General features: G+C 45.5%; 2 long non-coding RNA genes across 2 annotated transcripts; both read right to left on the bottom strand.

Moving 5' to 3' along the window:
* Positions 1-15,021: 15,021 nt before the first annotated feature.
* LOC125940010 (uncharacterized) lies at positions 15,022-44,231 on the bottom strand. The gene is made up of 7 exons (XR_007463236.1): positions 44,106-44,231; positions 43,923-44,053; positions 42,113-42,162; positions 33,187-33,294; positions 24,520-24,657; positions 19,117-19,249; positions 15,022-15,123 (listed from the first exon to the last, which is right to left on the bottom strand). It is a non-coding gene; the product is annotated as an uncharacterized LOC125940010 (long non-coding RNA).
* A 1,708-nt stretch (positions 44,232-45,939) lies between these two features.
* LOC125940011 (uncharacterized) lies at positions 45,940-61,522 on the bottom strand. The gene is made up of 3 exons (XR_007463237.1): positions 61,392-61,522; positions 52,923-52,958; positions 45,940-46,091 (listed from the first exon to the last, which is right to left on the bottom strand). It is a non-coding gene; the product is annotated as an uncharacterized LOC125940011 (long non-coding RNA).
* Between the last annotated feature and the right edge of the window lie 10,567 nt (positions 61,523-72,089).

Raw genomic sequence — 72,089 nt, 5'->3', positions numbered from 1 at the left:
GAGGCTTCGACAGGAAGGCATAGGATGACGGCTGCTATCTTGCTGCATTTCTATATACATGCATCATGCCTGACACCTTTCAGCGGTAGCAAAATAATTAATTCTAGGCATAACAAGAGAATGTTTTCGAAAGCTTTTTTTTAAAATGTAAATATTTTTCAAGCATCCGCAGGAAATTATTCCGATTGGAACTATGCTTCTTACTGCCTTCTTCGATTACGCTTTTTGAAACATTTCATCAAATTCCTGGTCTAGAAGGGAGAAACAAGAGATGATTTGTATGCAAAAAACTGGCCCTGTATGATATATGAAATGCAACCTAATAATCTGTGTATCAGTACTTTCTTCTGTTGTCTTTATGATACAGTTTTGGCACCTTCTGTAAGTGTGGTACTGTGAGGTGTACGGTGCCTGCTCGCAATCGAGCACATGAAAATTCCGGAAACATTGGAAATATACAAAAGGCAACCTGTACAGTGTTCTACAGAAATTGCAAAGCCCTATTTCCCAGTATTGCCATCCACGTGGTTATCCTTTATTCATTACCTGGAGGTTTAGGTGATTTGCATATAGTTAAGTGCCAATGGCAAGGTTAAGCTGTAATATGCGAGTTCATTGTGGCCGTGCGAGACGAGTGGCTACTCCAAAGCTCAAGCTAAGCAATAAAAAATGGTATTGATTATTAACATCTTCCAGTAAACGGTCACGTTAGCCTGCGGTTTGAAAAATGTTTCCCAAAATGTAAGTAGTAATAGCAGTGCGACAATATGGACCGGTTCTGACATACTTATGCACAAGAGCAGTACTGTATGACAGCAGGAAAGAATGCATTTTCTCTTGTCCGGTTCAGAAACACTTTCTTAACCAAAATCACCAGTAAGGATTCAATGATATGAAACAATATTTCAACTGCCTGCGAAACGAATAAATCAACCAGCTGGTTTGGCACACGCATATTTACGCTCGCCGCATTGCACTGAACTTTTGTCGATTGTATTCGCATGAATCGATCACTGACTGTCATTGCAACGTACGCCAATGCAGGTGCAACTACATTTGCGCATATTCATACTCCCGCGTTGGCACGCAAAGCAGCAACAGATCGCCTATTGCACTATCTCAAAAGCCTTTGCTTCAAGTGAACACAAGCGCATTACTAATAATTAATTTGCATATATAAAATGAAACCTTGAAGTTACATCTCAAAGCAAATCACGGGCTAGAGAGGTGCATTAGTGGAGGGTTCTGAATTATTTTCAATAACCTGTGTTTTTTTTTTCTAATCGGCTCTCAGAGCATAGTACATGAACACATTTGTATTTTCCCCATCACAATGCAGCCATTGTGCCAGAAACCATACCCACATCCTCGCGTTCAACAGCAGAAGACCACAGCTATCGTGGCGAGTAAGTTACAGAAATTCTTTAGCATGTTCGTATGTTTTAATAGGGCGCTTATAGAATTAAACTGGTTACCATGTGCTGTAAAAACTAATAAGCAGATTCAACGTTGCGCAATATATAGAAATGTGAAAATCCAAATAATAGAGCACGAACAGTCCTTCCATCAGTCATTCATTGTCGGCTATTTTCAAAATGCTATATTTTGTGCAAATTGCATTATTTCCTCGATAACAATATCCTTCAAATAAGAAAAGCATTATGCGCCATTCTATATTGGCAAATGCACTTGTTTCTTCCTCAGTTGACCGATTTTCACTGGCTAACAAATGTTAAACATTTTCGCTCAGCGCAGGGCGCGCCTACTTGTATCAGAAGTTTGTCGAATGGTGTCGAATGGTGTCTATGGTTCTATCCATTGCTACTGAGCTTTGTGTACTCTGATTATATGTGCGACGTGAATTGTGTAGTACTTTGTGGAAGACACGCAAGCACCAGCAATTACTCTGAAACGTTCGATGACTCATGTTTAAAAGCCGACATGCTTCACTAGCAGGAGGTCATATTTTCAACGATGGCTGACTGTGTTTGCGGCTATTCTTGTGATTTGAGTGTAGCCTGTTTTTCTGGGCACAGTTTCCCCAGTAGTTAGTTTCATCATTAACAGTTTTGCTACTGTGTTCTTGACCGTCACTACCATGTGATGTCTGGCGGAGGTGCGAAGAAATGAATGTATTCAGCTTACCGTAGGGATTCTGATTCCTACCTCACGCAGACGAATGGTCTTGCGGAGCGGCTGAACTAAACCTTCACCGACATGCTGGCAACGTACGTCGACGTTGAGCACACAAGACGTTGGGTGCCTTCCTTCTGTACGTAAACTGCGCATACAACACGACAGTCCAAGAAACAACGCAGCCCCTGCCGTTAAAGCTAGTTTACGGAAAGAACTCAACCGACGAATCTCGAAGCCTTGCTACCAAACGTCACCGACGAAGACAATCTCGATGTCGCGGCCAATCTCCAGTGCACCGAAGAAGCCTGACATCGCGCGCGTGCATATCAAGAACCACCAAAGCACCGACAGCCGGCACTACAATCTTCGACGAAGCTAAGTGGAATACCAGCCTGGCGACCGTTATTGGGTTTGGACCCCGATATGCCGTCGAGGACTAGTGAGAAGCTTTTATTCCGCTATTTCGGACCCTACAAGATCATTCTACGGAGTGGCACACTGGACAATAAAATAGCGCTAGACAGTATTTTGCAATCACAGTGGCGCCGTGCCGCTCACGATCTGAAATAGCTCATGCTTTGCGCCTTAAGCTGTCCTACCAGCACTTATGAACTTTTGGACTTTGTTGTTATGTTACTTCTTTACTCGGTGTGATTTTTTTGTTTTTTTTTTGTTTTTTGCTCTGCTGTTATGTTTGTAGAATCTGGACGATCCCATTTAAAAAGGTCCGCATTGACGTATAGACGGTTTTCAACAGCGTCGCACAAGCGCGGCCTTGTTTGATCACGTGATTGCGCCGGCATGACTGGCCCTGCGTTGAAGGCCAGCGCGAAGCAGCCGTACAGCTGTATGAGCACGGTAGACGGTGCGGCAAGTTGTCCAGCTGATGTCCACGGATGGACAGCAGCTGGAACGCTCTGACCCATGGTTCAATGAGCATTTAGGTGAATTTTTGTTTGTAATTTTTAAGGCGTATGTGATCGCGCTCATGTAAGATCATCGAGTGCCAGAGCACTGCAGCGCGATGATCATCATCATCAGGTTGCTGCTGCTGATGATGATGATCGCGCTGCAGTGCTCTGGCACTCGATGATCTTACATGAGCGAACCTCCGTCGCGCCGAGCGATTCAAGCTCATGAAGGCTTCTCCTGTGCCGTTCATTCCAGTTCGCTCGTCGATTAGTTTTACAGCGAAGCTGTCCGTGGCTAGGAGTTGGGGATTTGTGGCTTCCATGCTGTATCGTTCGGTGCCGTTGCACAGACAATGCGTCTTCTGCCTTCCACTGCCACTCCTGCCATGGCACGCGACCTCCCAAACCCATCGCTCATTCTTCTAATGTTTTATTGCGATAACAATTATATGGAGACTCCAAGCGCATTTCTGCCGTTGGCGTCGCCGTGCCAGTGAGGTTCCACATAAAGTCCAACGACGATGAAATCGTTGCCGCGCCCCGTGTGCTGTATGTGCGAGTAAAAAATTCGCGAGGGACGCACGCTTTCGCGGGGAGCGAATGCACGGCGGAGAAAAAACACGACATCTGCCGTCGCGCGAAAGGCCGTGAGGGGGACGAGATGGAGGCGACGTTTAGCTGCGGCACCAAACGCGTATTTTTATAAAAACGTTGCGAGGAGAGAATGTGGTAAAGTTTTCCGACGCTGTCTGACGAGTGTCCCGTTCTAAACTCGTCGAAAACCTCCGAGTCGCTGCCAGCGGCACCGGCAACAGCCACCAACGCCGCGCGCGTTCGGTGCGAACGCGGGCAACACGGCGACGGCGTCTACAACAGTACTGCGCGTTGCTGGTGCTGCTACATGTCCAAGTTTATACAGCTGTTAAAACTTTTGTTTTTGGTCGCAATAACCGCTGATCGCTTATTCCGACGACGTTATGGGACTTCGTTCGTACTGTGAAGGCATTTCGCCGTGTCACTGAACGCTGTCACTGATGTTCACTTCACGCAATGCAAGTGAAGTTGCAGGATATATATATATAGAGAGAGAAGAGAGAGAGAGAGAGAGAGAGAGGTCAGTGCAACTTCAACAAATCATGCGTGTGCGACGGCAACAAACTATGGCAACAGCGCCGCCTGGGCGCCATATCACCGCATCAGATGAGCCTAGGAGTACGTGTTGCACAGCTGTAAAGCACTGTTAATTCGGTAAGTCAATCTGTGCGTCTCGTATACTAAGCTTAGTATGTTCTTAATTACTGCTGTTGCTTTATTATGAATATTTAACTGATGAATCAAAGCGATTTAAACATACGCGCGTCTACTAATGTTGGTTGTACACACACGCATGAAACTGGTTTTAACTACAGGGGTAGTTGCGTTTCTGTTTCCTCCAAATACATTTATGCTCCAACATCTTTGCTGGAGTGTCCCAATCTTCATACGATTATGAGCGAATGTTTCATTGGTGCTTGCATTTTGTAGCACCGCTGGTACGCCAGTGTAGTGTTCAAACGATGAAAACTACTGTTTATTTGTAACCTTCTTGCAAATTGAGAAGCGAATTCATTCGATCAGAAGTATCACTTTCTCGAAGGGCTGTGATGTTTTGATTCATTTTCTCGTTTACATCGCTGTGCGTAGCTTTCTTGGTTTCTTGCGCAGTGTGGAAAGTTCGGTATAAATCAAGATCTACTTTGGTTCAGCGCTTGCTTTGATGCGGAAATATGTTTTTTAATGCGTACATCGGCACTTCTTTCGAAAGAAAGATCCCGAAGCGACTATGGGGCCTTATTCATGCCATGTGAGGCTCACATTTGGAGCGCATATAGGCTGAGCTAGTGCAATTGTAATTGGTTGTATACACCAGAACTTGTATCAGACGTCACAGTTGGATCATTTGGCTGTGGTCGCATTCAAAATCTCTAATTACAAAATACATAGAACGAAGTTGAGTAAGACAGCCTCGGAAATTCAGACGCTCAACAAATTATGGCCAGATAGCTAAAAAATACAATATTCGTGGCATTTCAGTCAGGTCCTAGGGCAGCTGTTCGCCGCTAATTGGCGGCATCAAGTTGACATTTCAGTCACCGATACGAAACTGCCGTCAACCGGAGATTTCACTCCATGAAAGGGCAGGTATGACGACGAATAATTTTTTTTTCTGGGGGGAGAGGGGGGGGGGGGGGAGTTGAGCTGCGCTAGGGACGAGACAACGAAGTAAAAGAAGAGAGGACGAACGCAGGATAACCTCTGGTTTATTGAACTAGCCTCCCAACACAATCTCATTGAAGATATTTTTATGCATCTACAGATACCCTCTAGGGAATGTCAAGCAATACACTATAAATATTTTATGGGCCCTGAAACATTATTTAAACATAGTAAGAAAATGTTCCCGAACTCTGTTGGAGACTGCGGTGAACTTGTGAGCAAAATACTACGACACTGCATTCTGCAACCAATTTACAATCTCGTGCCAAGCACAGCGAAAAATTGCTTGACCCCACTTCAGCTGTGCCATTACATATAAAGCCGCGCGGCGACCAACGCTATTCGGTGGTTTCGTTATCGCGAGACGATTCTTAGTAATACATATTTGCTAATGTTGAGTTAAATAGATCAAACATCTATTATGTCCGCGAACTAAATAAGATATAAAAGTCAATTCATATTCACACTGCGCGTAGCTTTGTCTGCTGTACGTGACATCAGACATGGCAGCAGCGTGCTACGTACGCAGTCTGCCGCGGCCGCCACGAGGTGCCGCGACGAGTACTTTCACCGCCGTGACACTCAACTTTTGCCGGTGCTCTGTCCTCTTGGTTTCACTACTGTGCAGCTCCGAGCCTGCTAGCGGAGATGCAAAGAATAAAAAAGACGGATACTGTGCGATAACTACACTTACAGTGGCAAAACTTCTTGCGGCATTGGATCCGTTAGAAGATGCCATTCAATTGTGAGGCATTTCCATGATTAGTTAGAAAAGTGTTTCATGAAAGTGTTTCAGCCCGCACTGATGAGCAAACAATTCAATTAACTAGGCATATTACAAGAATTACAAAAATCTACAGTTATAGCACACAACATGTGAAAAAACAGGATCTAAAAATAACAAGACCAATATACTGCATAAGCATCAGAATTATTTATTTAGAAGACGTGGTATCTGCATGCACAATCTTTGATCACCATAAAGGGCTCTGCAACGAGGAATACTACTACATGTAAAACTGAGAGAGAGAGAGAGAGAGAGACAACTTTATTTAAATAAAGATTGTGCTTGGTTACTGCGGGTGCAGCCCCTCTTCCAGGGCCCCACTGGCTACTGCGGCGCGCCGGGCCTGGTCGAGGGTCGCCAATTGGCTCCCCAATTCCATTTCAGAGAATCGCGCCTCCCACAACCAATTGCGAAGTATGGCGTTAAGTAGCGGCGAGATGGCGTCTGCCGGACGCTGCGTGCATTGTTAAGTGATTTGTTCTAGTGTCGGGGTGGAGTCGCACCACGGACATCTGTCGCTGCGTTTGTCCGGAAATATGTTGCGGAGTCTAAGTGTGGGTAGGTGTTTGTATTCGGCTCTAGTCCCTCGTCTGTCACCTGTTGAGCTTGAGGTGAAGTGGAGCTTTGGTTCGTATTCCTAGTCGTTGTGCCTCAAGCATGTCTCTCGGTGTGCTGCCGGGTGTCGGAAAGGCGTCTGTTCGAGCGACATGTATCGCGGCTTGGCCTGTTATACCTCGAGCCAGACGATCCTCCCGATCGTTGCCTTCCACTCCAGTGTGCGTGGGACACCAGGTTATCCCGTGGTCCATTTGGAGGCTTGGTCCTAGCATGCGAAGACCCCGGCCGGTAGAACTCCCCGAAGGGAGAGCCGGCAGGCGTCTTGCGAGTCTGTGAGAATATAAGCCGACTTTCTCTTGGCCTCAGCCTATCACAGGACCAGGGCTATGGCCGCGGATTGCGCCATAGCGCTTGAAGTCGTTCGTACGGACGCTGCTACGATCAGTCTCCCCCGGTTCGTCGCATCCGCCGTATAAGTAGGAGTCGCCGTCTCACCTGGGGTGTATAAACCCGCGTCAGTAAAGGGACGTCCACACTAGCGACAAAAACGCGCGCGACACGCCGCGCGCTGCGAGCGATGCTGTCGCGCGCGGCAAGATTCACGAAAAGCGGCAGCAACGCGCGGCAAACGCTCGAATGGGTGCGCGAGACCCATATTTTGCGGCAGCCGCATAACGAGCACCAATCAGAAGCGAGCCGCGCAGTTGTGGCGCCACCCGTCGCAAAGCAACGAATCATAATGTATAGGCTCTGAGATTGAACAGTGACGCGCACGCCGTAAAATCTCAGAGGCCATGTCCAGTCAATGAGGCCGTTTTCGTTAAGCCTTTCTGCTGTCCGCTTTCTGGCACGTCGGCGTCGCGCCATGGTCACACAAGCAAATATCACGCTAAGATTATAATGTTCGCAGTCACGAATACGTCATCCAGATCTGACCTCACTGAGCTTGAGCGACTCCCAGTGAAATGCCGAAACAACAAAGCAAATGCAACGGAGAACGGAGCGCGCGCTTTAACGAGAAGTCTCGGAAGGGAACGAGGCGAAACGGGACGTCAGGTGGTGTCACGTGACTGCCGCGTCTCGCAAAACGTGGGTCAGTGTAACCATCGCAACGCTTTTGTGCCGCGCGCGTTTTTGTCGCTAGTGCGGACGTACTTTAAAGTGGGTACGCAAAAGCCATGGTGCCTTTTGCGCAGGATGGCTGCTCGGGCTTGTCGCCGTTTCGCGTGGAAGTCTCGTCTCTGCAGAACTGAGCATATGGAGCCAGATGGACCAGGTATTGTTCTAAAAAATTATAACTCGATAAATACTCAGCCTGAGTTGAAGGAGGGGGGGGGGGTAATACTTATTTTTGGACTTCGTAGAAAATAAAGATCCGATTGTGTAGGCGGAATTTCGATTCACTAGAAGGCAAGGCAGTACTCAAAAATGACTGCTCATAAGGTTTTTTCGCAGCACTTATTAGCGTACATCTACATAAAACGCGCTACACGCGTGTGTTAAAGCTCCACCAAACCGCAGCAATCCAAAAATTTAATGCAAGATGGTTGGTTAGTCAGTGATCTGCTCTTATGATTTTCTTCTGAGCTTTTTTCTTCCGATCTATTTCCTTCTGATTTGTTTTCCTTTGTGGCAGTAAGCCCATCACGCAGGTCCCATTCCGGCATTTCTGGAAAGGACAAAAAGTTGAATTGTGTAAAGTATTGTATTGCTTGAACATATTGACCGGCTACCTCATTAAAGCGCCCAGACATTTGTCATTTATATATTATTTATTCATGCCATGGCACTCCTGCTGCAATGAGAAATTTCGTTCTGAGCGCAGTGGCGCTTTTCTTCGAGTTTTCCAATGAATGATTGCACCATTTCTCCTGCCACCAGAATAGTTCATTTCTGGATAAATTGTGAGCATTATTAACAGATGGCAGTTCACTTGACTATATCATGTAGCGCTGATCGAGGCCAAATTTTCGATAAATTATTATCAAAGTGAACCATGTGCACCTGAGTGAGCATTCTGGGTATTAAAGCAGGTAAGAAAATGACTAAGAATCTAAAGTGCAGTTATATTTTCCTAAATTTCAGTGGTTTTGTTTTCTCACTTCTAAGCGCTCAAAGTACTTTTTTTCTGCAAAGGCCGGAAATTCGCTTGTCTAACTTTCCAATTACTTTCCAATTTCTATTTTGGCATGGTTGTTGCAGCTTCAACTAAGGCTTCCGCTAGGCGCGAAATAGATATTTGTTTTTTTGTGGAAAGAGGATTGCAATTTGTATGCAGATTTTTCTTCCTTATGTGTGCGCCATGTGGTACACTTCGCTAAGAGCACTGCACTGGCTGGGCTAGTTAGGAACATTTTGATGCAGGTCTGGGACACTGACTCGGGCTTTCATTGGCCTCGTAATCAGCTTGGCTGTGACATTTGTAAGACGAGTCTGTTCACAAACATTTGCCGCCCTTGAAGAATTTTGGGCCTGCGCCACCTGTAAGTCCCCAGCAGAGCAGAAGCAGGGAAGCTACTAAAGAGGGGTGGTAGTCTTCACCGATTAGTGCATGTTAGTGGCTCCTCTCGGTCTATGGAAACACTTTAACAAGTCGCCCCACATATGCGCCAGATTTTCTGTCTTCGCGACACTGTGAAAGTCTGGTGAACATAGTTGCCAGTGTATAAGGACCCGTTTATTAAGACCCCTGCCCGCGGGACAGGTAATTGCATAATCATTTGGTGGGGAGAGTTGGCGAAGTAATTTCAAGACTAGTCAGTCATCGCAATGCCAAAGAAAAAGGATAACGGGGATAGAAAAATTTTTACTAGACATTGACCACGACGTTGAAGTGATGTTGATAAGCTGTTGCATCACGACGACGTTGAAGTGATGCAACAGCTAATCGAACCACGACGTTGAAGTGATGTTGATAAGCTGTTGCATCACGACGACGTTGAAGTGATGCAACAGCTAATCGAAGCAGGCTAAAAATGAGTGAAGAGTGTTCTCGTACTTCCAAACATTTCTTGTAGTAGCAATCACAAGTGCATGATGTGAGGTAAATTCCAGGGCGGATGGTTGCACACATGAGTCGCAGTCATGCTTATTACAAAATAGTTCCATTACATCTTGTGCTAGCACAGAAACTGTATAGACTCTGGCTACACTTAATGAAGTGCTGGCCTGAATTGCCTTAACAGTGTACACTTGTGGCAAGAACATATAACCGACAAATTTGAAAGGCTGCCGTAATTTATTGTCGCAACACCAAATGAGGACCAGAATACATGTTTGCAAAATCAAGGAGTAGGCTAAAGTGAAACTCGCCATTGGTTCTACTTATTTCCTTCATGCATTTTAAAAGCGGTTTGAAAAACGTGCCAGAGCTTCTCAAATTATTAGTTCCGCGTATTAACTTCAGACCTTAAACTTATTTTTATTTATACTACATACGAACGCGGACGCTCCCGAACGTTGCAGCGATGATGATTTTATTTCGGAATATAAAAAGTTGCAGTTTTGCCTGAAAGGCGAACCATCAATTGCGATAGCAAATTAGTAGAAAGTTATACAGAGTAAGGAGAGTAATTTTATCGGCTGCATAAACTTGGATACACTCGCTTACTAAGAGAATTAAGAACTATGGTGTCAGCACGCACCAGCAAACATGAATACATCACACTCGATGACCGCAGGCAACCACTGTGAAAACGCTGGCGTGAGCAAGCTCGGCGGCAGCAGCTCGCGAAGGTTCTCGCGGTACTATCGCTTCAACGAAAACTGAGCGGCGAAAGCACAGCGCATACAAATGTAAGAGCCGTCTGGAGATCGCTTTCAAGATAAGGTGCGTTCGACAGCCCACACCCGCACACAATACCAGTAAGCGCTTGCTGGCAGAGTAGAAGCCTCACCACCTCCCTCCCGCGGTGCCTTCCCGCTTTCCTCCTTTCGCGTGGGATATACACGTTTGGTGCCGCAGGTAAACGTCGCCTCTCCTCCTTCCCTCCCTTCGTCCCTCCAAACCCCCCACTGCTTTTCCCACGACGGAAGACGTCGCGTTTGCTCTCCCCAGTGCGTTCGCTCTCCGTGAACGCACGCGTCCCTCGCGCGCTTTCATTCGCACATACAGCATAGGACGTGCGGCGATAATTTTATCTCTTGGACTTTATACGGAACCTCACGGCGACGAAGACGACGACGGCAGAGATCCGCTAGGAGTGTCCATATAATTGCTATCGCAATAAAGTAAACGCGGAAACAAATATTTTCTCAATACATTTTCGTTTCGCCATACAACAATATTCAGGTGCGTTAAATGGCACTACCCTTGTGGACATTCCAATGTATTTATTTTTTAACCCTACGCGGGCTTGATGAGAATTCGTGTGAATGAAGAACTACGACCTATTATACTTAAGGGATTAAACATATTAATAGCAGTAGCTACGCTTCCTACGCAGTACTAGCACTGTTCTTAAACCCACATGTTCAAACCAGCTATACAGCCTAGAAGTTCGCCCGAATTACGAAAGAAAAAGAATATTGACTACCATAATGTTTCCTTGAATGATGCTAAACAATTTCCTTTTTCCATGTGACAACAAGATCACGCATGTAGTGGCGCTCGACTATTACCTGTTGGTATACAATACAGCTAGAAAAGTTTATAGTAGTATTGTAGTACGCCATTCTGATAACAGATAGACCAGAGCGTGTATATTGGCATGCCCGCTACATTTATTAGCATGAATTTGGGCACTGCACAATGCAATGTTTCCAAGAATCAACATTCAGAAGAACTGACTAGGGGGGTGTGCAACATGTAGCCCTGAATGCCTTTGCCCTATTTACCTCCACAGCAATTTTTCTCAGTATTGTAGCGGCGCTTGTATCCCACATTTAGGCGTCATCATATAGAATAGATGATCTTTTCGGTTATTCTCGATCGCTTCATATGTCGCCAACAATTCAAGTGGTTTACATGACATTCAAATCTTTCTCTAGTAAGCCATCTGTGTGCGGCTGGTATCTTCACAGTAGCGAAGAGCTTCACCAAGCTTCATTTGACATGAAGCGCTAAAAGGCCAAATCAGGCCAGGCTTGGTAGAGACCCGAAATTTGGGGATCCATGCCAGGTACGGCACAGTTTTAAGAACACTGTGCCAGGCTCCTAAAACCAAGGACATAGCACTACTAAGCTTTGGCACTTACCGAGCCTGAAAAAATGGCATTTGCCGTACTCTAACGTACCTGTATTCATTAAAAAATTGGTAAATGTGTTTAGCACACTAAGACTTACCCTGACTGAATCAACAACCTATTTAGGATTAGTCTATGGGAAAGAGTACCGTGATACCCACTACGTGAAGCCAAGTGATGTTTACTGTGCACAAAGTATTGCTGTTAGAGCAATGCGCTATGTTATTCTCTGTCCAAATATTCGGGTGCGGAACGTTTCATTTAGGCAGGGTCTTCTTAAAAATATTGCGGGGTTTATAAATGTTTTATTTGGTTTGAATCTGTCTTAGCCACTACAAAATTCGATAATTGCCTGAGAAAAAAATGCTTGGTGCTCCTTGTCTTGACATTGAAACTGTTTGGACTAATAGGATTGATTCAGTACTCTGGCTTGGCAGTCGTTCAAGACGAACAGCGCACTCCAATGCACGTTTTACATCAGAATACGATGTATAAAAGTGGGTTCACGTGAGTGTACAGCTTCTGCGAAATCTACGGCAATGACGTGTAAGGGCGATGTTTCTGCAGATAGTCAGCACGCTCAGCTGCTGTTTTTATGTAAGTTGTGTGTGCTTTGTAAATGTCACAAATCGCTTCGTTCAAGCTTTTGGCTTCACCCAACAGACGTGTTCATGAAATCTAGCAGTGTTCTCTGAGGTCAAGAAAACATCGCTTGCTCTTGCATGTAAGGGCTGTCCATGCGTTGCCCGCATAATCTTTTCAACCAAGCGACTGAGGGGAGGCAGCAATGGTGCATGCTTTCCCTCATACGAAAGTGCGATAACTGTAACACGACTCCAAAACATAATGATTTCGACTTTATTGAAGAAATGCAGTGTGTCATTTTTCTGAAGGTTGTATTCTTCCTAATTCATTAGACTGTAGCAGCCTATTGTTTCTGTCCTTGTGCATGCAAAATGTTTTTCCTTTTGGCGCCTCATTAGCTGATTATAGGTGTCCTCAGTATTCGTGTCGCTTACAACTGAACTGTAATATCTTGGTGCAACCCAAAACGGCTTAAAAATATCCAAAGTTGGCGAGATCTTTCGAGTCACCGTGGTCTGCATAACGAGGGTCGCTCAGCACTATTGACATTAGCGACTCTTATTTGATAAGGTATTCATCATCAGACCTTATATACGTTTAATTTACCAACCATTTGAGCCGCCTGAGACAGATATTATCTTGGGCCAGTTCGTTATGGCAACTCCTCGAGTAAACAGGTAAGCTGGACGAGTCAAACTCAGAGCCGTCCACCACTGGCACCGAATAAAAAAAGACGTACAGTAACAATACGACACATACGCACTCACACACACACGAGCGCTTTATGTGTGTCGTATTCTTCGTCTACGTCCCATTAAGTTCACAACCGTTCAATCAAGAATGCCCAACCAACTAGCCCGCCATTTCATCCTGAGCTAGAAAAAATATCTCTGGTTCTAAAAAATGGTTACAAATCCTTCACACAACCAATCCGTGGAAGCAGATTTCATGTGTACGTAGAAAAAACATACATTCCAAGACTGGCGATCCCTTTTAAGTTGTGAGTGTATGCTGTACTTGTTTTCATATAAAATAAAACTGCACCCTACGAGTCAGTACACATATCTGAAACAGTTGGCAGCTCGAACGTTTTACTTATACCTGATATAATGATAAACATCGTTTTATCTTTTTCTGTGTACCTTGACTTCAGATACGCTGCCTTGAATGCCGGGTTATTCTCCTTCTCCACCCCACTGATAGGAGGCGAGAGGTATCTACACGTACATAGATAAAATTACTAAGGAAAGCAGTTTCTGACCTGAAGAACACACGTTTTCTTGTGCGACTGTGGCTCCAGGGACGTTCTTCTACCACTTTTCATTACAACCATGAGGAAGCTTTTTCTTTGCCCGCTCTTAATCCACTCTAACGTTTCCAGAACAAAACAAATTGATTGAGGAATTCTCAATGACCTCTAGACACACATTTTAGAGAAGAATATCCTTCCATTAAAACTTCTCTCAACAACTTCCAATACACGCATTTTTAAGTGGATTTGGCTCTTTGAACTTCGTTATGATCGTTGAGAATATTGTACCTAAAAATCGCACCTTCACTTTCTTGTATTATTTTACGAAAACGCCCGAACTATGTCAGTACTTCGACTTTATTATTCTCCACGAGATCCGCCTTCTCAGTGTCTTGCTGTAACGCAATTTGGTACCATCCGTGTCATCTTAGGAAGCTCGATTCTAAATGTACTCAGCATGGGAATGTTAATTTTGCTTTTGTTTGCTGCTATAAAGGCCGCGCTGTGCCCTTCCTAGAACAGCGAAGATTGGGCGCTTTCAAATTTTTCTCTATAAATATTAGCTGCTTTGCATGCAGGAGCCACATCATGCAGGTAGAGTTACAGGCATGTTCCACTGCCCAATCCACTAAAGACAAAACTCGATATGCCAGAGCGATCCATACAGCTATCCAGTTTAGTTGATTGCGCTGCCATATGATGTTACGGGAAGGAAGAACGCTTCTTATTGGATGGTCTCTGAGGTGTCCATTCAAGATGATTTCAATCGCAGGAATTATTAGATCAGTGCCTCCTGTAAGGGCTTGAGTTCGCGGTCAGCGCTTTATATTTGCCTTGCTGTGTTTTCCGGCTAATTGGCCTGTAGGCAAGCGAGCGCCGGAAGAAGAAGGCGCCTGCATTCGGACAAGACCAACACCGCGTTCGCGCCTCTTCACGGCATCCATTCGCTTGCCCGTGACCCGCGTTCACGCACTGGAACATGCCTGTAAATTTTAATTTCGGCGAAGGTCTAGGCAATTCGCGCTTCATCTTTGTATATAGATCTACCATTTTTTAACACATATCAAGTTGCCCATTGCGTGGCAGAACATCATTACCCAAAAAAGTTGTAACAAGAAATAAACGTGATTACAAAGTGACTAGGTAAATACATTTTAGTAAAAAAGCTAGTGGCATCGACCTGGTGCATCTATTGACACAAAAGCTCCAAGAGTGTTATTTTCACATGGCCTATGCTTTGTTCAACATTACGGTGCATGGCAAACGTACCAATTACAGAAATTTCACTTGCTTTGTGCTTAGGCTTAAGAGTTTGGGAAGGAGATGGGACGTCAGATAAAAGAAATGACTACCATTGAGGGATCTCCGCCGTTGCAGGGTGTACCATCCTTTTCCGGCAGGACAAATGAAGACGAGAGGTCAGTGTAGCACGAAAACCAGCAGTATCCGTAGGTCTGCTGGGTAAAACGTTGAAGGCACAAATTAAAAGCTGCAGCGTTTCAAATTACCAACATTTAGCTCCATATACATTATTAATTTCTTTTAAATTAAACGTAAAACAACTACAAACAATATTATAAAGGTGTAGCGTACTGGGTTACTGTCACTGCCTTCGGCATAGCTTTTGTTTTGTTTTTGCAGATTCATTCTTAAAGAAAGTGCATCGTATTCGGGGTAAATCGAACAGTTACACATAAGCTGCTTGGGCTGCTTGGCGAATTGTTCTTTCGTTAAGAAAAAAGCGTCATTTCGCGCACAATCCACTAAAGAGAAAACTCGATATGGCAGAGCGCTCCATGCAACTATCCAGTTTAGTTGATCGCTATGCAATGTGATGTTACGGGAAGGAAGAAGTGTACTAGTATTTACAGATGGGTTTTATTGGCTGCGCTAGAGAAGCGAAAACCAAAATCTTCTTCGTCGTCTCCCAGGCCACCAACCATGTCCTCTTCTTTCCAGGTTACAGACTGCGACAAAGGAACGGTTTCAGGCGGCTAAAGGTACGGTAGCATCCAGTGGAGACAATTCATATGCGACAGGCGTCACTTGGCGGAGGATGGGATAAGGGCCATTGTATCGCGAAAATAGTTTTTCCGAAAGACCGACACGTCGCGATGGAGACCGAACTAGCACAAGAGCACCTTGTTCGTATTCGAGGTCACGGTGACGCTGATAGTAACGGCAATTCTTACGTGACTGTTAAGCAGAGAAACGAAGACGGGCAATCTGGCCTGCTTGGGTCGCTGTGACTATGACACCACGAGCGTACTCTGTCGGCGATTCGAGTGTGGTGATAGCAGGGTCTCGAAATGCAAGGACGGTTCACGGCCGTACAGAAGGTAGAAGGCCGAGTAGCCAGCTGTGTAGTGGCGCGAGGAATTGTACGCAAACATGACAAATGGTAGAGCAGTGTCCCTAGTCACGATGATTAGAGAAAACATACATTGCGAGCATGTCAGTTATTGTCCCGTTCAGTAAGACCGTTCGTTTGAGGATTGTAGGGTGTGGTAAGCTTGTGTTTAGTAGCGCAAAATCGAAGTAAGTCGTCGATGACTTTGGCAAGAAAGTATCGTCTGCGATCAGTGAGAAGTTGACGAGGTGCGCCGTGGTGTAAGATAACGTCGTGAAGCAAGAAGTCAGCGACGTCTGTAGCGCAACTGGTGGCAAGGGCTCTTGTAATTGTATAGCAGGTGGTATCGTCCGTAACGACGGTAATCTACTTGTCTCCGCCATTTAATATAGGGAGGGGGCCGAGAAAAGCAACGCCAACGCAAAAAAAATGTCGGTCAATATATCCAGAGGCAGCAGTAGACCAGCAGGATGTACAGCCCGTGGTTTTCGGCGTTGACACGACTCACACGTAGCGACATAACGACGGGCAGAGCGGTTGAAACGGGGCCAGAAAAGTCGTCGCCGGACTCGGTCATATGTCCGAGACACGCCAACGTGTCCAGCGGTGAGGATGTCATGCAGGTGCTGGAGTACAGTCCGCTGAAGATGTGATGGAATGACGATTAGCAGCTCGAGCCCATCTGGGTGAACGTTGCGGCGAATCAGGGTGTCATTTTGTAGCACGAACATGTGATGGGATGGGTCAGACGGGTCAGAGAGCAGGCGTTCGATAAGCTGCCGTAACGATTCATCGTGTCGTTGTTGAGCCCCAATTTCTTTGAAGGCGGAAAACGAGAGAACGTAGATCAATGCGGCATCCACTAAAATGTTCGGTTCATCGACGTGTTGATGAGACAGGCAGTTGGCGTGTTGATGTAAACGACCCGACTTGTAGACCACAGTGTATGTGTATTGCTGAAGGCGTAGAGCCCAACTACCGAGGCGTCCGGTGGGATCCTTGAGGGAAGAAAGCGAGCAAAGGGCATGGTGATCGGTTCTAACTGTCGGCCATATGTGTAGGGTTGGCCATCGACGTCATCAACGTCAACGCTGTCAATCCCAGAAAACATGCCTGGGTCGTTGGGCTGGGATAAGATGATCGTCAGTGGCATAAACGGAGCCGCGGATGAAGAATCCCCTTCGGATGACATGGCGGCCAGGTTACGTCCGCTCCGGAGCTTCGTCTTGCGCAAGTGACTACGCAGCGCCTAAACCAATGATGTTACGGGAAGGAAGTGTACTAGCATTTACAGTTGGGCTTTAATGCATGCGTAGATAAGCGAAAACCAAAATCTTCTTCGTTGTCTCCCATGTCAGAAATCATGTCCTCTTCTTTCCAGATTACAGACTGTGACATTATAATCACTGCTAAATGTCGAAAAAATCAATTCTCCAAATATGTTGGCCGCACAAAACAACGACAAAGGCAAATGGCAATGTTAGCGTGACACTTGCTTTCTATTACAAGGAATCTGTCTCACCATGTTTTAGTAAAATGGGTGGCGAAATAACCAACGTAGTATCCGTTGCCCGCATATCGAAAGTCTTTCTAATTTTTTGGGAGTGCTCAGTTCTATTTGCGTTGCATGCTCGCATGGTTGCCGATGACCAAACCAATCAACAGCTTAACAGCGCAAGCGGTTGTGGCTCTTGGCAGTAGTAGCGCCCGTCGTGTAGTGTAGCAGGTCCTGAAGCATGGTCGCATATTTTGCACGTATGCAAGACTTGATATGTCGGCGATGCTACGCCTTATTAAGACAACAGCTGCCGATAAAAATCAAGGATATGATTTGCTGCACTCTACCCGGAGTTGAAAGGCTACCCAAGAAACTCAGGCTGTGCAAGACGGCACATCTGCGGCCAGTTGTGACAGAACTCAGAGGGGCGAACGTTAAGCTACCTCAGTCGGACTACAAGGGTGTGTTTTTGTTGTGCCCAAGCAGCTGTACAAAGAGAGGCACGCCAGATGCAGTTGGACGTTTTAAAGATCTGAAGGAAGTCGCACCCACGAGGGCGAAGAACAAAGCATCAACATTTTTAGCCTATTCATTGAGTTCGTTTAAATGTGCCAGTCGAACCTTGTTTTTTTACAGAAATAAGGCACATGGACTTATGCTATTGAAAGGCAATTTTTTCGAAACGCGTCAATCGGCTAAGGCTACTAGGCAAATTTTTGCAGATGCATTTGTTGGTACTGGGGATCGATGTCACAAAACCACGGGTCATGTTGGAATTCTTTCAGAAAGACTACCCACAGGATGTGTATACTTCTCCGTAGACATTAAGGGTCGTCATCACCACCTTTGTTACATTTTTAGATTGCGCTACCATCGGGATCAGCCCGCAAAAGGGGCAAGAAACGCTTCAAATTTGTTCTCATTGATCATAGTTTCCGAACGCGGTATTGTCAATTGCAGAGGAAAATGTACAGTCGGCGTCACCCTTGTGTAGAGCGCGGGAGCGGCGGCCTCCGGGGCGCTCCGCAGGCATCCAGCGAGGTCTAACGCTACCTGCTGGGTCCGACGTCTAGCAGTAGCTGGTGGACACGTTCGGACCCAGAAAGTACCGTTAGACGTCGCTGCCTAGCTCCGGAGCGCTCCGCCAGCTGTCCTTCCCGTGTTCTATGTAAGGGTAACGGCGACTGTACAGTTTTAGATGGAGGTGCTGCAGTGGTTCTGTTTATATAAGTTTGTGCATCGGTCGGTATAAAACTTCAGATAATAATAGACTATGTCCATGGCTTTAAAGCTAATTATTGATGCCCTTGTCATTATTGCGAACAGCGTGTACAAGCACATTATCCTTTTATCATGACCGGGGAAATGTAGACACCCGTGCGGTGATGGAACCGTGAACAAGAGAGAAGCCCTAGTATGTCCAGCTAGCTCGTCATGCTCTTTCTGACAATCAGTAGTACCGCAATCTGATTTAGACAAACGTGCATCGCGCAGTAGCGCATGTGAATATTATCAACTGGGTCTCTATTCGCGTAGTGACAAAACCACTGCGAAGCGTAAAATACTGAGCATCAGGAATCAAGCAACAAGTTATCCCACCTCAGTAGCCATGAGTTTCTGGCCCTCATCCAAAAAATTGCTACACTTATCAGTCCTCTCTTTCTCACGTGTTGGATTGACCTTTATGGCCGGAACGTAGTCGTCTCGGAACAAGCATTGAGCCTTGGGGGTACTGCGCAAATGCAACAAATAAGGTATCTTAAAGTTGTGAAACTAAACTTCCCTGAAAAAAAAAACACGTGTGTGAGTGCAATATGTGGATTCCGCCTTCCTCACTTTCAGATGTTGTTATGACGTGTTGCACTTTATTTTATCTTCCTTATGTAAATCATGAACAGCTTAGTGCGCACATTCATCGTCGCCATAGCCTGATATTGGTATAAAATTGTCGCAGTTTCATGCGAAAAGCGAAGCATCAATTGCGATAGCAAATTAGTAGAGACCTATACGGAGTAAGGATAGTAGTTTTATCAGCTGTATAAACTTGGACATGCAGCAGCATAAGCAACGCGCAGAACTGTTGTCGACGCCGTCGGCGTTTTATCCGCGTTCGCACCGAACGCGCGTGGCGTTGGTGACTGTTGCCGGTGCCTCTCGGGGCGGCTCGGAGGTTTTCAACGAGATCAGAGTGGGACACTCGTCGAGCAGCGTCGGAAATCTTACGTACCTTCTCGCCTCGCAACGTTTTATTGCGATAGCAATTATATGGACACTCAAAAGCAGATTTCTGCCGTCTCCGTCGCCGTCGCCGTGAGGTTCCGTATGACGTCAGTGGAGATGAAATCGTCGCCGCGCGCCAAACGCTGTATGTGCGAGTGAAAGGGCGCGAGGGGCGCGCGCTTTCACGGGGAGTGAACGCACGGCGTAGAACAAACGTGCGTTCTGCGCCGTGCTCCCTGAAGGGCTGCAGAAGTAGGCGTCTCTTTCCTCCTTTACAATCACCATATATGTAGAGCAAACGCGCCTTCTTCCGACACGCGAGAGGCCGTGGGGGAGGGGGGGGGAGAGGGAAGGGAGGCGACCTTTAGCTGCGGCACCAAGTGCCTATTTATATCAGAGGCTCCGGCAACAGTCACCAACGCCGCACGCATTTTGAGCGAACGCGGGCAAAACGCCGACGGCGTCGACATTAGTTCTGCGTGTTGCCGGTGCTGCTGCGTGTACAAGTTTATACAGCTGATACAGTTTATACAACTTTTTTATATAAATACGCATTTGGGGCCGCAGTTAAACGTTGCCTTCCTTTCTCTCGCTCCCATCCCCCCACGGCATTTCGCGCCACAGTTGATGTCGCGTATGCTCTCTATATATGGTGATTGTAACAGAGGAAACCCAACCCTTCAGGGAGCACGGCGCAGAACGCGCGTTTTCTCTCCGACGTACGTTCGCTCCCCATGAATCCAGGCATGAACATCTGCTTTGGGCTTTTTATCAACTTGCTACTTGTTTCAACTCAATATCTGTATGCTTTGTTTTCATTATGGTCACATTAAAGGTTGATCTATCTTTCGTTGCTAGGGGTAATAAAGCTGCAACTACGATGAATGAACTGTTGAAATTGGTAAGTAATGGTAAGCCGCACTTTTGAGAAGCTAACACTTTTTTTGTTTTATGGCAATGCCAAAGTAAAGGGAATGTTTCATCTGCCGGGTCACTTTTATAAAAGACGAATCAATTGTACAAATTTTAATCCTTGTGTCCTATAAATCATATGGAAGGCCCAAACTATGCTACGGTGACATTGACCTAAACTTACAGGGAAAGTCAACACTGCGCCGGCCAGGTGGTCGTAGCAAATTTTTGGCACCGGCAATTCTAGCACTGGCTGGAACGTGTTTTACCACAAATCAGTGACTTATATTTCGTGACATCCTAGGACCACAAACCATCCGGCGATACTAGGCTCATAATCAGCGTCAAGTTTTCGGTGCTGCGCTACCCAAGTCACCCGTAAACGTCCGTATACGGCGTTGATATGAGCCTATTTTGATTACCTACGATGTGCAGTAGGTTAAACGATATAAAAAGTACGTATTTAATGATATTAAGCGGTTGCTTTTGCAATACATTGTGGTACGGCGTCAAAAGTGAAAGCGAGATTGGCCCACGGCGGCATTGCTGGCAAGCTGCTGACAGCCTTGGGCGGCGTGTCACGACAGCGAACGTGGTTTCCCCCAAAACACCCTTGAAAATGAATTTGAATCCAGGTAGGTCATACATCAAATTCAGCGAAACCGCATAAGCGGCATCAAACACAATTCGATAGTACTAGAAGCCTATTTGCCAGACGCCAGTAGTTATGATTCAACACGAACCCCCTCGCAGTGGATGAGAGGTTCATGGTAGTGAGGATTTATACGCGCCAGTTACCATGACGTACAAGCAGCATTCATACACAGCAGCCGCGCTTACTTTTACTGTCTCACAATGTGAAGCCGGAAAAATCGGAAGCAAGGATAAAAAATTACAGAATACTAGTTCACAAAAATACTAGTTGTGCAGCGGCAGCAGTTGTCGCTAAGGCAGCGCTATAATTGTATAAGTTGTGAAACATTATGTCGAAGATATGCGTTTAGTTTCGCGCAAACAGAGCAGAGAAAATAAATATTCTCTGTTATTAGAGGTGTCCACCCGACAGGCGCTCTTGTCGGGGAGTGGCATTTTGGCATTATTATCTTGACTGCAGTAATGACGTTTGCAAGTGCTCTAATACATTGGGTGCGGATGGCTATATTGAGAACCAGGACATGATTGAACATTTCAGGCTCAGAGAATGAAACTTAGTTTTTGTAAAAATTCAGCACTTTTGAATAGAAAAATCTAAAATTTGTTTATGAGACACGTAGTAGCGGGGGACTCCGGAATAGTTCCCAAAACATGGTTCTATTTAACATGCACGTAAATATAAGAGGGAAAAGTTGTCATTGAACCGTAATGTAGCACATAGCTATAAAGGAAATACAATCGTGTTTCTCAGGACGCTTCGCCGTTGTCAAAAATTCGTCCTGGTACGGGAATCAAAAACGGGAGCAACGCGTTTCCGGAGCAGTCGCTCTACCATCTGAGCTAATCAGGAGGCTAGCAGATCGCAGGGCTATAGGGCGAATTAACTGACAACTCCATGCACATGGACACAGAATATGGCACATCAGTTCTGCGGAATCGCGTAAGGTGGAGGGTGTATCGTGAATGCTACGTGCTACATTCGGGTGGATGGCAATTTTATTCTCTTTCAAGATACTCCCTCCACCTTGCAGGATTCAGCAGAACTGATTTGACTGCAAATGTAAGTATAGAAATGTTTTTTGCATTTCGCCCTCACGGAATTGCAGCCACTGCCGCGGCCGGGATCGAAGCCACAACCTCGAGCTTAGCAGCGAAACGACAAAGCCGCAAAGCTACCATGGCTGGAGTAAAACAGAAATATGACTGGCGTTTGAAGAACGTGCTGTTCGCGTAAACACAGTGTGCGTTTCGCAGTAATCAGCGACGCCACACCCAGATCAGTTTCCATGCTGAATTTCCGCGTTTCTAAATAACTTGGCACACCCTTAGCGTAACAGAGGGCCTATATGTAACTTGAACAAATAATGCTACCGGAGTAAGAAAGAAAGAGCTCAAGTTTCCTTTCAGCGACTTGCGGCGCAGTCACTAATGAACACACGAACCTCAACTTTTTCACGACGGTCAGTCAATATGTACGACTCGTCCCCACCCCGTTTTTTTTGGCAAATTTGCACACGACACCTGATTTGATTCTCCCACGAGAGCGGGCCGAATTTTATGGATGCTTGTAAAGCATTTTAATGTTCAGTAAATCACGCTCCGATAATTTTGGTACAACGCCTCTAAATCTTCGCACTTAAAGTTTTCCCGCAGATCGCGCATACTATGCCTCGCGTTTCTTCAAAATATGCGCTGGCTTCCGCCTCAAAGAGCCAGAACACTAGGAAAGTTTTTATCGGCTAAGTATAATAGCTCGAATGGCGGGGAAGACAGTATGCAAGTACTGATATTACGCACCAGTTATAGGGTTTGGTCGGTCTCTTTGCTGCAATGCTATCGCCGTAACGCAAATATAAGCTCGGTGCTCCATTCACTTCTTTTATTATGCTTGGAGACGCTATAGAGAACAGTTGTGTAAAGCTCTCTAACGCTTCTATGTAAGTACAATTTTCTAGAAGTACCGTAGTTAGCATACACTGCTTTACTTTTGTTCGTCCATTACCCACACATAAATTCAATTTCGATGCTTCATTTAGACCTCTCTCACGCTTCATAAAATAATTATACAGGAGAAGCAAGCAAGTACTTTGCAGTTACTTTGCAAGGTGCTAATATTTCTACAAATTACTAAGCCTGTCACTATAATATTGTCGTTATGCTCTGAAATAAGGTCGTTGCCACATTTAGTTCACCAGGACAAAAGCAAATCTGCTTCATGTTTTACATATATCACTTCTTAAGAGACACAAAATGAGTGTTTAGCAATCATAATCGCGTCCTCAAAAGCTGCATGACTTGATTTTTGCCCGCACATAGCTCCTGTGACCTTGCCCAGCCAATGCAATTCCCAAGTCATGACATCATTAACTTCTTCCTGGAAGCCTAGAAAACCTCCAGTATCAATTGTTGCAAGTGGATCTACAAGGTGCTTACATTAAGTTGTGCCACACTTTAAAAATAGGCAAATAATACGTAGTTATACATAACCAAAGAAATGTTCTTTGTTGTCGCTTGGAGATATTCAGGATAATTTCTTCCATTCCGCCTAATTATATTATTAGTCTTAATTAATTAATTATTGAACTTGTCAGTTAAAATTAGATGAAAAGTGCAATGAAAAAATTGTAAAGTAGCATGAGAAACTCCCAAGGCAGCTTTCTGTTACTCAATAAGTGCTACATAAAATTGTTTTTCCGAGCGTGAAAGATCCCTGCGAAAATTCGCAAACAGCCGCGAGTCGCCAATCGCGCAGCAATTTTGCGTGTATTCGCCGGCTTGTTTCACGCTGGGAAAAACACTTTATGTAGCACCCATTGAGCAACCGAAAGCTGTATCGAGAGTTTTTGATGTTCTTTAATTTTCTCATTGAAACTTTTCATCTAATTGATCACTTAAATAAAGCCAATTTTTAATAAGGTGGAACGGAAAAAATAATCTGAGTATCTCCAAGCGACGGCACACAACATTACCTTGGTTGTGTCCAGCTACGTTGCATTTGCATATTTTTTAAATTTGTCCAAACTTAGGTTAAACGCCTTGTGTGGACGCAATAACCGCGCAGCTGTAAAAGGCGTAATGGGAAAGCCGACTGAACCATTGTCTTCCCCATTGTCGCTTGTAGTAGCTCAGATGAGTAACGCCAACGTACTCGCACGAGTTAGCCTGTCTACTTTGTTACATCACAGAAATATGAACAGTGATATTAAGAAAACTTACCTCAAAAATTTGCTAATGGCAGCCTTAGAACACTTTGAGTAGAAAGGCTCTGTGGACATTGTCGCTTCGGTGCCCATTATATAATAATAGTTTGCGCAGTCAGCTGATGTACCATGACCATCGTGAGGTGATCCCAGCCTAAAAACAATTTCTTGCGATGTATTGGCGAGTCTGCTCAAGATCGAACACGCTTAGTGTTGCGAACTACTCCCAACGCGCGATACTTGGACAAATGACGCTAGTCAATCTAGTAACTTTACTGAAGCTGGAGATATTCTATGCTCACAAAAAACAAGAAACATAATGACTGATGCGGCAGCTTCTGTGTCATGTGCTGGTAAAAACTGAGCTTCTTAAACGTTGTTTCACGTATGAAAGGTAAAAACTTTATGCCGCTCAAATTATCCTGTTAGTTTCTATGAACAAACATGATTATTGATCAAACTAACTTTTTTGCACTCTTTCTTTGTAAAATGATTAGGTATCTTCAGCATGGCTGGTTTTAGGGTGGCGCGCTGTTAGGAGATGGATAATGGAACTGTTGTAGCCAGGAGGGAAGAGCGAGACGGCCAGACAAGGAGTCACGCACAAGTTTAATGGTCTCCCAGACATGCCGAGCCAGTTCAGGGTATCTTGAATCTGCTGCTATCATCTGTTGCTATCAACCACCACTGGCTTTTAAAGTGAAACAAGTCCATTGCAATGTGTTACCAGAGTCTTTCTGGAAATTCTGTCGAAGTCTTTCCTTTGACAATTCCGGCAGTGTTCTTCGAACTTCCGAAGGATCTCTTGGTTCGGGAGTTGGAGAGTCAGCTTGGTGGAACTAAGAGGAAGCTTGGTTCTTACCCGACGACCCATCAGTAGTTCAGCAGGGCTATACCCATTCTTCACAGGAGTCGACCTGTAAGCTAGATACGTCAAGTAAGGGTGTTTCGTCTTTGTCATGGAAGTCTTGATGATCTTTACCGCAGCCTCAGCAAGTCCATTGCTCTGAGGATAGTGAGGGCTAGAAGTAATGTGCATGAAGGCGTAGTCCTGAGCGAAGAGTGAAAACTCAGTCAACAAAAACTGCGGGCCGTTGTCGGAAACTACTTCCTCGGGAAGCCCGTGGCGTGCAAAAAATGACTTGCAGTGGTTGACTACAGCTGCGGACGTAAGCTCCTCGAGCCGAGCCAGTTCAGCGCATCTTGAATAATAATCTGTTGCTATCAACCACCACTGGCTCTTACAGTGAAACAAGTCCATTGCAATGTGTTACCAGGGTCTTTCTGGAAATTTGAAACTTTTTATTGGGCATTTTCGTGTTACTTGGTGTTTCAACGCATTGCTGACATTGCTTCACCAGGGACGTGACATGAGCTGTTATAGTGGGCCACCAGACACAATCTCTGGCTCGAGCAAGTAGCTTTGTTGAACAAGTGTCTTTGCTGAGCAGCGTAGAGGAGTAAATCGTTCTCCAGAGCGAGCTGGTGTCGATGCTCGTAGAAGTGTTTTAGATCCACTGGTAAAGCTCGCCTGGAGGGCCACTGTTTTTACTTGCTCCACCGGCGAAGTTGTGCGGAAACAGGGTCTGTTTGTTCGTATGCCTTTAACCATTGAAGGCAGTGTTCCTTTATGGGAAAAGAGGTTTTCAAAGAGCATACGAAAGCTTCCACGTTTTCTTCGAGCTCTGCGTCTTCTATTTTTGGAGAGGCGCTCTGGAAAGATGTCTGCGGCTAGAAGTTCTTTGCCTGTAACGTATGCAATCTCGTACTGGTATCGCATCATTCTCATCTTTAACCTCTCTAATCTGGGTGTGAGGTCGTCAAGGCTCTTCAAAGTGAAGATGGGAACCAACGGCTTATGGTCTGGCTCCAGCTTGAACAGCTTGCCGACAAGATAATCGCTGAACTTGTCACATGCCCAGACTTGAGCAAGAGCCTCTTTCTCTGTTTGCGCGTCACGCTTTTCGGTCTCTGAGAGTAATCGTGAAGCATAAGCGATTATAGAAAACCTGCCATTCGTTTGCTTCTGCCGGATTAATGCACCTAGTCCAAAGGAAGATGCATCTGCAGTGACGATGGTTTCTCTTGTTGGATCGTAAACTCCAAGGACAGGGCGAGACGAGAGCACCGACTTCCGTCTTTTGAACGCCCGCTGTTGTGGAGCATCTCAAGCAAACTCTTGCTTCTTCGACAGCAAAAGAGTAAGTGGTTGCAGGACTTCAGAGAGATTGGCAACAAATGTGGCAAAGTATGTTACCATTCCAAGAATTCTCTGCAGCTCGGCCCTGTTTCTTGGGCTCTCCATTTTCATAATGGCTTTAATTTTCTTTGGGTCGTATTCCGCCTTGGTCTTGCCAGTGTCCAAGGAACGCGAGGCGCGGGACATTAAAGAATCGTTTGGTTTCATTCAATGTCACTCTAGCCTTGACGAGTAGCTGCAGCACATTTCTTAGTGTCTCGTTGTGCTCATGCTTATTTGAACCCCAGATAAAGATATCGTTCATGTGACAGACAACCCTACTGACGCCTTGTAATATACATGACATCTGTTTCTGGAAGTGTTCAGGAGCAGACGCAATTCCAAACGGCAACCGTTGAAATAGAAGCGTCGAAAAGGTGAGATGAACGTGGTGATCTTTTTAGAACCTTACACAAAGTGGAATTTGCCAGATTCCAGAGTTAGCGTCCAGTTTGGAAAACACTTTAGCTCCATGAAGAAGTCCGAGAGTGTGCTCAGTTCTGTGAAGTCCACGCAGATTCTCACGTTCCCGGAGGGTTTTGGGACGACTACCATTAGTGCACACCACTCAGTCGGCTCATTAACAGGTGATATGACGCCAAGTTTCTGCATTCTTTGTTGTTCCAACTTGGTCATTTCGTATAAAAGAATTTGGATGCGCCTAGGAGAGCTGAGCGCAAAACGTTTCGCTCCTGCTTGCAGCTGAATTTGGTGTTCCTTGTACAACTTGCCGAGTCCCGGGAACAACGCTAAAAATTCTTCTTTCCGGTTCACTTTATCAGCAATGGCATTTACAAATGTCAACATCCGGAGTTCTTTGATCGCTGGCTTGCCTCGCAGCGGAGTGCGGACCTCATCTACGACGTAGACATCCTGAGTAGTCGTACGGTCGTGGTAGATGAGCTCGAGTTGTGCCACTCCTGTGGCTGGAAGTAGCTTTCCGTCTGGACCATGTAGCTGGCGAGGCGGAGCGGAGAGAAAACGTCTGTCCTTGAGCGTCTGAAATACTTGCTTCGGGAGGACTGTTTCCTCGGCGCCAGTGTAAATTTTGAAATCTACTGGCTGACCTTGAATCAAGATTGTTGCCTCCCGCGTTCTAGCATCCGACGTCTTGATTACTCTGAGGAATCATGCTTCTAAATATTGACTTGCTGCGTTTTGACACAATCGAGGCTCCGCGACATGCATACGGAGGCGTAATGACCCTTTTTTTTCTGCAATTCCTGCAGACGTCCGAGCGGGCTGAGCACAGAGTACGAGGGTGACGCTCTTGACCACACCAACGGCATGGTTTCTGCATGCCGTTTTTACCGCAGGATGAATAAGGCTTGTTTGTCCCATGTGAATAGCTGCCAGCTTTTTTCCTGTTTTGAAGTACGTCAAGTAGATTGGGGAGCGGTCGCAACTTTGTTCAGACATGGCGTTTCCTTGTGGAGTTCGGCCTGTTGCTGACGGATGCTCTCGATCTGACGGACGGACTCAAGATCCTTCTGAAGATTGAGGTCTGCGTCGAGCTGTAGCCTGGCGGATAGCTGCTTATATTTTATCCTAACTACGACGCCGTCGCGCATGAACTCTTCTCGAAGAATGCGGAACTCGCAGTCTTTCGAAAGTGTTTGAAGCTCAGTAAGGAAATCTTCGGGCGACTCCGCGTCTTGTTTCACTCTGGTGTTGAATCTGGTTCGTTCAAAGATTACATTGCGTCGCGGGATAAAGTATTTGTCGAACTGCTCCATGACTGCGTCGAATTTCTTGGAGTTCTCTTCAGAGAAAGCAAAAGAGGCGTATATTTCCTCGGCTTGCTCGCCCATGATGTAGAAAAGCGCGTCTACTTGATGCTTCTCGGGCTTAACGCACATCCCTGAAGAGGATCGTAAACGTTCAAATCTTTTTTTCCACTTCGGCCACTCGTTCGGCGACGAAAAGTTGAAGGTGTCCGGCGGTTGTATTACGAATGACGCCATGGCCTCGAACATTAAGGGTCGCTTTGCTTGAGTACCGACATGTGCGACCAGGAAGCAGCTCATCGTCGTTTCCTTGCTGGCACCGTCCTTCGCATGGAGGAGGACTAGTAGCCAATGTCCGTTGGTAGAACCTATTCTTCTGACACCATGTTGTAGCCAGGAAGGAAGAGCGAGACGGCCAGACGAGGACTCACATACCAACACGTTTAAAGCTCTCTCAGACGTGTTGTATCTCAAGAAGAAGAGCACGCGCTGCCAGATCACCGAGCACGCACAGTCACGGGGGACTATGTCTCCCCGCTTTCACTAGATGGCAGCATGTATCACAGGAACTATGTCTGAATGAATAATCTTATGGGTGTGGTACAAATAACCGCACTTCATTGTCCGCGATATGCAAATAACTGTGGTGACACCTAAGTATTTTTAGGATGTGCAAATGCCAGAGAATTACTTGTCGCTGAATGTGTAGCTGAGTGTGTCGCTGAGTTATATGGCTGAGCTTAGTGTTGCGGCGAAATGTTACTGAGTTTAGTGGTACTGTTTAGGTTTCCGAGTGCATTGTTGTTGCTTATGAGGTCGCAACAACGCAAGGCGTCAAAGCGGCCATATTGCTATCTCTCAGCTGTGATTTGTTTGCGGAGTTCCCATTAGAGTAGTAATTCAAGAACGCTTCGTGCAGTGTTCTTTCTCGATGACACCACATTTCCGCACGATAACACAACATTGCCGAGTGATGACAGTACTTTTCCGGGAGCAACCATGGTGTTGACTACATTTCTTCATCGGGTTCGCAGGCTAACTCCACCTCATACTCTGTGGGGATGTCGTAGTAGTCGGACTGGTAGCTGAAGCGCGTTGCATCTTATTCGTCGTCGTCGTCCACGGGCTTTGGCGACGGCGTCTACGGATCCCCGACAACGCGAAAGGCAGAGCGAGCGCCTGCAACTCGCCGTGCTCGCTCCGAAGCCGCTCGCTCTACTATCTTGTGAATCGCCCGCCAGGCAGAACCCAACCACGTGCAGAGGCTCGAAGATATTCATCACCATTCAGTGTTGCAACGGTAGCACAGTGGTTAGCGCCCTCGGCTGCAGAGCGGTAACAAAGGCGGTTTGGCAGAGTATCGAGTCCTAACCGTGACCACTCCAACGCGAGAGCATTTAGGGCCTCGTGTCGCGGAAAATGCGGTGTCGGCAGTGGTGAAGTTGGCCGTGAGCGAAACTTTCCGTACATTTTTGGGTATATGTATATACCACGCCTTGATATATGACATCCGGTATATGCGGGCTATATTGCAACACCACTCTATCACTGAAGTTGGTCATACCTTGTCTTACATTTATGCCAAAGTTATTCCTCGAGATTTCGAGAATGACAGCCCACGGACAAATGCCATGAAATGAGACACCGACAGAGAATGCCTTTTATGTCAAATCTTCTCAAACTGAAATATTAAAAGTGCTAAACAATAACAGAAACATGTAAATAACGTAATTTTTCTAGCGCAGCTGTGCACTACCTTCAGAATCGGCCAACGGCAAGAGGCCTCGTTTCAACCAGAAAGATCGCCTTCGTGCATACGTTCACCGCCAGCGTTTCCCAGTAAAAATGACTACAAAACGCTGCAGCTGCCGGAAAGCGTGTAAAGCCGTCAGGTATCTTTGAATGTTACCGCGTTCCACTCTTAGAGGTGAAGCTTAAGCGTCCTCCAATTTTTTTCTTGTTTGAGAGCTCAGCTTTTAGGCGCTCATTCCTGCGTTGATTCGTCGGTATGCCACATCCGTGTAACCGAGTGAACGGGCACAGTGAAAGATGAAAGACGCGAAACATGAAAGACCGAACACGAAGCTCAGTGGGGGATGAAATGCAGCGAGAGCGAAGAGACCACGAGGAGTAAAGCGGAGGAAGCCACCTTGAAGCACCACCAGATGGCACTCACGTGCGCGCATTTAAATTAAAGTAAATGCACAAGTGAACATTGGGTGCATACCATTTGAAAAACCGACAAAGGGGCAGCAAAAATATTCTGGAACCATCTAAGTACACTCGGAGGTCTAACTAAAAATGAGCAAAATTTGAAGACGGCTATAAGGGATGAGTGGTGTTTGCGTGGAGCAGAGGTAGAACACACGGCTTCTAATCTGAAGGCCGTAAGTTCGAATCCCCCGCCAGTCCACTACATTTCCAGGCATGGAGTGGCGCCTGACACTGGCAAATAAAATATATCGCGGAGAGCTAATGGGGCTACAGTAGTCCAGGTGAAACCAAACTAGGAAGGCCCACTAAGCTTCATAAAAGTCACTCCGTCACCAGAACAGAAATTGTCCTCCCTGGTGCAGTATTCGGCCACTACCTTCCTCATGACTTCTACAATTACCCATGGCCCTTAGGCCCCAGCGGCTGCGGAGCAGGTGACCAAGGCGGCGCCCAGACCTCCGAGGCGGCAGAGGATGCTAAGAATCTCTGGGTCCGGACAGGCCGCCACTAGACACTGAACCTGGCAACGTTCAACAGGCACACCCTATTGAGTGAGGCAAGCTTAGCAGGACTACTTGAGGAATTATCAGGCACTGCCTAGGATATCATCGGCCTTAGTGAGGTTGGAAGAACTGGGGAGGTTTATACAGTGCTGACTAACGGCCACGTCCTCGGCTACAGAAGTCTTCCATATAAGAGAGAATTAGGGTAAGGATTTCTAGTCCATAAGGACATACCGGGCAACCTTGATGAATTTTACTGCATTAATGAGAGGGTAGCAGTCGTCGTAATAAAGCTTAGTAGAAGGTATAGAATGATGGTAGTACAGGCCTACTCCCCAACCTCCAGTCACGATGAATAGAACAGTTTTGTGAAGACTTTGAATTAGCAATAAGAAAGGTGCAAGTTCAGTATTGTCGGAGTCATGTGGGAGGTGTTGGCCGAATACAGCACCAGGGAGGCCAATTCCTGTTCCGGTGGGGGAATGACTTTGATGAAGCTTAGTGGGCCTGCCTAGTTTAGTTGCACGTCAACTAGTATAGCCCAACTAGCTCTCGGCAATATATATATATATATATATATATATATATATATATATTATTTTGGCGGCAGAAAACCAGGCGGGATGATGAATTTGGGAAATTCGCAGGCGCAAGTTGGAATACGCTAGCGCAAGACAGGGGTTATTGGAGATTGCAGGGAGAGGCCTTCGTACGGCAGTGGGCATAAATATAGGCTGATGATGATGATGATGATGATGATGAAACTCAGTATACTGTAGCCATGGGCGACTTAAATGCAAAATTGCAAGCTTTTTTTTCCACTTTTGTTATAGAAGGAGCCTCTGTCCCCTGTTCATTCCTACTTCCAATGAAAGTAGCTTGGCTGCTCTGGGCACTGTACAGGTAAGTACAGAATTCTTCCGCGGCTTTTAGTATGTCATCGAAACTGCCGATGATATTACCCTGCTTATCTTTCAGGGTACTATCATCAGATAAGCATGATATACCATAGCAAACATTTACTGCAATAAAGCAGAAGAAAATGTCCATACTAACACCGGCCCAGGAACTGATAAAATCCTTTTATAGCTAATAAAAAACTTGCACCCATAGTGAAGACACTGCAGACTAATACCATAGAACAAGTTATCAAAATTAGAAAAATTCCAGTTGGATGGCATTCACAAAGGCCAGTTATTCTGTACAATGCAGAATGGCAAGGCAAGCCATAAAATTAGAACTGCCAAAATGAGCGGGAACAAATGATGCACCGGCGGAACGAGTTAAGAAAGTTATCGCTCTTTATCCTATGTGTATTCTCTGCTTGTATAAGTCGCAAATTAAGCACAGAATTACTTTTTGTCGGAAACTGCGAATTTACAGAGGAACCCAAATCGCTATACAACACGACACCATGAATTCTGGTATTTCTCACGGCCGCGCACAAATTATGAAATACAAGCACTGAAATATGCTCTTCCGTCAACTCTAAATAACCATAGTTTAAATTATTTGTCTGTAACAAACATATAAGAACCTTCAGAAAATATTTTTGTGATTTCTTTCTGCAGTTCCAATAGTTGTTGCGGTAATGTAGAATTTTAGATGTAAGTTATGTTATATTATTCGCTCAAACTACTGTTTGCAATATTCTTACCGAGTTGATCATCCGTCGGCATGCAACTGCTTAATCTACTTACGGGGATGGGAGCTTTGTGAAGCCGCGATACAGTGGCTTTTTTTTCCCATCTCCTCAGCCATGTGATGCATTACATGTCTGCAATAATAAAAGACAGCTACTACTACTACTACTTATCTGCGAGTTCTCACGGCGATAATGAATCTCACGAAATATGTTCCTGGTGTAGAGGTTCAGTGGATGCTGATGTTTTAAATGTGCTGCTTCGTTATGTGCTCTCATCGTTCTGGAAGGATGTGCGATACAAAGACAAGAGAAAAAAGGAGCATCCAGATCAATGAGCTTTTCTTGTAGCACTTACAGATGACCAATTTCGTGCGCTGTGGTTATATGAGCATAACCTGGTTATGGATATACGAAACAATCATCACTTTCCCATGGCCACAGGCTCCGTTTTCTACAGAGATCCCTATACGAGAGGATAAATGCGGATTAGCTTTTTAGGAACTATAGAAACGGCGCACATATTCACGCTCACGGGATGTTTGTGCGAATACATGCATTTCATACCTCTCACAAATCGGGTATGGACAGGAAAATTTAGAAGTATGTGAGGCAACAAAGTTGAGAAAATTACTCGTAAGAGTTCATCGTAGTGCTAAGAATTATACGGCGAAGGCTATAGAGTCGATGTCACCTTAGCTTTGTTCTTTAAAATATTACTAGTAATAGTAATATTTAAAGTTGATTGAAATAAGATATTATTATTATTATTAACATGCCCGTCCCAATCGTGGGTGATATAAATATTAACACACTTGATTTCGACACTGGTGCTGTATGTGCTTGCACAGTCTGTTTTACTGGCTTTGGGCTTGATCAATTAATCACTTCCACAACTACGATTCCCACTCAAAGAAGCAGCTCCCTCTTAGACCATGCCCTCACTAATTTTTCGCCTTCACCAGATTCTAGTGTAACTGACACAGATATATGAGATCATTACCCTGTATTCGTCACATTGAAATCCCAGGTCAGATCCCTGTTATTATACGTCTTTTTTTGATAAGATAAATTTTGTTGATGCAATTGTCGAAAGTCTACTGGTCAGTGATAACTACCAAACAAAATCCAGAAGAAGTACTTCAGTAACTTTTTTCTCTATTGTTGAAAAAGCTGTTCATGCTAGCAACAACTGTGAAGTGCAAAAAGAAATTTAAATTTCTGCGTAATCAGCGGATCAACCATAGGCTACATGTGAGCACGAGTAAAAAAGAAAACATGTTAGAGAAGACTAAAAAACAGCCTTTCAACTGTGTATTTAGCGTTACGCTATAAAAATATTGCAACATCTTGACTAATTTACTGAGAAAATCTAAAAGGCAATATTACAAAAATGAATTTGCGAAATTAAAGTTTTATTTAAAAAGAACTGGCAAATAATCAACGAGTTTTCGAATGTGCCGTATTTTGGCAATGCCACTGAAAAAAAATAATTTAAAATAGTTCAGCTATCACTGACCCGCTCAGCCTTGCCCATGTGTTCAGTAACCACTTTTATGAAATATATAAGACGACCCATGTTTCTTCTGACTTTCACGCGAGCCAATCATTCTTTTGATTTCCCATAACCTCTGAAGTCCTTACTAAGATTTCGAACTTGAAGCACACAAGTCCTGGCCTTGATGAAATGTCCACATTCCATTCAAAGTTTGTCGCTCCAACTATTTCTGTTGCTTTCAGGTATTTAATTATTTTGATGTTCAAAACTGGTATATTCCCTAGATAAAACAGCTAAGCTAATTCCTGTTCACAAAAACTGGGACAAAGCTCAAAGTCTTTAGCTGTGGTCCTATATGTATTTTATGTTCAATTAGTAAAGTTTTTGAAAAGTTATCAGTTCGCCATTTTAACAGCTACCTTAACAAATTTAGTGCTAAATCCTTGGCATTTGGGTTTTCGCTCAGGAGTCTCGACTAACTTGGCTTTGCTATCATAACGTGATTACATTAGACTTTCACTTGATCTCGCATGCTTTGTTAGCTCGGCCTTTTTAGACTTCGCTAAAGCCTTTGATACAATAAACCATAACGTTTTGTTTACTACAGTATATTAGAATTTCCGATCCAGCACTTAATATCTTAAAACGTTCTCTATTTAATCATTAATTAACGGTGTACACAGGCGGGGCTTACTCTGAAAGCAAAACTATTAACCAAGAAGTTCTCAGGGCTCCATTTTTGTTCACTGTTATTTTGCAATTATATGAATGATTTAGCCAAATGCCTTAGTTAAACACTATCTATATAATACACGCGCACGAAACGACTGTTTCCCCTTTCAGAAAACTAATTGCTTTCGCTAATTTGAAACTAAACAATGACAGGTCTGAAATTAATGGTGTAACGCGAATTTTCTAATTATAAACCTTACGAAAACACAATTCATCATACTTAATTTATCACAGAGACGTTCACCTTGCTCTCCGACTATAACCCTCAACGAGCATGACATTCCTGCCTGCACTTATGCGGCTTTCGTTGGCATTAAATAGATCCCCACCTAAAGTTTACTAACCATATTATGCACATCAAACAAAAAAAACTGCATTTGACATTAGAGCACTACTAAAATCACGTGCATTTTATTTAAAAGAAGCATTATTATCATTACACTTCGCTTTTATTCATGGTGAAATCATTTATGGTATTGCTTCATGGGTAATACTTATTGTATACTTTCCTCTATTCGGTACGCTCAAAATCAGATTATTCGCATTATAACCCGAAGCCATTTTTTATCTAACGTCTCCTCACGACCTTGTACAAACTGCATTCTTCAAGTGACAGATTTGTTAAACTATCATTTAGGGATAATATACTTCAAATTACTAATTAAGCAAGTTTCTCCCAACTTCGTTTGTCCTGATCTACCTCTTTATCCTAATAACACAAGGTCTGCAGCACAAGGAAATTTACTGTTACCTTTACGTCATACTAATTACGGAAAGACGGCTTCCTGTTTTAGCGCACTTAAACTTTGGAACAGACTACCATATGCCATTAAGCTGCCATCAACATTGTACTGACTTAAATACCAACTTAAAATTATTTGCTGACTGATTAGCTTTGGATAATGCTATTTTGCTAATTTGTAGCTGTGTAATCAGCTGTGATTGTATATGTGGCCGCTTCCTTGGCTCATTATATGTGCCCTCACTCAGCTTCTTGCTTATTTCTTGGTTATTTCATTGTTTGTTTCCCTGCTCTGTATTCCGCTTTAATTTTATACAACAATATTCAAGGGTCCCGGCGTAGGTCTTTGGGACCCGTGTCAGTATATGATTTTTAGTAACTAATCGTATGAACTAATAATAAACTGAAACTGAAACAATGTTTTACATGGGCTCACTGGCATTCTATGCAAAACTGCCGCGCGACTCGCCACTCGAAGCAGTTTGCGTGTATTCGCGGACTCCGGAAAACACTTTTATGTAGCACTTATTGAGCAACAGAAAGCTGTATCGGGAGTTTCTTATGTTCGTCTACAATCTTCTCATTGACACTTTTTATCTAACTCTAGCAGTTGATAAGTTGATTAGTCGTTCGGACTAATTATCTAATTAGCCGGAATGCAAAAATGTGAGTATCTCCAAGCGACGGCAAACAATATTACCTTGGTTCTGTCCAGGTACGTGGTATTTGCATGTTTTTCTCAGTTTGCCTAAAGTTAAGTGAAACACCCTGTATATATACATATATATACTACATGGGACTCGAAAACTATGGGCACTTAGCAATATCACATACACAGTGCCAAAATTTTCAATTTGGCCCATACTCAGCGTTACATACGCAGTGACCCAAGCTGTCTCCTTACACTCTTAACCCTTTCCCTGCCATAGACGAGCTGAGCCAGTCCACACGGTTTGTTCCGCTCCCACCAAAGACGAGCTGGGCTTGTGCACGCTGAAACAAACGCTTGCGTACACCTGCCTTCAAACTACCCTGATGAATTTCGCTTACTTCTCTTTGGCTTCAGCAGATGGCGTAGTAAAAAAATAAAAAAGCGCTCAAAGCTTGCATCTCGGCTGAAAAACGTTTGGATGCTGGCAACTAGGATTCAAAAATGGCGTCTTTCTAAGTGGGTGCGCGTGCCTGCAACGGCTCCGCTCCGGGAAAAAAAATAAACAAAAACTTATCAGTGGCTTAGCTCGGCTATGCCAAGATATACGCGCGTGAGCCAAGATTCAGCTGGATATTCTTAGCTTTCGTGGTTGTCTAGCATCAGCTTGATTATCATGCTTACTGCTGCTTCAATGACACACACACGGTATACGTATTAAGTGACACATGTATATTTTTTTTGCTCAACGTCTGGTTGCTTCTCTATTGCCAGAAAGACGGCTCGGTGGTCAGTGTAGTAACACGCTGCCGTTTCTATGGCCCCAACGCAGTATTTTGAATTGATTTTCTGTCTGTGATACACAATAAGAATGGTGGTTCCCCATTGGATCGTCTGTACAGTTGGAACACTGGCTAAGTCCAGGTTAAACGTGTCCTTCAAAGGAACAGCAAGAGAGTCTGGAGCACGATTGAAGTCACCAGCCAACACACAGTTCACTTGCGCACGACTAGGTATAGACGTAGCCACTACGTCTATAGTGTATTTAACTGAATTGTTCGGCGACACGTACACGGCTTCTATGACCACACCACTTTCGTCAAGCTGACCGACACAGGCTTCACCCTTGGGCACCACTACGTTTGGCACTTCACTGGCAAACGCATGCCCACAAAAGGAGAGGCGCTATCAAGTGGCTCCGGCGCAGCGTCAGACTTGGCTACTGCGCAACGGAGGCGCACAGCTGGGCACGCGCCGGCGCCAGTGCGTCTGCCGCGGCTATGACGTCACTCCTCTGGAATGCGCAGACCGGTGAGCGCGCACGGCGGCGGCGCGGCTCCGGCGCGCCAGGTGTGCGCCGTGGGACGTCACTGCTCCTCGCGCATGCGCAACATGGCTCTCCAGGAGCCACGCGAAACTGCTCAACCTCGGCCAGTGTATCTCACGCTACAAAAACGTTTGTTTGCGTATGTTTTGTCGGATTCGGACACTGAAGAAGAAGTATGGTTCTTCTCTGAGAGTGGCGGCAGGTATACTGAGCAGCATAACTTCGCAGAATCATCGGATTCTGATGACAACAGCGTGTCGACGTGTTGGCGGTGCACGCCGATAGATGTAAAGAACCCCCCCCCCATCGCCGCCTCCTAGGTTTGTTTTCACGGCCGCGCCTGGCATAAAGGTACCCATGACAGAGGATGGAAACTCTGCCCGGTACTACTACAGAAAGTCGCACAATCTCCGCTGCACAGTGCAGTGAAGCCAACCCTCTCTCCACATGTTCAAAAATATTTCGCGTGTATCTTACAAATAAAGTGTGTTTAGGGATATATTTTGGTTGTTTCAAGATACGTAGAATTATTTAGGCAAATAAAAAAACTGTATTTTTGTATTGTTATTCTCGTTCTTGGCAGCTCAATTCATGGCTCATGAGACAATACTCCTCAGTGCTGTTTTATTTTGTCGATTCCTTCGTGAGATAGTTCTTTCCGTTCATCAATCATTTCTCGTAGTAATACGGCCTCAATAGACATATGGCGGAGACAAGGCAAATACTGAAGACGATTGCAATGGCTCTCCATGTTTCCAAGGAGTTTGTTTGAAGGAAGAGGGCATTTCTCTTGATCAGAATAACACCTCGAGTTCAATACCATATTGAATAATTGATGTCATAGCGGATACAGTTACGAGGATCGCTTAAGTCAATACTGAACTTTTTTAAAAGAAATAGAAGAACAAATTTCAAAGTATGGAAAGCGGATTTATTTTTCCACATAACCTCCAGCTACAGGTATACACTATGGGAAAACGCCCTCTGCAAGGGCGCTGAGGGCACTTGCCTACGGTGGTCGAACCCGGCGGCACGGACGACGAGAGATGCCGAGCCGCCATGGGCGACGACACTACGCGCTCGTTGAGCACGGCCACGATCACAACAAAAGAAACACAACAACGAAAGACACACACACACTGCTGCTCCGCGTTGCAAAATCACTCGCTCACTCCGCCACGTCGTCACAGCGAGTGCACCGCAAGGCACAAATCGAGGAGAAGCGACGAGTCGGCGGCGGGTGGTGTACTTGGTCGTCGGTACAACGGGTGCAAGCATTCGCTAGCGCAATTCCTTCCTCCATGGCCAACGCTTTTGTCCACAGCTGCGCTGCGAGGGCGTTGACGGCACTAGCCACCGGTGGCTGGCAGCGACGGCATAACATTCCTTCCGGCTGGCGAACCTTGGAGACTGCTAATGCAGCGAACGAGGATCGGCCGAACCGTTAAGGCCAAGTCACCAAGGTCTTCGAACCACCCGCAGGCCCTGAACCTGACTGGCTTCCATGAAGGACTCCTCGGGAAGACTGAGCAGACCAGGTGGTGCAGCCTCGTAGTTCAGGTCTTGCAGGAACCAAAGGCCTTAAACCATGTTGAGGTCTTGCAGGAACCGAAAGGCCCTAACCGTCCCCTGGCACACACCTGGTCTAGTTTTCTTCTCCGACCTCTTTCTGAAGAGTGCACACAGCAGGTAGCCGGAAGGAGCTGCCGCCCGCTCAATGCCTTGCCACCAGAGACCACACCGCACCGCAGCAGAGAACCAGAGAACCACGCACCGAGAGACGGAGCCGCTGTTGAGGTGGTGTTGGCGCGATCGCGCGCATGATGTCACCTGCGCTGGCGATGTCTTTCTCGAACGGCGGCGCCGGGAGCTGCAGCAGCGCGTAGAAGACCACGCCACCACCAGGACCCACGCCAGGCTCGATGACGGTGACGGAGGAGGAACCGGGGGAATCGCACGTCATGGAACACCAGAGATGCAGCTCGCACCGCGAAAATGGTCACGCGCCATGGCCGGGTTGGAGTCACTACTAGCCGTGGAACGGGTACCTCCAGCCTTCCCCACGACCATAGTCCGTCCCCAAACGCAGCCGTTGGGCACCAATGTGGGAAAACGCCTCGGTCCCGTGGTCGACGACCACATCTCCGGTCCCGGCCGGCCGCGCCCAAGGGCTCAGCCGCAGCTCGCGCGTTCCTCGCACCACTGCTCACGCTTCCGTCCTCTTCTTTGTCCACGGTTGGCTCCTATCCACTATACAAGTCAGCGTTCCCACAACACTTATCCCCGCGTTTAACTAACACCTGGAATGCTTCGGCAAAGAAAGATTTAGTATTACGATGGAACCATTGTAGAACACCATTTGAAGCTTCACTTCATCATGAATGCTGAAATGTTTTCCTCCAGGGTATTCCTTCAGGGGTCCAAACAGGAGCGAATCACTTGTTGCTAAGTCAATGCTATTGGGGGGATATGGTAATATCTCCCAGCCAAATTCCTGGATTGTTTGGAATGTATGTTGAGCGCTATGCGGTCGTGTATTGGCTTGCAAAAAGACCACACCCTTTGTGATCAAACCCGGTTGTTTCGTCCATAAACTCTTGTGCACATCACCCAGAACACGGTAGTAATACTCAATGTTGATAGTAACACCATGGGGTAAAAAATCAACGCGAATAATTCCCTCTTTATCGCAGAATACACTTGACATCATTTTACCAGCAGACGCAACTGCTCGAAATTTATTGGGAGGTGGCAATTCCGTATGCTTCCACTGCATTGATGCTCTTTTGGATTTTGGGGTGGAATAGTGAACCCATGTTTCGCCACATACCATGATGCGATTCAGAAAATCTTGGCCTTCCCTTTTATAGCGTTCCTTCAGTTCTCTACAGACTCCATCTCTTCTGTGTCTGTCAAAAGCAGACAGCTGCTTTGAGACCCAGCGTGCACTCACTTTTCGGAACAACAAATGATCATGAATTATTGTGTTCACTGTTCCAAGCGACAGATTACGCACCCTTGCAATTTCACGACAGGTCATGCGACGATTGTCCAGGATCAGCTGCCCCACGCACTGAATGTTCTCAAGAATGACCACCGTGGGCTGTGATCACCCACGGCCGGGATGATCAGTATTAGAGATACGGCCATCATTGAAGCGCTTACACCATTCAAGTGTCTTACTGCGACTGAGTGTCTCATCACCGTACTGAGCCTGAAGTCTTCTGTAAATTTCAACAGGTTTTATGCCCTCGTTCACTAAACACTTCTCAAAACACGCTGTTCCACGTAGACGTTCACACTCTTGTCCGCCTTCTTGAATAACAGTCTATCCAGAAGTGCGGGAAATGAGCAGCGTCTACTTGTAACAGGACACAGGTACCAGTTTATACTGCAGGAAACACCTCTAGCCCTAGGCGTCCATTTTAACCTGGAAAGACAAAAAAAGTCCTGGATTGAGTTGGACGACCCTCGTACTTGAGATGATTAAAAAAATAAAAAACCCAAGGGCAGCTAAATAATTGTTATGAGTTGTGAATGTCAAAGCATTAATGTAAAGTTGAAAACCGCTTAGATGTCTTTCGAATTTTGCGATGCGAGTAATGTACCATAGCGGTACTTCTGCCCGAGCCTGCAAGCAGCAGCAACCTGCAGTGCCAGTGCGGCATGCCACCGACGTCTTTGCCCGACAACATACCAAGCAACCAGAAGCGCCGCCAAGGCCGGTAGGCTTGTGCAGTCCCTAAGCTCATTGCAAGTAAGAGAGAGAGACGGACCTCGCTCCGGCTTTCGAGAGCGAGGGTTACGTGGCGTCGCAGCGGTTTCCTCTCCCCTATTGCAACACCTGGCACGCTAACCCAAAAGCAAGTGTCCCCTTTCGCCCACTCTGCTCCGTTGAGGCGCACTAGTGCCGCGGCGTCACAGCCAATGGGAACACTGGTCGACGCGCACTCGTGACGTTGCGTCGTATACAATGTTAATAGAGTTCAGGTGACGGTTCACTGCTACAGATGACAGACGCGGGTCATTTCATTCAATGGGCCATTTGACGCTTTTGCATCGAAATTCTCACCTGGCTGTGCGACCAGCTTCGTTGCTATGCATCTTTCTTCGAAGTTCGAGAAAAAATAATGCTAGTACTATTACGCGAACAACTATACTTGTATCTTTCATTGAGGACAGAATGTGAAAATGCAATTTCTCGACATAAATTACTAGTAAAAAAATATGTTCCTCCGTGAGGTACGCGTATATTTGTGTCAAACGCTGAAACTAGTGTTAAAAAAATCTCAAGAATTAGCACGTGAATGATGTTAGACGGGAAAGCAAAACATACCAGCAATCGGCGTCTTTTTATTTTTCTTGTCTTTACCGACTACTCGTCGCCTGCAATGTACAAGGGATCGAAGCGTAAAACAAAATGAATAGAAGAATACATAAACCAAGGACTGAAAGTAATTGCGAGGGCCCACACGTTAGGGCTCGTGAAAATTGTTACGTAAAATTGAGACGTATTAATTCGAACTACATACAATAGTTAGCGATGGAGTTTACACGTTGCTTATAAATGTTTACGCCGAGTAAAGCAAAACGTATATGCTTTACTGTGTAGTAGAGTAACTGCTAAAAAAAGCTTTCAGTACACTTCTGCTCCATTTGGTTATCTTTAATATTTCTCAACTAATTGACAGAACACTTAACTCGGAGCCAATAGCTGTAAGCTCTGTTATAAATAAATTAATAAAATGCGCTCTCATAGTACCATGCGTTGCGCAATATTCTTTGGTACATTCTAATTATCACATCTCAAAATTCTCAAAAATTGTCAGCGCATTTATTCCTTAGAGATTATTATCGAAGGTAATTCGATTGCCATTCTTTCTTAAGACGGGAGTCGTATTAGTTAAATTAGGTGCCGAGGATCCTTATGATAAGGTAAGTAGCAAAACAGAGTGCATTGCATAATATATTCAACTACATTGTGCTCATTTTAACTTTATCGAGATGGTTTCTTGAGTAGCATTCAATAAACATCTCTCACCATATAAAATGTGGCATCTAAACCCGACGTGTATGACATGTTTCCGGCTCGTGAAATCAATTCCACTGTATTCAACCAAAACAAATAATACACAGCTTTTAAGATCGTATTTTAAATCTGGAGGGCCCCCCTATAGGGCGTGCACTCCAACTATAGAGTGCACTGGGTGTTCATGGGTGTCCATGGGCACTGGGTGTTCATACAGGGTGTTCATGTTTAAGATTTACGGAATTTTTAGAAATCCCCTGTGCCAGGTAGTATAATTCTTATCATTTAGCTGGGATATTCGTTGAGGCGGTATATTCTGGGAGCTGGGATATTCGAAAGCAGATTACATAAAACTGTACGTTTTACCAACGATGCGCGTGGAAAAAAAATTATGTAACCTTCAGGGCATGAATGGAGGGATTTGCAGAGTTATCGGTGATGATCTAGCGATTATACTTCTACGTCACGACGAGTGTTCAAAGAAAGAATTGATCCATTTATTTTATTTTGCGTTATGCTTGCGTTTTAGTTGTAATTTCTTTAGATGAATTGAGCGACTCTAGTTGAACTGATTCTACCATAGCTAAATAAACGTAGTGAAGGGATTATACTGAGTAAACAAATTCTACATTAGGGTGAACCAATGTTAGATATACTAATATGCGTACATTTTACGGCGTCTTAAGAAAGTTGAAGCCTGAATAGCCCAATGACCGGGAGGCGCTGCTGCAGATGGTGTTAATATTTAAAGTCCAGGAAAGGTCTGATGTCAGGGTTAAGCCTAGATAGTTGGAAGAACTAACTTCTGGCGTAATGTTCCTAGTTTTATTGTGTGAAAAGTTTGAATTGAAATGTTTGCAAATGAAAGACTTACATTTATTTGGATCAAGAGACATTAGCCACGTGCTGCACCAATTGCTGATGAAGTACTGGTCGTTCTGAATTTTTTCGTCGTCATTGGTACTAGTAATCAGCTAGTAAATTATACAATCGTCCGCAAAACTCGTACATGAGAAGATATGTTATTCGGTAAGTTGTTAATATGTATTATAAAAACAAATACGATAGCTTGATGAACATTTCATGAAATAGAAAGAACACTGTCAAACTTACTCACCCTGTCAACAGAAACAATACGTCGGACGTCCACATTTTCGGACGATTTCTTCCATACAACAGTAGCTTACGGAGTGTTTGTTCCCCCCAAACTTTCCCGTCGTCCGTCAAAGCCAAATATTCTTCGTTTCCCTGTAAGATGTGTTTCGTTATACAAGGATATACTGACGCTCAGGCTACTTACCGAATGATAAGTCAAAACTCCTGTTAAACTGATAGAACCAGGAGGGTCAAGTAACTCGAGCAGCTCGTTTACCTGTAACCTCAGAAAGCAGTAAAGTCAGCTTTGTGCGCGTATACGCCAAAACTTCTTATATGATGCCAAGAATTTGAGTAATTTTAGGTACTCAAGCACAGTCGTGGCACTTCACAAGATAAACAGGCAAATCAACGGTTGATATCCGTGTAGTATATTTGTCTCAAGGCGTTAAAAAAGAAAGGAGTTACACGAAAGAATGTCGCTCTTGAAACATTCGGGGTGTGACCGTCGAGAGCTATTGAGTTGGCAGAAGTACTAGTAAGCAAGGCTAGAGCAAGATACGACACGAAAGTGGTGCCAGCGACAATCTGGAATCTCCGCTGCAAGGGAAGCGTTTTCAATGTGAAATACAAGCTATTCCAAGTGTGCATCATTTTTTGAGGAACACCCAGGACTAAGGAGATTCCAGACGAAGTTCTAAAATTAGGTAGATGTGGATGAATGGCGGAAAAGCCACGGTGGCTATGCTGAGCCAGGCGGTTGAAATATCAATAGTAAAAGCAGTCTAAGCTGCATGGCCTCAAAACCTGATCCAATATCGTCTAAATATTTGAGCACGTGTGACTATTGAGTCATGGCATAGAAATAAAGTGGGATGTAAAGATATGTGCATTTGTATATTTCGCGAAAGTATTAGTACCTTCGTGTGGCTAGTTGTCGATATGCACGTGAAGTGCGCGCCACTCTTAACGGTTCTTCGCATTTTTTTGCACGTTGGTTGTTCCTAATTTGTCAAAAAAATGTCCTCCGAGTTGTGTATGCTCATTTTGAATCGGCATTTTGAATCGATATGATTCTAGCGATGAACGGTGGCGCACACCGGTGGCCATCAATTTAACCACGGGAGTAAGCTTTTATAGTGATAGGATGTGAAATTCCCCACGCAGTATACATACCTCAGGCTATAGAGGGTCAATTTTTCTTTCTTTTTATTTTACCACAGGTAATCATTTGTTACTCTTTAGCATTGAAGTGTTTGATCTAAGGGGTCATCGAACCTCGTGTTAGGCCAACGGCGTGTCCACTTGGCATAAATGCAGCTTTTTTTTTCTTTCAACTACTGCTTGTTCTTACAAACAGTTGAAAACACCGGACACACATTTCACTTAAGAAGGTAAATGTATTACAAAATAGTGACGTTTCTTGGATACCTAATTAGTTATCGTGATGTCATGAAACGGACAAAAGGTGCAAATATGACTACAAATTTGAATATTTTCAAGAAATTACAGTGATGACCAGCAGAGCTACCTTGACAAATGTTCTTGCTATGTTTAAACCAGTTTCCCTTTTATTTCCTTTTTTTTCCATTTATTCAGGCAAGCAAACAAATATTGCCTCTGAAAGCAATCATGTTTGGAGAAACCAGTCCTTCGTCTTACTCCAAGCAACCCGTTCAGCCATGATGTCGTTACCAACTAGCGCCTGTAGCAGCCTTACTAGCCCTATTAGAAATGAAGTCGCATAAAAGTAAACTTATTTGCAGTCCCAGATCAGGTTTTTATATGCTTCAAGAAAGCTCATTCATCGCATAGGTGTATATACTCACCACAATGTTTTTTAGAAATGCGATGAGGCTAAGAATTATGTTTATGTCTGCCTCATTCAGAACATGACTTCCCGTCTGCTCGCTTTCAGCGAGTGCTGAGTGTATAAAGCATACCGCAATTATACATCCTCCTATGAGCTACACATAAATATATATCGTCATTGTTTGAATTGCACTCAAATGAATCTAAATTGAACGGAATTACTTTTATTGAAAACAAAAAGTGTTTGATTACGAAAAAGCTTATGTACTTGCCTTATGAATAACGTTTCTGACGTTATTCTCGGCTGCTGTGCGGTCATCGCCGAAGTGGTTTGTGAACGCTTTGTCAACAACGAGGTACATGTCTATCTTGAAATGGCCTATTAATAAGTTAAAGAAGAAGACAACGAGGGCAGAGAAATTAGCGGTTTACTGACACAGATGACTGCTAGCTCGTAGACGGCTGACCCGGTAATAAGAAATGCCTCATTCGTTTTGACGGAAAAGAGCCGTCAGTCCGATTATGTATTCTAACTTTTCATGTGGCATCCGAAAGCGGCATATTGAGTCACTTCCCTCACAAAAAGCTTTACTTTTCTTAACATGTTCTCTCTGAATTATTCCATTGAATTAAACAGTTGTAATAGCTTTTAGCTGGTCGGTGTCATCCATGGGAAAAGAAATGGTAAGCGCAAAATTGTAACCTAAGCGCACGTTGGCACGTAAAGATTTTTAAAGAGCGAAAATACGGCAATGAAGGCGTCGACAGAGATATTCATAATTGTACCTGCACTCCGGTGATATTGTGCTGATGTGACGCTGATAAAATGTTTTACAGGCATCCGTATATCAAAGCTGACAATATTGTACGACTTTGGCAAAATGAGTGTACAAAAGGCGCCACGTGATGGCATCTCAGCCATGCAGCAGAAAAGTCAAGTGTATTCGCAAACATGACTTTCACATTACATAAAATGTTCACGGAGTGGAATGCACGTGGGTAGCCAAATGGCCGTTAGCGCACAATGGATAGATGCAGCTGAGAATCTATTGTCATTGCCCCATCGAGAATATCAAGCCACTTTGTTTCTAGCTTCATAGGTTTATTTCTCCCTTTGCTTACAAAAAGTTCTTAGTATTGTGGCCACACACTCTGCGCATATTTTCGCGCAGCCTCCGCCTTGCGGCGCAGCGTAACACTGCTATACGCTGGACTGCGTTACCGATAAAACACAGCGCCACCGCCGCGTCACCCAAGGTATGCGAAACCGACGGCGGCTGAAAAACAGGCTGTCCGGCTGGAAAGAGTGGCCTTTTCCTTCGGCTAGCGAGGACGAGCGTAGCGTTGGTATGCTCGTCCGCTGCCATTGCTAATCGAATAAACAGTTGTTACGTTTTTATGTTGGAATACTTCCTTCAACAGACGCTACATCCCACATCTGGTGACCAGGACAACGGACAATAATGCATCGACATGAGTCAGCAAGACGCCCTTCAACAACAGCTGGAACTTCTCCAGAGGCAGCTTGACACGCAGCAGGAGGTGATCCAGAAGCAAGAGCAACAGCTTCAGGAACAGCAACATTCCGGACAGGTACCCCGTTCACCACATACAGGAACTTCGTCCATCGCATTTATAGCTGCCAGTGTTTTATTCGTGCAAGACTTTATGAAGGCCTACACGCAGATACCCGTCAATCCGGACGACGTCCCGAAAACTGCAATCATTACCCCTTTCGGCTTGTTCGAGCTTCCCTTCATGAGCTTTGGCCTGAGGAACGATGGACATACCTTTCAACGCTTCATCGACGGAGTCGTCCGCGGCCTGGACTTCTGCGTCGTCTATCTTGACGCAATATTGGTCTTTTCCTGTAACGCCGACCCACACCACCAGCGCATTCTACTTTTCCAACGCCTCGATGACGACGGCCTACTCGTCAATGTCCCAAAGAGCGCTTTCTGTCGTCAAATTCCTCGGCCGTGAAGTTTCATAAGAGGGAACTCGACCTTTGCCTCAATGCATCTCAGACCTGCAAAATTACCCTCAACCCACCACCACTAAAGAGCTTCGCCGTTTCCTCGGCATGCTGAACTCTTGCAGGCGTTTCTTGCCAGACGCAGCCGACTATCAGGCTCCCCTCTGTGATTCCTTGGCTGGTCTACGAGGAAACAAACCCGTCACGTCGACACCGGCTTTAGCGCTACTTTTCGAAGAATGCAAAGCTGCTCTCTGCAGCGCCACACTTCTCTCCCATCCTTTGCGAGACGCTCCCCTTTGGGGATCTTCACGGATGCCTCCAGCTTCGTAATCGGCTCGCCCTTATGCAACGCGTAGACAACACCTGGCATCACTTGGCATTCTTCTCCAAGAAACTCTCAGCTCGGAAAACGACCCCTGCTGAGGCCAGCCTTACCGACGAAACCACAACCCCAGCCCCGTCGAGTTCGCCAGCTTACCGCAGAGAACTTCAGGTGATATACGAAGCAGCTCAACACGTTCGCCACATTCTCGAAGCACAGCACTGCATTATAAATACCGACCATAACCCACGGACCTACGCCTTTTCTCAACGCCGCGACAAACTCCCACCGGTCCAGCAGAACCAGCTCTCGTTCATTGGCCAGTTTACCACCCACCAAGTTCGACAGTCCGAATTCCACCTTTTCCGGCTCCTCGGGCCGATCACTGGGTTTCAGCGCTCGAGGACCACCAGCTACCACACCTGCGCCAACGGGATGCTGGAGCGTTTCCACCAACAGTTCAAAGCAGCCATCATGTGCCAACCGGACTCAACCTGGCTGGAAGCCAGCCCAGCCGTCGCCCTAGGTCTATGCACCACCTTCAAGCCGGACATTCGCGAATTTCTTGCTTAACCGCCATCCACCACCTCGACATCAAATCCCAATGATTTCGTCGCCCGGCTCTGACGCACCATGACTGCCCTCCGCCCGTCACCCGCAGCTCACCACTGTAAGACAGCCCCTTTCGTCTTCAAGGATCTGGCAACGTGCAGCATACTTTTCTCCGCGACGACACCATCCGCAAGCCTTTCCAGCCACCTTACATCGTACCCTACCCAGTTCTCCATCGCGACGACAAAACCTTCACCTGGCGCGTTAACGGGAACGAAGTCCGCGTCTCTATCAACCGGCTGAAGCCAGCCTGCGTCGTTTCCGCTGAACCAGGAAATACCAGTGCACCCACAGGCGTCCATCCACGACCCCCAACTTAGCAGCCTACACGCTATGGACGTCCGGTACGCTGCACAGGTATTTAAAAGCCCTGTGGGCTCTCCACTCCGTGGGTGGGGGGCGTTGTGGCGACACACTCTGCGCATATTTCCGCGCAGCCTCCGCCTTGTTATCATCCGGCCCAGCGTAACACGGCTACAGGATGGACTGCGTTACGGATAAAACGCAGCGTCCACCGCTGCGTCACCCGAGGTATACGTCACCGACGGTGGCTACAAAACAGGCTGCCCGGCTGGAAAGAGTAGATTTTTCCTTACGCTACCGAGACGAGCGTAGCGTTGGTATGCTCGTGCCGCTGCCGTTGCTCATTAAATAAACAGTTCACTTCACTTCACTTCACTTTATTACCTTAAATACCCCATTGGAGGGGTATTACATAAGGCGTGGTTAAAAAAATAAGCATTACAAACAGGCGTTCATTATGAGGTATGTTATGTTTTTATGTTGGAATTCGTGCTTCAGCAGACGCGACATCCCACAGTATCAACGGTATTGAGAAAAAGGCAAAGGAGATTTTAAGCGCCAATATCCACTCCGCCATCATGACCTGTTGAGCGTTTGAATAATGCAAATTGGTCCAATTTAGAAACATGCCATCTGCCGTCGGTATGCTGTTCACGTGGTCTCGACTTTAAACGACGACACATAACGTTATGAATATTTAGTAAATTATATTTTATTATTGTAGAAATTTTGTCACCCTATTTATTCCATCCCATGTTCAATATAGTGACGCTGCAGGTCGCGCGTTGCCGGTGGCATATCACGGACCGCACCGTTGAATGGCGTGTAGGGTGCGCGTGCCCTACATGCCATTCAACGGAGAAGTGGAAGCGCTGTATGGGCCGCGACGCGTGCATTGCGTGTGGACGTGGCACACCCTGTCGGGAAGGGACAACGACAACGATCCTGCGCAGCCCGCGACGGGGCGCATCGTGAGGAAGCCACGGGACGCCTGGGCAAAGTTCGGTCAGGGGCCGCGGAGTGACCGGTGGTTTGGTGACGACGCCCGACGCGGGGTGCAGCGCAACCGCCACTGCGACATCGCAAAAGCCGGCAGCGCGACGAGGCCGTGAGGCACACAGCGACGAGGCGCGAACGTCCACGGAAGCAGCGCGGGTGAACACCCGCATGGACAAGGTAGGTGGTGTGATCCCTGCCAACAGTGCCAATGACTGCACTGACCGCCGGGGATATGACCCATTCGTTGTCGGGGGTTGTAGAAAGTCATGGCCGGTGTCAGCGGTGGCAATAGCCGGCAAGGTCGGAGGCCGCGGAGTCGGCACGGTGCAGAGCTAGCACGCCGGCTCGGAGGCGGGCTCAGCGGACGGCGTGGACGGATCGGCTAGAGGGTCTGTCGGGGGCGTATTGTCAGGAGCGATGTCGTTGGAGACAGACACGCTGGGGTGCGCTGGAGTCGGCGTTGGGTCGGTGATGTTTGCACTGCCACGTGTCATCGTCGGTGGTCATAAAGGCGATTAGGTGGCCTGATGACAATGGCAGGAAGAGACGCTCTTGGTGCTGGCTGTGAGGGTGTTGGCGGAGATGAGTCGGGTAGCGTGTGGTCAACCTCTGGAAGAGGGTGGTAAGCCGCGCCATAGAAGTTCAGGACGGACTACCACACTTCGTCATAGGGGCGCGGGCCAGGCGATGGAACGGTGAGGTGCAGCTGGAGAGCAAGCGACAGGACGTCGAAGAGCACCACGTACTTGAACTCCTGGAACCAGAGTGGTTCAGCTCCAGAGGTTCAGCTCCAGAGGATGTGGTTCAGCTCCAGAGTTCAGCTCCAGACTCAAACTGCACGAACCATGCAGCGAGGCAGCCGAACTTTAACGGTGGCAGTGGTGAGTTGAACTGCGGCTCCGGCCATGTAGCCGTGGCAGTGTGTCGATCGGTGCACGGCGAGTTCTCCCGGATCACCACTGGAGGAGGACGTGACGGCGGCCCACGAGCCATGCCATCGTCCCTACATGGATTCGACAGAAGAGCGAAGGCAGCGAGCCGAGCGGCGGCTGACATGACTGGCGTGGCAATCTTCCAAAACACTGCGCGTGCCGAGCTTGGGCCTCGAGCACGCACTGCGCATCTTTATTGTAGCGTTAGCTACACTGGCCTAGCCAAGCCCGTTTCTCGCGGCACATCAAGAGCGGTGCTGCGCATGCGCAAGGATCAGTGAGGTCTCACGGCTTGCGCACCGGAGCCACCGGAGCCGGCACCTCTCGCGCACTCCGCCGCCGCCGCGCGCGACTCACCGCCGCCGGTCTGCGCATTCAGAGGAGTGACGTCGTAGCCGTGGTAGACGCACTGGCGCCGGCGCGCGCTCACTGTGCAGTCGCCGTCTGACACTGCGCTGGAGCCGCTGCGCTTCTGACTGGCGTTTGCCAGTGTGGTATAGCCATGGAGAAGGAGAGCGCAAATGCTGCTCAACAGCGCAGAAGAACGGAGAAGCTTGACTCATCGGATCCCGAAGTAGTTGCCTGGCAATTAGCGGTTGAGCGTAGGAGACAACCAGGAAAGCTAAGAATAATCAGCTGAACCTTTGATAACGCTACGTATATCCTGGCATAGCCGAGCTAAGCCACTGCAACTTTTTTTCTCTTTGTTTACATCCGGCACCAAGGTGTCAGCTGTGATCGCTGGCCATAGTGTCCCCGCGTCGGTGGGCGCTACACTCTCATCGCTGGCGCCAAATAATTAAGATTTCTTGTAAATAAGTTTCGTAGATCTATAAAGAATCGTACATGCGGAAGCTTCTGGGGGTAGAACTTCATTTTATGCTTCATTGAGGTGTGTGACAACCGCACATTCGTGTGTGAGGATCAGTGCTTGCATAAACGGCCAATACTCGGACTATGCGTACAGCCTCGGTGATAACATTCTTTCGTTCCAAAATCAAATAGTCGTACAATATTTCCTCGCCACACCCGCAATACTCGTACGAGGGCGTGATAGCTGTGTGAGACATCCCCACTGGTCTTGGTGTTCGTACGGTGAGAGACCGATCTCAAAGCAGGAGAAAAAGCCAAAAGACTAGGCCGCAATTGTATTGAATATCGAACATGACGGTTTTTGACTAATACTTAGGGGGGAGGGGCTCAGTAAACCAATGTGTCGTATTGAATGTGCTCTGGGCAGGTCTAGCCTTGGAAGCATTTGTGTCTAAACACATTAGGGGACGCAGCTGCATCGACCAAGACAAAGTTCAGCTTATTGACACATAATGTGTTACTTTTTAACGGTGCGTAAAATACATATATTCTGAGAATGGAGGTAACAATACGTTTTGTGACAGATTATTAAGAAATGGTTAGTTTGACACGAACCATTTTTGAGCAATCATAAAGTGATGAAGCTCTTTGTCAAAAAGTTACGCCTTTTAAAGGGACCGAGTATCTTGTATGGGCGGTGACTCAGTGCGAAGTTATCAAGGGTAAATGCGGCCAGTTAGGCTGCAAAATATTGCTAAATATTGAAGGTGACCCTGCGAAGCCGCTCGTGCCTTGAGAACCAGCTTCGACTGGGGGATAAGGCGCTACATGTTACGAGGAACCACGGCTGACTGAACTGAGGAGGCACCTTACGTGCGGACGATCTTCTTCGTCCGCTGTTTAAATAAATCTTATTTCTCCTTCTCTCACTCTCTGCTCCAGGGCAATATGCAAGAGTGCTTTTCAGCTTGAGCAATTTATTTCCTATCTAGTCTGTCATTCATATAACGTTTGAGCCAGAACCTCTAAGCTGTGCTCAATAAATCAATCAATCGGGCCAGATCAGTATATTGTATACCTGCTTTGCAGCACTTGATGTGATCGTTGCTTATGCTCGGACAACATATATGCGCTGGGGTTGCACAACCAGCTCAGACTTTTGTTCCACAATATAACGATGGAGGTACGCCCTCGTGATGATAATTTTTGGTGCGGTGTACTGAAGAAATGAGAGGTATTGATAGTACTCACCATGTCCGCCTGATTTCGAACTAGCTGCGCAAACCACTGCAAAAGGTTAAGAAACCAAGTAGCAGCAAAGGTATTGGGAATTAGCGAGCGAGCGCTTAAAACCGATATTTCTTGTATACTTCTTGACCCAACGAGCACAGTTTAATTACTCGTAACGAGTAACTCAAGTGCCATGATGCAGCAAGAAATGGTGTTCTTAATTTTTTGTATTCGGGAACTGTTGACATTTCACCGCTCCAATTAGTTATTAGAAACCATTAAGATTGCGTTATTGTCAGCACCTTGCCATGCTGAAATTGTTTTATCTGTTTCTTGTAACTGCTCAAAGATATTCATTACGAAGTGATGTCCTAGCTAACGATGTAAACACCATTCAGCTAACATAATTCCAGACCACCATATCTGCCTGACACACTTTCTACAGTATATTGGATAACCAGCTGAATTTCGTTCAACGCTAACATGTAAGCCATGCCGTAAACTATTTATCCACGATATGTAGTCTTCGCATGTGGACTGTTATCAAAAGATCTTCATCACATTCTTGCCATAATCTTTCTAGAACATGATTTTATTTAATTATAGACGCTTGCCTACTAGAACTAACCCCGGGAGTGTTACACAGCGCCACAGCTCGCGACCTTGGCGGCGGATGTGGAACATCCTTTCTGCCGCAGCCGTCACGAGTACGCGATCTTTTTGCGTGAACGCAACTGGCCAACAAATTCACACATGCTACCTTCGACACGTTAGTCAGGTTAGACCGGTGGCGGTGCGATTTTCGTGAGAAGTAGAGCGGGAAAAATAGGCTCGACTAGAGTGTCTGCGTCGATAATCTGACTAGATGTTACGGCTACAACGTCTTCGTGACCAGGACGCAGGATGTAGGCTACTGCGACAGCAAAGTTCACGCATGAAGGAGAATGGCCTGTATGTGAATGACCCAGTGAACGAGGCGTAAACGCCAGAGCAAACTCTAAAGCCGACTTATCAGCTTCCGAAAACAATCCCACGAAAGCAAGGACAATTAAGAATGGGCCCTCTCGCGTGCAAGCGAACGCCGGTTGCTGTCCAAAGACCGAGTCAGAGCCCAGAGTTGTCAAAACACAATAAAATATATTCTTCACGCAAGGCAGTTACACACACACTTGCACACTTAGGCTAGACAAAACACAATAATCTGATGGGTATTCACAAAACACAGCAAAATAATTAACGACAAGCACTAAGAGTCCAACACGTAAAGTAAATTACAAAATGAATAGGAACACTAAGTGTCCAATCGTATTCACCCGTCTTGGTCTTGTCAGACGATCTCGGCGTAGCTCGGGGCAAATCTCGAAGAAGGAACTTCTTCCGGAAATGCAGACGCTCGATGAACTCGTCGACTTGCTTGCCCGGGAATCCCTTTCTTCTGCAGACGCTCGGTCTTCACTGTTACATCACTTAACCGGTGCGGACTGGTCTGAACTTCTCTGGGTCTCGCACGGCGTTTATATAGCCGTCGACGATCCTTCTCGAATCCTCGGTCGGAGTTGTGATTCTGTAGCATCGCCAAAGCCTGGGAATCTTCTAGTCTTTTCTAGTACGGTCGACCGCCGCCGTCGAGCGTCGTCGAGGGGGTGGTGAGTCATTCTGTTACCACGCGCGCGCTCGCCGGGTAAGAGGGTACCTCGGCGCCCACGCGCACTCTCTCTCTGGTTACCGTCCCCTCGACGTCTAGACTCCGTTGGTCACGTCGGCTCTTTGAGGCGTATGCGCTCTTCCCTTCTGTTGAAATTGTCGTGGGGCCGGCGTGTTTCGTTCCCTGGCTTGCGTGACACGCGGCGCGCGCTTTGATTACGCGCCCTTTTGTGACACTGTAATAGGGGCAAGCAAGGTATTGGTGATATGGGCAATTTTCTCTCTACATGAAATGAAGGCTGAAGCAAACCGTAGGAAGTCTCAGCACAGTATAAGTTCACTGGATACACATCGATAGATGCCGTCGATGAAAACACTGTCCACTGTCCGTCGGTTTGAGTAAATACATTGTTACAACCGCGCAATATAGGTCCAAGAAAAGGCGTTCTTACTTTCCGGAGCCGCGAACACACGTCACTACGAAGAACAGAATCGACGAGAGCCGACACAGGAACACTTTCAACAGTAAGAGCAAACATGTTGGCCGAGTGACCAGGAGTGATTTTTGAAGACATATAGGAAGCACTTCTTCCTCAAAAAACTGCAACAGTTAGTTTTCCGAGTGATGTTCTGCAAGATGGGAAGAGGGCGCAGTGGTGATGTAGAGCGCCGGTAGGGTGAAGGAAACCTACGTCTGGCGGAACGGGAACTGTGAGGTAGATTGGTGGCACATGGAGAAGACGGAGGATGCTGCTTAGGGAAGAAGTACGGTCCAGAGGAGTAGGCGTCAGGTCGGTGGGTACTGTCTCTCTAGTCTCAAGCATTGCCTAGTCTTTTACCCTACTGGCGGCAGTGGCAGAAACGAGATATGGCCACGTATGCCGTAGTAAAAACAAACTGGACTAGCTGGACGCCACTGAGGGTAGGATGGCACAGCAAGTGGCCTGGTTTCCATCGAAGCCAAATGGCCATAGATAACGCCAATAGGCACAGAGGGGTCACGGTAGGCGTTGGTAGCGAACCACATCCCCATACGTAGGAATTGGGTGCTTTACCGGAGTAAGATTCGTCGTGAGTGTTGTCATCGTTGCCAACTCTTGCTTTACGCTCGTAACCTCGCCCAAGTCGAAGGTTGGGGTTGGGACCAAGGAGGTTAATACTAAAAATTTTGATGTTGATGTACGGCATTACACGTGTCTCGATGTTAAATTTATACCTTAAATACTGAATGGCGCATAACTGCATGTGGTTGGGCTGTGATTTCACGGCTAGCTTCCAGCACGCTGGAGTTGTACCCAAATACGCGTGTGGTCTGATTGTACATTGCAATGTGTCTACTTGTCATAGGACATAAGCACAATGACGCTTATTTAACGTGCGTTAGGTACTAGTGGGTACTAGTAAACAGGCGAGGATATGCTTTAAGTTTCGAGTATATTAATGCGTAGTTATTCCTTGATGAGTGCTCCAGCTTCACCACGCAAAAAGTTCCTCGTAGGCCTTGTATCTGCACAAAAATGCGTAATTTTCGAATACATTTAACACTTCCTTCTCATCATCAGCCTATATTTTATGTCCACTGCAGGACGAAGGCCTCTTACTGCGATCTCCAATTACCCCTGTCTTACGCTAGTGTATTCCAACTTCATCCTCCCATCTGGTTTTCTGCCGTCCTCGACGGCGCTTCCCTTCTCTTGGCATCCATTCTGTAACCCTAATGGTACGCCGGTTATCCATCCTACGCATTACATGGCCTGCCCAGCTCCATTTCTTCCGCTTAATGTCAACTAGAATATCGTCTACTCCTGTTTGTTCTCTGATCCACACTGCTCTCCTCCTGTCTCTTAACGTTACTCCTAAGATTTGTCGTTCCATCGCTCTTTGTGCGGTCCTTAACTTGTTCTCGAGCTTCTTTGTTAACCTCCAAGTTACTGCCCCATATGTTAGCACCGGTAGAATGCAATGATTGTACACTTTTCTTTTCAATGACAGTGGTAATCTCCCAGTCAAAATTTGGCAATGTCTGCCGTATGCACTCCAACCCAATTTTATTCTTTTGTATATTTCTTTTTCGTGATCAGGGTCCCCTGTGAGTAACTGACCTAGATAAACGTACTCCTTTACAGTCTCTAGAGGCTGACTGGCAATCCTGAATTCGTGTTGCCTTGCCAGGCTATTGAGCATTATCTTTGTCTTCTGCATATTAATATTCAACCCGATACTTAAACTTTTTCGATTAAGCTCCTCAATCATTCGCTCTAATTCGTCTCCATTGTTGCTGAATAGGACAATGTCATCTGCAAACCGAAGGTTGCTGAGATATTCGCCATTGATCTTCACTCCTAAGCCTTCGTAGTCAAAGAGCTTGAATACTTCTAAGCATGCAGTGAATAGCATAGGAGAGAGTGTGTCTCCTTGCCTAACCTCTTTATTGATAGGTAACTTTCTGCTTTTCTTGTGAAGAACTAAGGTAGCTGTGGAATCCTTGTAGACGTTTGCTCAGATATTCAAGTATGCCTCCTGTACTCCTTGATTACGCAATGCCTCTATGACTGCTGGTATCTCTGCTGAATCAAATGCCTTTTCATAATCTATGGAAGCCATATAGAGAGGTTGATTCTACTCAGCAGATTTCTCGATTACCTGATTGATGATATTTATATGATCTATTGTAGAATATCTCTTCCTGAAGCCAGCTTGTTCTCTTGGTTGGCTGAAGTCAAGTGTTGCCCTGATTCTATTGGAAATTATGTTGGTAAATATTTTATACAATACTGAAAGCAAGCTAATAGGTCTAATAATTCTTCAATTCTTTAATGTCTCCCTTCTTATGGATTAGTGTAATGTTGGCGTTCTGCCATCTCTCTGGTACAGTTGAAGTTGTGAGGCTTTGCGTATAAAGGGCCGCAAGCTTTTCAAGCATATTATCTCCTCCATCTTTGAATAAATCGACTGTTATTCCATCTTCTCCAGCAGCTTTTCCTCTGGTCATGTCTTTCAAGGCCCTTCTAACTTAATAGCTAGTTATAGAAGGAGCCTCTGTATTCGGTTCATCATTATTTCGAATGAAAGTAGCTTGGCTGTTTTGGGCACTGTACAGGTCAGCATAGAATTCTTCCGCTTCTTTACTATGTCATCAAAATTGCTGATGATATTACCATGCTTATCTTTCAGTGCATACATCTTGCCTAGTCCTATGCCAAGCTTTCTTGTTACTGATTTAAGGCTGCGTCCATATTTTACGGCTTCCTGAATCTTTCTCACGTTATAATTTAGAATATCCCTTACGTTCTTCTTCTTCATCAGTTTTGACAGTTCAGCGAGTTCTATCTGATCTCTTGAGTTGGACATTTTTGTGTTTTGTCGTTTGTTTATTACGTCCTTTGTTTTTTGGGAGAGCTTACCTACTGGTTGCCTTGATGCCTTACCTCCCACTTCAATTGCTGCTTCTGAGATCAACCTAGTTACGGTTTCATTCATTACCTCTATGTTGTCTTTATCTTCCTTTTCTAAATCTGCATATTTATTTGCAAGCACCAGCCTGAATGGCTCTGTTTTTACCCTTATTGCCTGTAGGTTGGCCTGTTTCCTCTTGACTAATTTCACTCTTTCTCTCTTCAAATTGAGAGAAATCCTAGACCTCACTTACCTATGGTCACTGCACTTCACCTTACCTAACGGTTCTACATCCTGCACTATGCTTGGATCGGCAGAGAGTATGAAATCTATTTCATTCCTTGTTTCTACATTAGGGCTTTTTCAGGTCCACTTCCTATTGCTGCGCTTCCTGAAGAACGTATTCATTATTCGGAGCCTATCCCGTTCCGCGTATTCTACTAACATCTCTCTTCTTGCATTCCTAGAATTGACGCCGTAGTTGCCACTTGCTTGCTCACCAACCTGCTTTTCCCCCGATTTTGCATTGAAGTCGCCCATGACTACAGTATACTGAGTTTTCACCTTTCTCCTTGCTAATTCAACATCTTCATAAAACTTCTATTTCTTCATCATCGTGAATAGAGGTTGGGGCGTAGGCTTGTACTATCTTCATTTAGTACCTCCTATTCAGGTTTATTACGACGACTGCTACCCTCTCAATAATGCTGTAAAATTCATAAATGTTGCCAGCTATGTTGTTATGGACTAGAAATCCTACCCCGGATTCTCTTTTATCTGGAAGACCTCTGTAGCAGAGGACGTGGCCGTTAGTCAGCACTGTGTAAGCCTCACCAGTTCTTCTAACATCACTAAGGCCAATAATATCGCAGGCAATGCCTGATAATTCTTCAAATGGTACTGCTAAGCTAGCCTCACTCCAGAGGGTGCGCGTGTTGAACGTTACCATGTTCAGTTTCCATTGGCGGCCTGTCCGGACCCAGAGATTCTTAGCACCCTCTGCCGCGTTGGTCAGCTGCTCCGCAGCGACTGGGACTGAGGGCCATGGGTTTTTTGTCGGAGTCATGAGGGAGGTAGTGGCCGAATACAGTACCAGGGAGGCTAATTCCTGTTCTGGTGAGGGAGCGACTTTTATGAAGCTTAGTGGGCCATCCTAGTTTGGTTTCACCTGAACTAGTATAGCCCGGCTAGCTCTCGGCAATATATTTTTTTCTTGCCGGTGTCAGGCACCACTTCATGCCTAAAGATGTAGTGGACTGGAGTGGGATTCGAACTCACGAGCTTCAGATTTGAAGCCGGGTATTCTACCTCTGCTCCACGCCTTAACTAATACTTACAATAGTGTAAATGTAGAGGGTTTGTAGCTTTACAAGCAATTAAAAACACAATTTACACCAATAAAAATGATCGGAGAGAGTACCCAAAGGAATAGATAGGGCTCTATAGAAGATGCATGGGGAAGCTCCTAGTGGGGGTGGGCTAACTGAAATTTTCGGGTGGGCCAACCTAATTTAGCAGTGGGCCAACTTAAAATTGGCTAGTTCGCCAACGTGAAATTTGGGCATGGGATAACTTGAAATTTGCTCATGAGCCAACTAGAAACTTACGGGTGGGCTAATGTGAAATTTGCAGGTGGGCCAGCTAGAAATTTGGGGGTGAGCCATTTGAAACTTGGGGGTTGAACATCCCCAAATTTCACTTCGTTCACTCCAAACTTCAAGTTGGCCAACCCATACTGTAAGGTTCCCAATGCATTTTCTATGGCAGCTTATGTATCCCTATCGGTATTTTCTCTGATTAACTCTTTTATTGGTGTAAACTGTTCCTAATCGCTTATAAAGCTACCAATAATCTACATTTACACAATTGTAACGACTATAATCTTCGGAAATTACGCATTTTTGTACAGATACAAGGCATGACACTTTTCGCGTGACGAAGTTGGGGGTGCTCGGAAAAGAATGCTTATGCATTTAAAGAAGCTAATCATTCAAACGCTTTCATGCACAAAAAAAATCATGTGATATGATACCTGTAACTAAACTGCCTCACCGCAAATAAAATGTGTATATAAGATAAACGAATACTTTTTGTTCAGTTTTTTATTGGGGAACCGAAAATGCATTCGAGTATCGCGCATAATCTGCGGCCGCCTATATACTCGCTCCACCCTCTTTTGCCCTCGGCATAATGATCGTCGTTGGCTTCTCGGTCCCGTAATAGGCCGCAGTGACTGCTACTCCGGGAGTTTCGGTATATAACCTCCTTGATGGGGATGCAGGCAGCATGAGGCCTCCATTCTTGTACTTGAAGCTCTTCGCGGATGATGGTGCGGATGAAAGGACGTAGATCTGAATAATTGGAAACCTCAGGACTGCTGTTGTCCTTTTGAACACGGAGAGACTGCAGCTCGTCTATGCGCTGACAAGTGGAAGTGATGGCTTGGACGGAAGCTGGATTTTGCACGATTTACAGAGCCAATGCCTTTTAATATTTTTCGAACGCGTTCGGCTTCCATCTGCTAGAGTTGGCATGGTGCCACAGAGCCAAGACATACTCTAGGAATGAGGTGTAAAACTCTTGCGAAAGATCGAGGCGCGTGTCCAGCTCCGGTTTGGTGACTTTTGCACGACCAGACGAGGAAGCGAAGATTTGCCGCAGTTTTGTGGTAAACGTTGACCAATCCGCGATGTCGGACTCGTGCTTGAAATACCCCGCCCTTGCCACACCGGTGAGATCAAATACGATATACGTGAATTTCTGGGTGTCGTTCCACCAGTTCGACGAACTCACACAGTCGTAGTTGTCGAGACATGAGTCAACGCCATCACCGCGGTGTCCGGCAAAGATCGCAATGAATGCTCGTCACAGTCCAAGAGGGCACAGCAGGAAAAGACGTCAGTCAGTGTTGTAGGTTTAAAGGCACCGGAAAAACGGTTGTTGGAAGTGTCCATTGTTGTAGCTGTAACCGGGCACAGGTGGCGAAAGGAACATCGCTCCGCGGAGGACGTGAACGCGTGAGGCCGTCGTGGTCTTGACGTACATTCACCACTTATAAGAACGAGACCAACCAAGCCGCCAAGCACTTCTTTTATACCAAAAAGGAAACGTGCCAGCTCATACGCCAAGAAACAAGGTCAGGGATGATGGCTATGTACATATGAAAACGACAAAGCACGTGCACAGTGCTTACAATGTATATATATATATATATATATATATATATATATATACGCGGTGATCCGAGAGCCAAGCCGGGCTATCACTTAATAAAAACATAGCTGTAGCTAGCCATAGATCAACTAAGTATAACATGATAAATCCACAAACGCTACAGGTATTCAACTACACCTGTACAGGCCACCCTCTCAATGCTACAAGCGAAATAGTAAACTGGATTATTCAAAGATCAAGTTGGCAAGTCATAGTTTCAGGATAGATTGTGCTTACCCAAAATAGCGCTCCAACAAACTATCCTCAGAACACCATTCACCATGTTTGATAATTTGTGAAAGGCGTAGGAGGCTGTGCGACTGTAGTATGGCAAAGTTATTTCTCTTTGGAAGCAGGTTCAATGCGACAAATCCAAGGTGCAGAACACATTTTGCATTGACTGACGAGTAACAGCAATGCACCTGTGGTTCTATAGATAAACTTTCATAGTTATTAAACGCGCCAAAAGTGCAATTGTTCACATTCAAAATAATTTTCAGCATATGATATTTGCCACCTAATGGCAAGCCAGCTTCCAAGGAGGATATATATATTTTTTCCAAACATATGTCAGATTTACTAGAAGGAATGACGCAGCTTTGGTATCTTTTAAAAGCCATATGTACATTTTACGGCGAGTGCAGTTGCAGAATCAAAAGTAAATGGTAATATGACATTTGGGTCTTTAGAAATCTCGCGATTTCTTGTAAAATTGTTGTTGGAGGCAAAGCACCCGACCAATAAAATTGCACCTGGTAATGGCGAACTGGTTCAGCAGTGGCTAGCTACCCAGCTGCAGAGTTGCTCATGGCGTTGTGCTCTTGTTCTGAATTTATAGCCTGATGACATTAAAACATTCCATTTACAGATACGAGTTGGAACACAATGAGTACGATAAATAATAACTACCCAAAAAGGACGAGCTAAGGAAATTAGAAAGTGCGCCGATGCCTCAGACGCGCTTTCGTGCGGGAAACATCCACGGCCCACCATGTAGATATTTACTGCAGCAAGTGAACTCGCCACATTGAACCAAATGCTAGTATTTCACCAGTCCTATACCTTTGTCGTCCATTTTCACAGCCTGTACTTTGCACATCTTGTTTTCCCAGTCAAAGCGACTACAAAGCCCGAATATGACAACTGCATTCCTTTTAGTGTTGTGCAAAAGTATAGGTGTCGTGAAACAAGTCTAAGACGACTCTTACTGGCCTGACGAACTTTGTGCATTTTATTGCAACACCAAATTATTTTTGATGCGTGACGAACCACTCTAACATTGAGGTATGATGCTTTCAGGTCGCTATACGTAGGGGCTAAACGCATTTTGTTGCAAAAGTAGTCCAACAGTAGATTTTGGTTTCAAAGTTGTACTCCTCTTGTTACTGAGGATAAATTAGGCACAAACAATCATTGGCTCGTAGCAGCACAAAAAATTTCGCAGAATAGAAGCTGCCACTCGACGAAGACGATCGTTTCATTGAACAGGCCAGAACAGCCACACTGTCACCGTACCTGAGCTTGTGAACCGACTGTGGACTCGGCTACGGCACCTCACGGCGCTTGCCAAAAGGTAGTGGGCGCGGCCGGAATTGCCCGACTCGAAACGTCTCCTGGCGCCCACTGCCAGTCCTGCAATGGGATTCCGCCTTCTCACTTTAACGCGTCCCTTATTCTTCTATCCTATTTTATACTATTTCCTGCTCCTACAGACAATGAGCCGTGCTCCAATTGGGGCCGCCGAAATATGTGTATTATTCTCACCCCAACCTCCACCCGTCCATCCGATCAGTGTTTATTAAGATAGGGTGTGGCCGACCTATACATTCTGCAATGACCGAATTACCTAATCATTCTTTTCTGCTATCCCCTTTTGTCCCCTTATTCAAACAGCCCTCGGTTTCTGCGTATTATAACTTTTGCATTAAGAAATAGTGTTTCTCCAATTTGATCGCGAAAGTCTTTTGTTTAAATAAAGCGAAACTGTCTCGACCTACTCTCTTTGGATAGGCATGGCTTCTAGGATGTAGGTGGTGCTGATTTGGTCGTTATCTCGGCTGGCTGATATATATATTTGAAGGAGTTCTGTCTTGCACGATTGTGAGGTACCGTACATAGAGCAAATCGGCACCGAATCTGATGAGGACCCTCGGTTCGGGATAGCTGCGTCAAGGAAAAAAGCTCGCAAACCCACGACATTTTTTTTTCATTTTTTTTCATTCCATTTTATTTTCCTTTGTCAAAAAGGAGGGGACGGGACTAAAAGTCATTCCTTTCTCTTATTAACAACCAAATTGTCTTAAAGGGGTCATGAAACACTTTTCCCACTAATCATTGAATCGTCTTGCCATTAAAGGCTGTCTTCTAAAGGATCCCATGCCGGAAACAGTTTTTCAATCATTTCACGGTAAGTGTAGTTATCGCACAGGTATCCAGCTTTATCTCTCTCTTTGCATCTGAGCGGGGAAACCAAGAGGACAAAGCCCTGGCCAAAAGTTGAGGAGTGTCACGGCGGCGAAAGTGCTCGTCGCGGCACCCCGTGGCGTCCGCGGTAGACGCAGTACGCTGCTGCCATATTGGATGCCACGTGCAGCAGACGCAGCTGCGGGCAGTGCGAATATGAATAGTTTTTATGAATTTTTGAGATCGCGGACACATAAATATTTTTTTTCATTTAGTTAACTGAAAAATTTGCCATTATGTCTCACGATCACGATATAAGCCAATAGCGTTGGTGGCCAAGCTACTTTGGATGCAGCCGCATTGCTGAAGCGAGGGCAAGCGATTTTCCGCTGTGCTTGCCACGAGATTGTAAATTCCTTGCAGCATGCAGCGCTGTAGTATTTCGCTCACAAGTTCACCGCAGACTCCAAGAGAGCTCAGCTACATTTTCTTACTATGTGGAAATATTTTTTCAGGGCCCATTCAATATTTATAGCGTATTCCTTCAGATTTTCTAGAGGGTGTCTGTAGATTTAAAACACATTTATTCAAGGAGAGTGTGTTGGGAGGTTAGTTAAATAAATCAAAGGTTAGTCTGCGTTCGTCCTGTCTTCTTTTACTTCGTTGTCTCCTCCCTAGCGAAGCTCAAGTTCCCCGAAAAATTGTTCGGCGTGATAACTGCCCTTTCACGGAGTGAAAGCTCCTTCTGGCGAAAATTTAGTAGCGGTGACTGAAATGTCACCTGGATGCCGCCAATCAACGGCGAACAGCTGCCCTATGACCTGGCGGAAATACCACGAATATTATGTTTTTAAGCTATCTAGCCAGAATTTGTTGACAGTCTGCATCTCCGAGGCCGTCTTACTCAACTGAGTTTTTTTGTATTTAGCAATTAGAGATTTTACATGCGACCACAGCAAAATGATCTAACTATGATAACGTCTGATACAAGATCTGGTGTATACAGCCAATTACAGTTGCACTAGCTCAGCCTATACGCGCTGCAAATGTGGGCCTCACATGAGATGAATAAGGCCCCATAGTCGCTTCGGTATGTTTCTTTCGAAAGATGTGCCGATGTATGTAACAATAAACAAAACAAAAAACAAAAATACATTGCTCATCAAAGCAAGCTCTGAACCAAAGTAGACCTTGAATTACAGCTAACCTGCCGCACTGCGCAAAAAATCCACAGCGATGCACACCAGAATATCAATCAAAACATTACAGGCCTTCGAGAAAGTTTTGACTTCTAATCGAATGAATTCGCTTGTCAAAGTGCAAGAAGGGGCGCTATAACGTAAAATGATTCCAAACTCTTTTGATTCCAAACTCCTGACGTCAAATGTACGTAACCACCGACGCAAGCGCTGGGCGGCGACCCGCAGCGTTGTCTGAGCAACCCAATCAAACACTCTCCTCGTTTATAGGAGGTCACCTTTGTTCGCTTTCAAAACCAATAACATTGTCGACACTGAGCGGTTTTTTTTATCTAATTGGCTAACAAGAGTTGAAGAGCACGCTCTAGTGGAGAGGCGTTCGATGGGGCCGAGCCAGCGCAGTGAAAATAGATAACCGCATGAAGAGCGTGGTGCCGGCTACTCCGATTGGTCCGCTCACGCCTTAATTAGCTTGCGGTGGCTGTTCGAAAATCGCGGCGGCGTGCAACAGAAGGATAAGAATGGCGTTAAAACGGATCCTAAGCAAAGAAGAGTTGGCAGAGCGATGTCGTATGCATGCCGAAAGGGCTCGATAACGTTTTACTGCCACGCAAAAGTGTTTATAATGCGCCAATAAATACATGCTCACAGGCAGGTGCGAGTAGCGAGGGCCTGAGCGATCGGCGGGCAGCCATCTTCTATTCCTTTCGGAACGGGGCAGTCTGTGGCTATTCAGAAAAAAATTCAGTTTTGTTCGGCATATTAATGCATTTTTTTTCGTGTACACGTCACTTTGACGTGGTAAGTTTTCGCGGTTTTGTGAGGGCGCGTGACAGACTGGCGAAGTGGGCGTAGCCAGAAAACATTGGACCAATAGCAGAGGGCTAATGGTGAAAAGGCGTCGAATCAGGAATGATTATTTTACTTTTTGCGCGGTTTAATCATGCATAATCAGCGTGCACACTTTATATCAGATGGGGAGCTATCGCGGTTTTCGTGACGCCGCGTGACAGACAGGCGAAGTTGGGTGTGGCCCGAAAATGGTATGACCAATCGTGGAGGATGATTGCAGAACTTGGAATCAAAACAGTTTGGAATCATTTTACGATATAGCGCCCAAGGTTATAAAGTAAACTGCAGTTTTCATGGTTTGAACACTACACTGGCGTACCAGCGCTGCTACAATATGCAGGCACAAAGGAAAAATTTGCCCTTGATCGTTTGAAGATTGGGCCACTCCAGCAACATATTCGAGGATAAATGTCTTTGGAGGAAACAGAAGCGGAACTACACCTGTAGTTATAGCCAGTTCCATGCGTGTGTGTACAAGCCGGATTATTAGACGCACGTGCGTTTAAATCGCTGTGATTCATTACTTAATGCTCATAATAATGCTGCAATAGCATAAATTAAGAACATACTAAGCTTAGTACATCAGAAGCACAGGTCGACTTACGAATTACCATTGGTTTACAGCTGCGCAACACGTACTCCTAGGCCCACCTGATACGGTGATAGGGTGCCTAGGCGCCACCGTTGCCATAGTTTGTTGCCGTCGCACACGCACGATTCGATGAAGTTGCAATGGTGTACTGCAAATTCACTTACATTGCTTGTAGGGAACATAAGTGACAGCGCTCAGTGATCCGGCTAAATGTCTTCACAACGCGAACAAAGTCACATAACGTCGTCGGAATAAAGGATTGGCGGTTATTGCGACGAAAAACAAACGACCGCTGCTGGGAGTGGCAGGGTTATGGTGATTGAGGTTCAGGTGAGGAAGAAGCGCATAATTCTGCAGCCGTAATGGTAGAGCACCTCGTTGTCTGTGCTGAAATGGACGTGGGTATAAAGACATTAGACACAGGTTAGAGAGGCAGGTCGCGTGCCAAGGCGCGAGTGGCCGTGGGAGGCAGAAGTCCCTTTGTGTGTTTTGGTCAGCGAAGTGGTGTTTAAAACGGAAGCCGGCTCAATCCTGCATGCGTCCTCATCGCGAACCAATGATCACATATTGAGGCGACAACGTTCTTCCTCTATTCATTCTCAGCTTTTACCTTTCGCTTTTCTCCTTCTTTGAGGAGGCATACCTCAGTTCATATAGCGCTTCCCTCTCCATTCCTTGCAGATTTTGCTCGGTTAAGCTTTCTCGCTGCTTCAGTGGCAGCTTTTTGACGCCAGTTTGCCACCAGGTCTGAATATAAATGTTGCGTTTGCTCATCGGCTGTATATAGCATTGGCCAGCTGGTCGACGGCGTTTTGTCACGCATGCTATCGCTTGAACAAACATGTCCATCTGGTGGTCTGTACTGAATTGAGAGTGTATCACTCATTCGCAGGACGTTATGCAGGACTTGATTAAATGTGTACCCAACAAGCCAATCCCTAGCGCCTTCTTTCGCGCCGACATGAAGCTCTGGCTTCGTGATTATGTGAGGCATCGTAAAATGTGTACTTCCGGCCGTGCAGGATCTTGCCGGTGCTTGCTATGAAGAGTAATATTGGTAGATATTAAGGCGGCCAACATGAATGGCATCGAGCGAAGGCTGGGTGAAAAAAGCAATAGGCGCGAGTAGGACGATTTCATAAATGTTCGCCGGTCACTTCGTCAGCTTCAGCACAAGATCAGCTTCTCCTAGAGGCTGAGGCGTTAGCGAGAAGTTGTGTACAATTTGCTTCAGGATCCGAATTGCCACAAATGAACCGGAGTTGTTAGGAGCAACGGCGCTAAAGTGGTACACATGCACTGAATCTATTCCCCTAAGACGCACAGCTTCGGTGAACGTGCTCCGAGCTTGTCATACAATCAGTGCCTCAACCATGAAAACGAATACGGCGGTGCTCTACCACCTTATTTTTCTCGCAGTCGTTCGTCGGCATACCCATGACAGCCGTAGAGTTTTTTATCCATCGCCGCACACTGGGGCCTACCATCCCAAATACTTCACTAAACCAACACGGCGACTGGCGTGGAACACTATGCAAATCATCCAGAAAGAGGAACCTGTACATTTTTGAACTGTTTAAACGGAACAGTTGGAGCAACAATAGTCCTGAGGGATCACCCAAACTAAGCCTTGAGCTCAGAGACACCTCTAGATTTGTCTAGACTGACGTTTAGCGAGTCATATATCCCAAAGCCGGAAATACTGGAGTTTATGGTAATATAAAAAAAGCAAACTCGAACCGCCACACATGACCGTAACATCCGCAGAGTAAGCCGTTTAAGAAGGAGCAAGGTTTACACAAAGGCGTTGAAAGTTTTGGGTGTACAGGCTAACGTGCCAGGTATCGGCTAGCTAAGGCCCACTGAGACACGTAGCTTGATCCCCACTCCACAACACACACAACTGTGCGCCACGGCAGTTCGCTAACTCACTGACAAATCATAGTGACGACGCCATCCATGGTGCATATGAAATGAGTTCATTGCATGTCATGTGCAGGATTGTGTACAACTAAGCGGTTCCGCCATAAGGTAGCAGTCGCAGACTACTGATTAATGCTCCTGGAAAGTCTGCTAACCCACAAAGGTCCTTTAGAGTTAGGTTCGCCATGCATTAGCGTGCATTCCCGTGACACGTGAACATTCACCATTCTCTATAGAGAATGTACATTATTTGAAATAAGGATGGAGTCGGTGTGTGACCTGTGTTTGCACGGGCGAGTTGCCCAAGCCGCGAGTGAACTGGAGTGGGATATTCAAGAGGTGCCCACAAATTTGATTTTTTATTGACAGTAAGTTTGCTCATTCTAAACGCCTGTAAATAGTTCTTGCTGCAAAATGGTACTAAAGAAGTACCCTTTATCGACAACTACCTTTCACGTATTTACTAAAAATTCTGGCATAACCCCTTTAGGAACTCCATCCCAGGTCCTCTACAGCAACGCTATTTCTCGCTATGTTGTACAGGCACTTGGCCAAAGTTGCGATGTTTTGACCAGCTATGGTAAATTGATTACTGCTACGATCAGTTGGCTTTAAATGAAGCCTAAGCAGCTATTACACTATTTGTTGAGTTTGGACGGCTAGCTTAAGTTTCAGTACGAGAGCCGGTTATTAGAGTTGTGTGATGTCGTTACCATAAGTCCCTGTATAGAGTCGTGCTAGCACACACTCCACACGTGGCGCTTGTTTGTGATTGCGATATTTATGCCGCAGCGAAAGTGAATCATTGCGAAGTGTACATATATATTAGAGAAGATTAAGGAAAAATAAAGAAAAAAGCGCACGCTGCTAGCAGTTCCCTGGGCTCCCTTTTGCATTTTGGTTTGCAAGTGCACACTAAAATATTGTTTTTAAAAATACATATAAAAACACTAACAGAGACGTTGCCATCTTGAGAGTGTATTCAAGTAAATTCAAGAACATGCATGATAACAAAAACATTTATGGACATCGCCTTCTATTTCCAGTAGAAGGGAGATAATTTCTCCAAAGTTAAGTCATCTACATTATCTGCAATAAGTTTCTGCAGTAAAGGTGCCTTTTTTCTTGCTCGCCCAGGAAAGACTTTGCAAGTATTTGCTCGAGTAAGAAGGATTTCACATCCTCAGTTGGTGTTATGCTTGAAGCTTTCATTTGTAAGCTTGTCCAAATTTACATGAAGGCAGAAGTGGCTTTGGCTTTTAGTGCTTCATTACAAGTTCATACTATAAACAAAGTGCACATCTAATACAGTTTTGCACATTTTTCATTTTTAGAATTGTGAAATTACCAAATAGAGACTCAGTGCACATGTATTGAATGTTTGCACTGACGCACAGCATCGTATTTTTGTATAATTAGAAGTCTATTTCCAGTAGAAGGGAGATAATTTCTCCAAAAGTGAAGTGATCCAGAATATCCGCAATAAATTGCTGAAGTACAGGAGCCTTTTTTTTCCTGCTCGCCCAGGAAAGACTTTGCAAGTATTTGCTCGAATAAGAAGGATTTCACATCCTCAGTTGGTGTTATGCTTGAACCTTCCATTTGTAAGCTTGTCCAATTTTACATCAAGGAAAACGTGGCTTTGGCTTTTAGTGCTTCATTACAAGTTCGTACTATAAATAAAGTGCACATCTAATACAGTTTTGCACACTTTTCATTTTTAGAATGAGATTACCAAATAGAGACTCAGTGCACATGTATTGAATGTTTGCACTGACGCACAGCATCGTATTTTTGTATAATTAGAAGTCTCTTGCATATGACTGGCTTGCACTCTAGGCAAAACAGCAATACTTAACGATCCAATGAATGAGAGCATATTAGATAAGTAGCGTCACTGACGTGATAAGAATGACTATCGAACCATTCCTTCAGTTACTACACCTTCTTTTTGAAAACTATAGTCAACATGCTGATGCCACCGTAATGTGCATGAAAAATAGGGTCGTAAAGCTTTTGTAGCGTTTGGTGCGTTAACATGTATGGAGCTAAAGTTTCATAAAATATTCAGTACCTTCTTCTAGATGGAGTAACGTCCAAAATATTTTTCGACCTTTCGCTCACTTTTTTGTGTCTGTATAGGCTACTCCAGAATTGATTCATGTCACCATGAAATACAGAAATGCCTTACTCTTGACGCTGCTCCGGAACTTTTGAAATCCGGGACATTTAATAAGCAAATATCAGACGTTTGACTTCCGCTGGGCTTGTGCTCGCCTACATGTGTTTATTATTAACATATAAGGCTACAGTTTCTCACTGTGGTACAATTGGTGAAAACGTTGTCTGGGTAGCCATCCTTCACTTTTGGCGTCCTCTTACGCTAGGGGCAACTTATAACCAATATGTCAGTGAATAAAAACACACACACAAAAAAAACTTATTGATGGCAGTTTTGCCCTTTGTTGCTTTTAAGACAAATTTTGTGTGTTTGTTTTTGCTTGTTTTTGAAAGACCCTAAGCGCACCGTAACTGGTTGATTTAGTTTTTGAATACAGACAGAAAAAGCGAGCGTGTAAAATCTTCAAACACTTACGAGCGAAACACAAAATTCGTGTCATTTTCCACGATTAACGCGGCTGAACATCAACAACAAATGTTACAGTTGTTAAAGTAAGCAACAAGGTGATCAAATGCTTTATACTTGTGGTTGTGTTCATACAGACATAAGTGGTGTTGTGCACCCTAATATGCGTACCGTTTGCAAAAGGCATTCGAAATTCCGAAAGTTTAACATCTAATAATCACAGGCCTTGTATATTTCGAACGTCGTTAATAGAGCGCAAATAACGCCGTGACCAGGCTTTACGTTCAATCGTCGGCCATCTAAGTTCTGCAACACCCAATCATCTGCTCCCTATGTTGTGCCTTCCCGCAGGTACATTACACCATCGCAACATTACTACGACCACCCTGATCGCTCTCTCATCGTGCCGAGTATCTACGGTAATTTGGCTTACGTCTCATTTACGATGAGCCCCCCGCCGGGAATATCGACTCAAGCGCACTTTTGATCGCGCCAGGCGCCACTTCTAGCCTGGGCTCTATCACTCCGTGCCACGGCGTATCTCTATAAAGTTGCACCGAACGGACAGCAACGCTTTCACTCAGTCTCCTTCATACTACTGACATCTGCTTGGAACCGTTTTCTCTCGTTGGATTTGACCTTCTTCAGCCTATTTCCATCTCAATATCAACGAGCAAGTGAGTCAGTGTCGTTTCCAAGTATGTGACGTGCTGGGTAATTAGGCGCGCCCTTCCAACCAGCTGCGCTACGCATGTGACGGACTTTCTTCCTTGTGACGTCAACTTCAACCTAGACGTTCTTGACAGCTTCTCACCAAATGGGGCAGGCAATACTTGTCCCGTGTCCCCAAAAACATCTTTATTACATGCGCCACCCTCACAAGGTGAAAATTGTTTATTACGAACGTACAGATGAACCATGTCGGTGCCTGAATCAAACTCTAGCCGATGTGCTATCCGTATTAGTCTCTGTCGGCCACGACGACTGGTACTGGCATATGCGTGTTTATTCAGAGGTGGCATCAAGGCCTGTTCTCCACAGCGTAGCAGGGGACACCACTCTGTCTAAGGGTTTCTCGCCGTTCAAATCACCCAACAAAGACAACAGCGACAATTGAACGTTACATCTTCTTTATGAACTCAACCATTTCCTGCCCCTCCTTCCCGCTTTCATAAAGTCAACTCCTACGAAAGTCCACGACGACAGGGTGCGGGCCGACACAGCCCATAATCTCAGTTGTGAGTGTCTGATAACGGCATGGGCTTCCCAACACGCCCAGTAATATTGCCGTCACAAGGATGTTTGCTACTCTAAAGCTTTGCTCTTTCTGCTATATTTCACCGTCGGTGGTCTTAAACCTTTGAGGTGCGAATTAGTTG

This window comes from Dermacentor silvarum, chromosome 9 (assembly GCF_013339745.2).
Source record: "Dermacentor silvarum isolate Dsil-2018 chromosome 9, BIME_Dsil_1.4, whole genome shotgun sequence".
Lineage (NCBI taxonomy): Eukaryota > Metazoa > Arthropoda > Arachnida > Ixodida > Ixodidae > Dermacentor > Dermacentor silvarum.
The sequence above is the reverse complement of the archived record's forward strand: the minus strand, read 5'-3'. Positions and strand labels throughout refer to the sequence as shown.